The 61,346-nt window shown below is 32.2% G+C and overlaps 2 protein-coding genes across 6 annotated transcripts in view; one reads left to right on the top strand and one right to left on the bottom strand.

The window, feature by feature from the left end:
• Positions 1 to 1,176, bottom strand: part of LOC143066830 (DNA replication licensing factor mcm2-like) — a 21,805-nt gene extending 20,629 nt beyond the window's left edge. The window contains exon 1 of the mRNA XM_076239645.1: positions 1,090 to 1,176. Coding sequence (XP_076095760.1) covers positions 1,090 to 1,095 — 6 coding nt within the window. The 5' untranslated portion in view covers positions 1,096 to 1,176. The remainder of the gene's footprint in view (positions 1 to 1,089) is intronic.
• A 27,834-nt stretch (positions 1,177 to 29,010) lies between these two features.
• LOC143066794 (uncharacterized) lies at positions 29,011 to 61,119 on the top strand. Of its 5 annotated transcripts, none has more exons than XM_076239626.1 (17): positions 29,011 to 30,731; positions 35,161 to 35,336; positions 40,040 to 40,260; positions 41,080 to 41,237; positions 45,047 to 45,135; positions 45,726 to 45,945; positions 46,445 to 46,847; positions 47,425 to 47,486; positions 48,064 to 48,132; positions 49,513 to 49,593; positions 51,250 to 51,413; positions 51,859 to 52,075; positions 52,533 to 52,721; positions 53,330 to 53,380; positions 55,699 to 57,633; positions 58,898 to 59,031; positions 59,873 to 61,119. In XM_076239626.1, the coding sequence occupies exons 1-17, from the start codon at positions 29,697 to 29,699 to the stop codon at positions 60,903 to 60,905; spliced, it is 6,237 nt and encodes a 2,078-aa protein (XP_076095741.1). In that variant the 5' UTR covers positions 29,011 to 29,696; the 3' UTR covers positions 60,906 to 61,119. The 5 variants fall into 5 exon arrangements, with proteins under 5 accessions (XP_076095741.1, XP_076095721.1, XP_076095735.1 ...); XM_076239606.1 differs by having other exon boundaries at positions 55,699 to 57,987; XM_076239633.1 differs by having other exon boundaries at positions 30,642 to 30,731; positions 41,037 to 41,237; positions 55,699 to 57,987.
• The last annotated feature ends 227 nt before the right edge of the window (positions 61,120 to 61,346 follow it).

Below are 61,346 nucleotides of genomic sequence, written 5' to 3'. Positions count from 1 at the left end.
CCCCAGTTCCCCCAGTTATCTTAACGTGAAGTAAGTTATTTTAGCGGGGTATTAATTTTCGCTTATTTTCGCAATAGAAGAAAATCTCCCAAATAATTTCTGCCGATTAATAAATGCACATACAAAGGTATTGATTAAAGTTTTAATCCACTAAAATAATAACCGCCAAAATATTTCTTATACCTTATTCAATGAAAATCCTGAAATTTTACACACGTGAAAAAAAAAAACGATATGGTATCTGATTGGTTTTAGTTTAAATGTTTACCTCCAATATTATGGTCAAAACCTCTCAAGTTAACCTCTCTTACCCCGGTTCAAATCCTCACTCATCCATGGTTAAACTCAAGAAACCCTTGAATGACACCAAACCATTCAGATTTTTTTTAATGCCTCGTCAGGGCCTTACTATAGCTATACATATAGAGAGAGAGTTGCTTATAGAGTTGTTCTGAATAGCAACTTGAGTTGTTCAAGTGATACCCTTAAAACTTTAAAGTAGGCACTAGCGTTTCAGGTATACTCAGCCCTTACATGTATGATTAAAGTCCTATCGCTTTTTGTTCGCCTTTACTGGACTTCTGATGATCCCAAAGGTTCCTGTAAAATTTTGACTTCATAATACATTATATCTGACGCCACAATGGAAAAGTGATTGTTATGTGACCTCATTAGTTCAAGCGGGACAGATTCTCAAGTCAGCAAGGAATAGATTTAAGGACATTAAGGTGTATTGCCAAGTGCGCCCCTGCCAATATCAAACCCTGAAGAGGTAAGGTAGTAATAGTCTTACACATGTACGAACTTGTATATATCTTGGTTTTAATTCATGTCTACAGATAGTGCAGGCCTATGGTTTGTATGTAATCAGAATAAATTTTGTGGACCCTTTTGAAAATACGACGAAGGACTCTGAAAATACGACGAAGAACTCACCGAAGACAAACTTTCACTAAATTTTATACAATGATTATGTTGTTGATGCTTTAAAACTGTGAAATTTCATGAGCACAGTTTAAAACTGCCTTTCAAGATCATGTCATCAAATGATAATTGTCGTAGAATAGATTATATTGCAACAAAACTTACTGCCATTGTTTTCCTTTTTTTCTTCACAATGTGCAACTTAAGCGCGGGAAAGGGTCAATAGGTCACAGAACAGGAAGTTTAAAATGGTAAAGCTTATTACCAACGTCAACGTACGTTTGCAACAACTACAAGATCATACTATTATCGTATTCTTAGTCTCTGACAAAACCACATACGAATATTTATGAAAATTTAAGAATATGTTGTAAACTTTGCATTATTTAACGGAACCAATTGAGTGTTAAAAAGTTTTCCATGTCCCAGATGTAGTGTTTTATCATAAAGATCTTTAAAAATAATATAAAATGCACGGTGGGACATATTTATGGAATAGATTATTTTAAGTCTTTAAGATACAATACTTGGTACCATAACTGTAATTTATGGTGATAACACTGTAAAATCTAGTATAGTGTCTTTCTCCTTTATACACAACTTTTCAATATGTTTTCGTTTTGGTGGGATTTTCAGTCAAGTGCAGAGACATATATTATACTTAACATGTCTCTGGTAGGTTTTATCATTGGCCGTGGCTCAGGCAAAATAGCGATTTGTATAGTTTTGCTATTTTGTCGGTCTTATTTCAGATTTTTAATCAAGACTATATGAAACATTTTTTTTAAGAAACTATTTATGCACAAATGATATATGTGGCCGGCTAGATGATGTCAATAACCTTTTTGTTCACCTTGCCTTCCTAGTCATTCAATTTTGTGAACTGCACTCTTCAAATTACATGTACATACATTAATTTCTGTTGAAGATAGAAAAAAAAAATGGAAAACAATAAATTTGCTATCAATCAACTTGATTTTTAACTGACAATATGAAGAGCTACAGCCGGTTTTTGGAGTACTTTGAAACGTGAAACGATGACTATATAGAATTTATGAAAACCAAACAAAACTTTAACAATAATCTTTAGTCTATGGTGCAATAAAATATAAGATTGACAAAAAAAATTATTGTTCATAGAAATCTAGATATTTATTCTATGAATGTTGAATACTGAAATGTGTATATCTGCAATTTTTGCAAAAGTGATGCAGACATTAAAGAAACAAGTGTTATGTTCAGTTCATGTCTGCAGTGGCAGCACCTTACTGGTGCCAGACTTAAAAGAAATTCACCAAAAAGCAAGGCACTGGTTTTGTAACGCTCGTAAAGCAGTTTGATGTTGTTGGGTGTAAACTTTTGATTCAAAACTAATTGGATAATTTTATTAAAAGTTTTAATCAGAATGTCGTTTTTTTAATATGGGTTCGTATGCTTTGCTTATGTGTATTATATATATTTTTAAAAGAAATATTTTTTAGGCTTCCTATTTAAGAAAAAAAAGTTACTTGTGTACATTTTAATATTTAAGCTTTTTTCTTACAGAGGCTTTAGACTTCCTTTCAAAAAAAAGTTCTAGGCTAGTATTTATTCTAATAGTTATGTGGTTTTTTTACTTCCTATTAAGGATGTTCGCTACTCTGTTAAAAAATAACAAGCTTTTTAAAAGATTGTTATGAATTGATAGTATATAAGTAACGAAGCTAAAAAAGTAGAAAAAAATGGAGGGTCTGTGTGCTCGTTTCTGAGATATAAGCCATTGAAAATTTGGCGGGAAATAATTCTCTCTAGATTTTTCTTACATTTAACATTGGCAACTATTTGTTTCAAAAACAATGAAAAAATAACAAGAATTTTATAAAATTTTGAAATATGACTTTTTAACCAATATGTAATAAAATTATGACAAGTAAAGTAGGGGTTTATGGGCAAATTTTTTTAATGACAATACATGGATAAAACCAGAGGATTCCGAAAATCTGGCAAAAAATCAAAAAAGAGAGGATCAAACATCCTTAAAGAAAAATGTACTAGTATCAATTTTAATCTCGAGATTTTGATGTTATTTTTGTTAAATATTTTAAAAAGACATGTTTTAGAGACTTCTTATTAAAGTAAAGAATATCAAACGTTTTGTATAAATGTTTAAAGAAGACATAGTTGTATAGATATTTCTTATTAAAGTGTATGTTTCTATATTCTTTCTATTATTACTTTCTATAATTCTATTTTAATCTTAATTGAGACCGGCAAAATAGCAAAACTCTATACAAATCGCTATTTTGCCGGAGCCGGTAAAATAGCCACTGCCTTTTATTATTTTAATTTGTCACCTGAACAGAAACTTCTTTCAGTAGAATTTTCGATATTTGTGGTCATAAGTTATCTTTGATATAATATAGTGTACACAATGTTCCATTTATATGTAAACTATAAATTCGATAATGTCAATTTCTCTTAGATTTAACTTGATGAAGACATTTTAAATCAATAAATACGTCACAAACTCAACAAAACCAGGCACAAGATAAAAAAGATAAAAAAACCTTGATGTTAGTTGTCAATATCATCTTCAACACACGACAGCTTGTTATACAATATGTTAAGCCTCTATTTAAATTATAGAATAAAACAAAAGACAGCTACTCAGGACAGCTTCAGGATTGTGAATTATGGCGAATTTTTTTTATTTAGAACTAGAATTCCTTTCTACCTAATGATACACAGATGCATAAAAGATAAAAACCAATAATTATATACCCCAAAAAATAAGAAATACCGTATCAAATAATACTTGCAGTTAACCGAAAGGAAACACAAAGTACTCTTTTTTTCATATAAGCTTATGTCATCCTACACTTATATCGTGTGTCCTATCATAAATCAACGTCATGAACAGTATACAGAAGGACATTTTCTTGTACAATGTCCAGAATGCATTTGTTCATAATTTTAATGCAAAAAAATATAAAAACATATAAGTTCTGCTTCAAACTACAAATTAGCTAACTATTTAATCTCCCCTTTATACAAGAAATATAATATGCAATGGTTCACAACAGCATAAACCGTACTCATTATAAGTCCAATAGTCAAATGAAAAGATTTACAGAAAAAATCTCAAACGTTAAAGCTTTGTAAGTGACAAAAAGATATATGCGAAGCAGCATATCTTATCAGATTCCTGCATGCGCTTTACATCTTTATAATTTCATAGTAGCATATACCAATACCTTTGTTTTGTCAGAAGGTAATGTTTTCTCGACTGTAAATGACGTCTTTACACTAAATCCATTTAAAGTTGGACGTGTACTGATTGATAATTGCCTAGTTTTAGACACTACCTAGGTACTTAGGTACATGATTTTCTTGTTATTTCTTATTCACTGTGAACTAGTTTTCAGATATACTGCGAGTAGTCTCAGATTTATATTTTTTTAGTTTTAGTCACTTGATTTGTTTTGTGTATCGCTTTTAAGAGTTTTTAGCCCTTCTCAAGTGATCTATATAGTTTGTTCTTACATGTTGTGCTGTTATACCACTGTCCCTGGTTATGAGAGGGTTGGCACGTATGCAAACATGTTAACCTTGACACACTATGTATGTGACAGTCCCAATTCAGGAGCCTGTAATTCAGTGGTTTTGTGTTGATGTGTGTTTATTATATTTGCTTCTCGTTTATTGTTTAATACATAAATCAGGCCTTTAGTTTTTGCGTTTGAACTCTTTAACATTTTCCTTTGAAAAACTTTTATAGCTTGCTATGCGAGATGGGTTTTTATTTGTGGAAGACCACACGGTGACATATAGTTGCTAGCCCTCTACGTTTTTTAGTTTCTTGTGGAGAGTTGTCTCATTGGCATTCATATCACATCTTCTTATCTTTACTTACTTCAACAAGTTAAGTATATATGTCTTTGAATTGTGTTATAAGACAAATTTGTATTTCTTAAACAAAATCGGGTAATGTTGTTTATATTGGAATACTCATCTGGTGTAAATAAAACGTAAAACAAAACTGAGGATATATCAAAATTAGATTGAGACGTAACCATATCCACCATATCATACATCATTCATACATGATTTATCCTTGTTGGGTTCTCGTGACAAATGTTTTACTGTCATGTGTTGTGTTAATTGATGCTTGACAACGTTTGGGTTTTCACCAATACACTATTTGATTGAAATTACATACATGTATATCAGTTTTTGTATCTTAAATATGTTATTCAAGAGATTATTTTTATACATGGAGTAGTCCCAACTACACCTGAAGGTAGTTCATACCAGAATAAAATAAGGATATGCGGTATGACTGTCAATGAGTCAACTATCCGACAGAGTTCAAGATAAGTGGAGTTTAAGCATGAGTTAAGCCTTTTTCAACTGATTTTTAAATTTCGTTCTTATGATTTTAACCCCGCCACATTATGTATGTGTGTGCCTGTCCTAAGTCAAGAGCCTGTAATTCAGTAGTTGTTGTTTGTTTATGTGTTACATATTTGTTTTTCGTTCATTTTTATATATATATATATATATATATATATATATATAAGGCCGTTAGGTTTCTCGTTTGAATTGTTTTACATTGTCATTTCGGGGCCGTTTATAGCTGACTATGCGGTATGGGCTTTGCTCATTGTTGAAGGCCGTACGGTGACCTATAGTTGTTAATTTCTATGTCATTTTGGTCTCTTGTGGACTTTTGTCTCATTGACAATCATATCACATCTTCTTGTTTATATTTGAAAATAATAAGTAACCGTATAGCCCGTTCAACAATAAGCAACACTTAAATTAATTTTTTTTGTTAGCCATTTTCGAAAAGGCCTTTAAATGAGTTTTTACTTAATTTCACACCTAGGGCTAGTGGGTGTATTTTAATATGTAACATGTTTGGTATCACATAGGTTAGAATTTACTGCAATAGCAATATCGTTATTTGATATGTAAATATTTAAGAAATGTTCAGCACCTTTTCAAATGGTAAGTAAACAAACGTACACACATTTTAGTTTGTTAGCCAGTCTTCTGCTATAAGGTACACCTGGTACAGTATTATCAAATAATGTAGCTATGTTAAAAAAAAGATCTAACTGTGTCTGGTCGTTGAATCTTATATTTTATTGCATTATAAAAAACTTTCTGTCTTTGGTTTTAACGACAACCATCTCTTGCATATTTCAGTAGAAATTAAAGTTTTAATACTACAATGAATATTTTGTGTTCGATAACATATGTTTTTTTTATCTGTATATCGTTTGACTTCAATTATTGTTGAATGGCCTTTTCAATAAACAGAAACTTAACAAATAAACAAAGCAAAAGTTTTCACTTTTATATATAGACATAGATATTTCGAAAATATGCGAATTTCGTGTGACTTTTTTGTTGTTGTATATATGTTACAGTGAATTTGTATTAAAACATTAGTGATTATATAGATTCCCTGAAAATGACCAGTGATTTTATATAATCACTGATAATTTTAATTATTATTCTACAAATTCCCTAATATGATTTCAGGGATTATCAATAATTAAAAAGATAATTCAAAGATGATATCTCAAACCAATTACACTAGTGGTTCCAGCAAGGATTTGTAAAGTCTTACTATACAAATCCTTGGTTCCAGGAAAGGGAGATCCCAAAAAACTAATGGTCAATATTCACGAAAAGTCTGAAGAAGGATATCGCCTTGCTATATAGCATGGAATCCTGCTCGGATCTTTAATACAAGAAATCAATTTGAGGTTGCTGATTTCCCTTCATTGGTACAATTTGTACCTTCAGATGTTTGTGCTGAAAACTCTATTTCTCTGAGACGTGCCGTAAAATCTGATTTGATGTGGAGGACAAGTTTGGTTTTTTTTAATGTTGATATCGTGGTAAAAACAGATGTGAATTTGATAGATATGCCTGTAGAAAATCAGGGCAAATGTTTAATAGTCGATGCCATCCAAATATAGTTTGTAAATAAAATGTTTAATATTAAAATATTATACATAGCATTAACATTTATCAAAACGACTGTACGCATAAAAAGAATAAGAAATCAATAATCATTATGCAATTTAATATTTTCATACTGACTTCATCAACCCGACCGTGTGGGCTCGCTTGATGTTATTAATACTAATACAGTCAATATCAAAAAGGGCTCGCTTGATGTTATTACTGATAAAGTCAGTATTAAAAACAAAACATCAATTATTCTATATAGATCTATATTTTGCTTATCATTTAATTATATTGTTCTTATCATTTAATTATTTTGTGTATAACATTTCAATATTTTTGTGTCTTTGATATTAATAAATTATGCCTAACGTTTTACAATATTAAGGTTATTATTATGATATATTAAGGTTAACTTTTAAGATATTTCAATATGTTATATATTTTCAAGTATCTGTATCATTTCAGTTATTCTGTATAATCCTTGACGTTTTTTCTAGTGATTGTACATAATCCCTGAAAGTTTTAATGATTATATATAATCCCTAAACTAACCAGGGATTATATTTTAGGGATTCTACATAATCCCGGATTATACAAATTCACTGTAACATATATATATATATATATATGTTTGGCAACAAGATAATCAATCATAGTTATCTCCCTTTGATCGTAGACCAGATTTTAAATAAGAATTGGAATAGTTAGTTATCCAACATTACAATATAATCAACAACAGTACAAAACACTACAACACACAACACACTTTGGCATACTATCTATGATAATGATACAGAAATAACATATTAATGAAACACCACTACATATAGTCAGAACACGACTGCTTATTGAGACTATATAAGATCAAATTGAGAATGGAAATGGGGAATATGTCAAAGAGACAACAACCCGACCATAGAACAACCAACAGGAAAAGGTCATCAACAGGTGTTCAATGCAGAAATTTCCGCACGTGGAGGAGTCCTACAGCTGGCCCCTAAACAAATATATATACTAGTTAAGTGATAATGAATGAAGTCTGTTAAGAATAATATAAACTCATATATAATTAGACTAGTTTTACATATTATTCTCTAATTTTTAGGCAATTTTATTTATTGCTTATGTTTCTCTTTTCTGTCTACCTCGCCCAGACCCTTTAAGAAGCTGGAGTCAGTCAAAACTAGAACTGCGACCGATCTTTCAGTTCCATATGTAGCGTTTTGCGTAGAATTAAAGATTAGAAATATGTTCTACATGGCGCTACTATTTGAGATACAGTTAAAAATGTCACAAGGCAATGATGCGGGAACAACATTGAGTTCAGGAAAAACTTCGATATCCATGTATGAAAATCATAATAGCAAATTGGGATCGTAAGATTTTTCCCTTATATCTCCTGCTTTTAACACGCACGACTAAGTTTTGTTGAGATGCAGTGACTGCATAGGTGAGATGTCACCAGTTTTATTTTGTAGTCAAATTAATAAAGAGCAAAATCGTTTTTTTACTTTAAAAAATATAAGGAATATATCTATTTTTTGAAGTCATAACCTGTGAAGTATTATTTAGGTCTCTTATCAGTCCGCTATTTTAGCAGTATATACATTGAACTGAACTTCTCTGAAATATCTGTTTAATTTGATATGCAACGTACATGTATACTAAAATTATGTATAAAAACAATCTGTCGTATTTTTATCTTGATCGAAAAAAGTGTTCGTATTTCCAAACAAAAATATTAACAACAACAAAAAATGATATGTCTGCAGCTGATGATCCTTGTGACAAACATTGGAATGTCTCCTTGAAAGATTCCATTATAGGACAACGAACTCGGCTTCTTTGAAAAAAAACAACCATACAAATAATTACTAATTACTTATATTTGTGTAACTTGTGTACAGTGTTGATAGATTTAATACTAGAAATGGCGGCATGTAACAGCAGTTGATATTGATCATTCATTGACCCTTCTTGTTCAATAACACAAACCGAATGCGACAATCATATAATATTTCTTGTTGCAATCGATTTTCCATTCGTAATAACAGACTTAGCAGATGAAATAAACATGTGATTAGACACCAATGTAATTACTTAACCTTTGGTAATTATAAGATACGCTTTATATCATTGTCTGATAGTAGGATCACAATTTCTGTTTACCATTTACATTTTTTGTTTCCATTTGTTAAATGTGCGGTTAAATTATATGATAATTATGTCTGGTCAATAACGGACTAAAGGGTAGAATTCATTTTTTGTGCAAAGTAATGTCTTCTCTGTGCCAAATAATTAGCAAGAAAAGCTGACATCTTTCAGAATGGCATCCCATTCAAATTTCCTGGAAAGGTCAAAGAGAATAGTATGCGTCAGGTGAAGTTCTACATGTGATAGTACGCAAGCTTTTAGTCTGAGAAAGGACTAGCATAAAATAAGATTTGGAAACAAAATTCAAACAATCAATACTATAAGAAAATAGAGGTGCCAAATTTTCGACAAGAGGATATTGCACATCTCAAACAGAAAACAAACGTTTGGTTGTTGCTTGATGATAAGGAACGGAAATATGCGGTCCTTTCATTGAATCGACTTTTATCAAAAGTTTTAAATTTGCATTTTAATCCAGATCGGCACGCTATATTCTATGTATGTGTTCTCCTTCTAGTCAACATACAACCGACATCATTGCTTTCCTCTAGATATCCTTCACCTCGATCTCCCCCATTATCATCCCTCGATGGATATCTTGTTTATAAGATAATTTATCAAAAAGTTTTATTTTCTTCACCTGCCTCTACATTGTATTCGAAGGTTCATTGCATGCTCACTCAAACTATACTTAAAGGATTAAGATGTAAGTGCATAGATTAACCTGATAAATCTTCACTATATAATATCTTGTTAATGTCGTGCGTAAGTAAACAACATCATAATTCCTCAGATGAACGTTCTGTCTGAGTAACATTCTACACCTAATTAACCAAGTAATATGCATGTTTTATAATGGTATTACCCAACACAAACGACTGATGCGGAGGCATTTATTGCTTCAGACTGTATAATGGTAAAATGTTATCTCGACCAGTTAAATGCTTTTTTCATTTGTTGGAAATCAATATGTTCAAATAACCGATAATGTGCAATAATGCTTGTAAAAGAGAATAATTAAGATAAATGTTAAATAAAGAAGAATCTAAAGTCTTCATAGTTGTATTAACAAAAAGAGGTCATTTGGAATCTACTGATTCGTCTTTAAATTCTTTGCATTTTTTAAAGTTTACACACAATTTTACATTCCAGTTCATATCTTTATAAATATGCCATTTCGTTAATCATCAGAGGTTTAGAGTGCAGACATATACTACAACAAATTCCAAGCTACAGATAGCATAACGTGCATGTTAATTCTTGATGAGATGTTAGAACCATGCACCAGCATGCATACCATTTTGTACATACGGATTGTGTTTTTCGTAGAAACATCCTTAGTTTAACACACAAGAATTATATGTACCCCTAATTTAGAGATTATTGAAGACTCATTGACAAAATGCGAGAATTATTACTCTGCTGGGATTTTAGCAAAACCTGCATGAAATGATGTCTTAGATATCAAAATGCAAGTCCGTATTATTCGCATTAAAAACACCTCGCAATAATTTTTGAATTTAAAACCATATTCCAAACCACGGAGTGTTTCTTTTAATTCTCTAAGCCAGTGTCCGTGTAAAAAAGTCCACATGTAAGTTTCAAGAAAATGTAAGCAAACGGGGTACTCGTCAGTTAGAGACGAAAGCCATTATTGATATTAAAAAAAACCTGAAAACCAGAGTTCAGCAGAAACACATGACGAAAACCCTCCCCTATCGTCCCATGCATTATAGATCACTCTTATGAGTTACGATAGATCGATATTTTGATACGATTGATGCTTTTCGACTATTGACTAATAATTAAATTAAAGCAAAATATTGACACTACGACAAGTAATGCATGGTGCGACTCAAAAAAAGGAGGAAATAAAACAGAAACACACAACTATACATACAGATTAACATGAACCGTGACTAAATTAAGCACGCAGTCTTAAGGATTTAGGGAACTTTCATCTCCTGGTCCACCTTTTGACATATGTCTTTAACAACTGATGCAATAAAACAACGAATTAAAGAACGCCGCAAAAAAAAAAACTGGTCAGTATATATACAACAGGACAACGATCCATCAGATGGTCATATAACATGTGTTTCATACAAACTTGATGCACATTGCTCATCTAACTGAGAAGGATTCAAACTTTTCGTGGTATATATAGTTACATTATATGCTGAAAGTGAATTATGTTTTTACTGGCATAAACATCACTCTGAATTAATATTTTTTTTTCAAATTGTAAATGTTGCAGGCATGCCAGCATGGAAAAGGGATTCAAAGTAATATAATTCAAACCAAATTTTCACCAATTTTCTTTTGAATTCTGAAAAGGTTTCAAAAGAAGTTGATTGCTATTTTCAATGCATCGCTTTTTTTTATTGCAAAAATATCGTATCACGCACGATGCAGTAGCAGAATCTATGCATCATATTATTTATAGACAGCAAAACAGAATCGCTATATATAGTGCAGGATATAGGAACGTTCACGTGTCAGAGTATATTATACCGAAATAATAGGTTTAATAAAGTTTCCTCTTTGTCGTCTGCCGTCGATAGCTTATCTGAATTTGTATCTTCCTATATACAAATATAACATATCAATACTTGTACAATGCATGTACGGTACATGTAAACGTGAATTTGTGGTGCACATTTATTTACCCTCTTTTCGCCTTTTTATTTTTAGCCATGTTCTAAATTAGATGTCGAAGGCCAAAAATATACAATCTAAATTTTGTTTACGTCTAATTTGTTGTTGGCATTTATTCAATTTGGTCAAACATTATTTTACAACCATAATAAGTTATCTTGTGTACCCATAAATGTACAGAAAATCTTTCGTGACCACACGCAAATAAGATCTTCATGATATATTTTTTTACTTTAAAGTTTATATCTGAAAAGATTAAATACTTTTCATTTTATGCATGTTCAGCCAGAAACGTGTACTAGTAATAAAAATGGTTGTAAATGTGTGTCTCAATTTCAGTCAATGAATTAATATATCATCTTCATCAAATTATAAAAGAGTAAGTAAATGGAGCGCGAGAGCCATGGACGTTGTCTTTGTAGAAGGAATTTAAAATGTACATTCGTTTGTTTTTACTGTTTTTACAATATTATACAAATAATTTCTGACGGTGTAATTTTTAGAAACGATTTTTAGAAACGACTCAAGTGAAAAGAAAGAAAATTGATTTGTCTTTTTCATTAAGTAACACGTTTTACCTTTAAATAAAAGATACAGTGTCAGTATAGTATAAAAATTACATCAATTTTGTCGGGTTCAGTGTGATATTTGAGAGCCCCCCCCCCCCCCTTTTTGATACCGACCACCCCAATTCATATATTGATCTACTAGTATTCCCAAAGTACAAATATCAAAAGAAAATCATTGCCTGTTTATCGCCTGCAAATGTTTATATATTGCTTAGCTATCCGACATTCGATTGCCAACTTAGCTGTAGATGTTAAAGGGAAACTTCGCAAAAAAATCAAAAATTGATATTATGTTTATTCTGTATAAAAATGCTCAAATTCATAGATATTAAAGTTTTATTCTGCTAGATAAGAGATCACCATCGATTTTAAATTTAGAGTATCAATTCTCTGCTGTCAGCCATTTTGTCACCTTCTCCGATTTGCAGTCACGATATGTCTAAGGACCAAAACTACAGTAACCCGATGTAGTCGTAATTGCGTGTCGATATCTCGTCAATCGTACGGTTGTTTTATCCGACTAGTTAACTAGTTAACTAACTTGATACGGAAAATTTTCTTCTTTTCTTTTTAAATAACCATGATCTGTTATTTTTAGACTGATAATATAGGAATTTAATAGTGAAAAAGTCAAAATTTCAAATCATAAATAAGTCTTCCGTGAAACTTGAATTGTTTTCGGAAATCTAATTAGTTCATAATTCTTTTATGTAATAAACTTTATTCAAATAAATTAGGATCTTCGCTCCACTGATCACCCGCATGGCTAAAGGTATTACTCCAAAAGATATTGTAGGGGGTGTGAGGTGACACGTCCAGGTATTCAAGCGATTTCCTGTCGAGTTTGCAAATTCATGCATCGTTTCACTTCTTAGTGTATTGATAAGTGTACACGGCCGATAACTTATAACTTTCCATTTTGAACTATTAGGTGTATAATATACATCTCTATCTTGCGTGTCCGAAAGTGATATTACTAAACTCATACGCTTGTTTATGAATAACATTTCTGGTGAAAAGAAAATCATTTATAAAAATATAAATAATACCAAAAAAAAAAAACCAAACAGATTTGATGAAATAAAAATCTATATACGTATTTTTTCCAAGGGTAAATTTGGTAAAATGTAATATATACCCGTTGTCAATGGTGAAGGCCAGAAATATTGATTTAAAAAAATGTACGCACTTGTCGACCATTCGTATATACGCCTGGATTATAAGTTACGGACCTATAGAGAAAATTAAAACATATACATGTATACATAGAACATAAGAAAGAAACATACATTTTGCGTAAATTGGGGTAAAAGTTTTGTAAAATGGCAAGTCCACGTATGCCAACAGTATGTAATCATCAAATGACGATAGACTATAGTATACCAAAGGAAGAAGAAGAAGAGATTTAAATACAGGTCGATATATAACTTTATTTGGCTCATCGAAGTTATGGACATTTATATATCAATTAGATTGTTCTCGAAAAAAGGAAGAAATTCGCCATCATCACAATTGTTCCGACATGCATGTAATATATACGCAACTGGAAGTACACTAATACCGAGGGATGTGAATATTTTCCAGGAAAACTATAGAGTATCAAAGTTTCAAATCAATTTCGGGATTTATTTTCTCTCTTGATATTCAATGACAGCAATTTAAAGAATAAACTGCTTGTCCGTTTTAGTGGTATTCTTGCCAGTTGAAACAGACTTATAATTACATTAAAAAATAGGGAAAGATGACATTTAATTCGTTCATTTTTTTTTAATACATCGTTGGTCAAATAGCTAAAGTATTATATATAGTTACGGTGTGAGACAAAGAGTATTTTAAGAAGGACATTCCCGATTATGTATACATTTTGTTGATGTTTTTCACACTTGAAAAGCATATCTGTTCGTAATTTGTTGATTCCATTCCAATTAGATTCTTTAATTTCCTGTCAATCTTTTAAAACATCTTTTTTCAAATATCTGAAGTATTCATGTGTTGTGAGATTTAAAATATTTTGATGAGCAGTTTAATTCCTAAATAGGTAATTAAAGATCACTTTGGATGGACTAAATTATATAATTGCAATTGTTAATGATCTGTTTGAAATATTTAAGGCTGCCGTTCCTAATTTGAAATAGTACAATTTTTAGTTCATAAACTCGTGTTTAGAAGGCAATTTTTATTTATAAATTCTTCAATTAAAATAATTCAGTATTTTATCGTTACTAAAGTAATCAAAAGTCATAATTCATTAAAAGTGATCTTATGCAAAATATAAAAATATACAGCTATCCAGTTATTGTGCGATCTTATTATTCCCGTTAATTAATTTTAATTAATTTTTTTTACATTCATGTGTCTGAAACTTTGTCTGACTCCCGTTTACAATTGATACGAAATGTTGTTCACACCTGAAATGCCAGTGAACCGTGACGCTAGATTAGAATTACATAATGCTAATCTTTTAATTACCTTGAGTTAAACTACGCATTCCACATTCTTTAGGTGTCACAAAACAATACACATTTTATTGTTTCCACCGTACAAGCAAGTGAAAATGATTGCTGGAATGAAGCAAAAAGGTCTGAATACAAACATGTATTTTTAATACACTATCGATCATGTCAGTTTCGTATGTTTGTTTAAAGTATTTTTAGAAAAAAAAATCATAAAAATGTTCTATTGTATGATTTACTTTTTTTTATTAAAATTCGTTTTAAAAAATCCACACGATCTTGTTTTAAAAGTTGCATGGCTATCACTTATTTTTCGTTGGTTAATAGCTACACCAAAAGTCGTCGATGCGCTTTAAATCGCGTTATTAGATGGTTAACGAACAAGACTTAAATGAGATATTTTCACTCCCGGCATGCATCAAAGACTTAAACTACGTCACATAAGTCAGGAAGTTTCAAAAAATAAAATTAATAATTCCCAATTTTCTTCTTTATTAGATTTCATATCAAAATAAAACTTGGTGAATATGTTTTTTATGGTATTATGAACATAATAAGATGAAAAGTGAAAAATCATTCATATAAATAACGGAGCAAAAGATAAGTACATTGTACATAGTTTTTACAAACCATTTAAAATAAGATAAATATTTATGACCAATTGACATACATGTATATTTCTACCCGTTGTATATAAATAAAAAAATTCGTAAGGGTTCCGCGGAACCCAGTGTCTCGCCTACTTTTGCTGTTAATCGCAGACTCAACAAAATGAGGAAAAACATCAATAAAAATTTCCCTCTCGATACTGTCTTTTGATTGAAAGAAGCTTCCAAGTTTGGTAAAAAATCCAGGATAGTTTATGAATCTAATAAATGTTGTATAAACTTTAACTGCAGACTGTATGTAATGTTTCCTCGCAGAAAAACTAAGTCCATTGATAAGTAAAATACGGAAAAAGTGATTTTTTTTTTTACAAAATTTACTTCTTGATACTATCTTATGATCATAAACAAGCTTCTGTCCAAGTTTGGTACAAATCAAGGATAGTTTATGAAAGTTATTAAAATTTTTAAAACTTTAACCACAGAGTGAATGTAATGTTTCCTCGCAGAAAAACAAAGTCCATTTATAAGTAAAATACGGAAAAAATGGAATTTTATTTTTACAAAATTTACTTATGGATACTTTCTTATGATCATAAACAAGCTTCTGTCCAAGTTTGGTAGAAATTTACTATAGTTTAAGAAAGTTATTAAAATTTCAAAAACTTTAACCACAGAGTGAATATTTGTGGACGCCGCCGCCGACGACGACGGAATGTAGGTTCGCTTAGTCTCGCTTTTTCGACTAAAGTCGAAGGCTCGACAAAAAGGACCTTAACCCTCACCCTATTACCTAGAGCTTTTTAGTATCAAAATATCGGTAGAGTTTAATTTTTTGTGCATGTATTAGGGACGACATCAACAGATCGATGTAGGATAAAAAACTTAAATCGAATAGTTTGGGGGTGGGGGGTCAACATTGCTGCAAGTTTTGTTAATCTAAAATCGATTTTACATATATCCATATAGGTAAATCAATTTTTCCCAAATTAAGTTAAGAAGAGGGTAGGGGGGTCAGCGAAAAAACTATGTGAATTAAGTTTTTTTTTATCCTACATTGAACTTTTGATGTCGTCCCTAATTTTAGAGAATATTTTTTATTTATTCATTTGTGTGTTCGTTCTGGTGGTTCGGAATTAGGCTAGACTGTGATCGAAAAAAACATACAATAGAAAAAAGAAATGCCTAATCGTATAAAAGACGGATGAACGATTTTCTTAAACTAAATTAATTTTTTTCGTGCAGAAGAAAAGACCTTACCATCAGCTTAAGATGCTTAAGATTTCATTTGGGTGGGAGTGGAATAAGTCATGAAAAAAAGGATACAACCCACCTCAAATATTGTATTGATTTATTCGAAATTCCCTTTACCAATAAATATATAGAGATAAGAAGATGTGGTATGAGTGCCAATGAGACAACTCTCCAGCCAAGTCACAATTTGTGAAAGTAAGCATTATAAGTCAAAGTATAGTCTTCAGCACGGAGCATTAGATCACACCGGACAGCAAGCTACAAATGGCCCTAAAAATGACTAGCGTAAAACCATTCAAACGGGAAAACTAACGGTCTAATCAATATAAAATGAATATACATGTACATGTATCTATATTTCATAGGAAAATTATCACCCAATTATATATCCCCCAGCTACCAGACATATACTATTGACATCTTAATTATGTATGCTCACGTCATGTGCTCATTCATAATAATTGAGACAAAAAAGAAAAGTACATTGTTTTAACTACGTACATAGGTATAACAGACAATTTCATTGAAGATGAATATGTATGGCCCATTGGCATATATATTTCTACACTTATGTAATGTTATAATGAAAAGGGAGACAGAGTAATCTATTGGAAGAGAAACAGGCAGTATTTTGTCAAAATATGGTTCCCTAACTCCTAATTCTCAGGACTCCCCCCCCCCCCCCCCATCCTTGATCAGCGCCCGTAACTGAGAATGTTGAGTACTGAGTACAAATGCTGAGAGGTTCGTTTCGTAGCGTATTGGTCATGAGTGGATACATATACATGAACGATAAGCTGAATGATGTTGTACCGATGTATTTTAAGAAGTAAAAAAGAAATATATATGTATTGCTATTTTTACTGGAACTCCAAAACATTCATTTTACGACTAACAAATTATGCGAACCATATGGTCGTATTGTTTTGCTTATTACCATATGCAGTCTAACTATCTATAATATATGCCAACAAATTTCAGTTTAACACAGAAATACATTTAATTTTGAAGTATTTCCGTTTGTATTAAATGTCTTCTTCAAATTACAAAGGTCATATTCAATACTGAACGACGATCTTTAACAGGTTCTGGGCTAATAAGTTTAAATGGTTTGTACTTTAAGAAAATTAGTTTAAGTGTGTGTTATAACGGTGTACAAAGTGTCCCAATTTATAAAATTACAAGCCTATGGCAATAGAAATCTAACATACATATTTTCATTTGATAGGAGCGACACACAATAGCTTTTATGATTTTAAGAAACCACAATTATCCACTGATCGTTTATTGACCACAAGTATGTACATGTATATACAATGTCTCGTCTAGGAGAGAGAGGGAAGATTATTTTGTTTTCTAATTCTTACTAGTATCATATTTCGAGAGACTCAATTAATTCGATGTCCTGTTATCACGTAAAGAGGAAAGTGACTGATTGTGATTTCTTTGTTTCATTCGGTGATGTGGCTTTGAAAGTTACATTTTAGAACTCCCAATTTCAATTATACAATATCAGCTATTTTTCTGAGGGAAACGTAAAATAGAAACTATTTCTTCTATATCCCTCTGTGTTAGTCGCTAGCTTTTGGCATAGCAAGAAGGTATACGGACAGATTCAGGCGGGGCGCTCTAGGTATTTCCCCTATAAAATCATGAAAATGTTAGTTTTGCATAAAACACATCAAAACTGTTGTTATTAACCCACTATTACCACAAAAACTGGATCTACGCTTGTCAGAAATGTTAGATATATTAATGTGCATTGGGTTTTTGTAGGAGGATTTTCACTGTGATAACCTATAATTGTATAGTAATGCATAGGGACGAGATTCTTTTTACAAGGGGCGACAGTCGAACCTAAACGAGTGAATAGGATAGATTAGTGAGGGTAACTAAAAGACAACTTTATATAAAATTGATAGACCATGCAGTATCCCCTTGGGGGAGGGGAGGGGCATTAATCTCTTTAATTTATCCCATGCATACCCTCTATTATCTTCATTCATTAGTAAAAACTCACATCCGATTTTTAGCACAAGTTTCTTACTAATAATTTTGACTAAAAATGAATTTAATCAAGCCCATCTCCTCCATAGCGGAAAAATTGTTTCAATTTAGTTCATTTTTCATTTTGATTTTTATTGTTTCATTGCACTCTCCTTTTCCTTTTTGACCTTGATCCGCCACTGGTAATTCTTTTAAGTTACATGCAAAAATGCGATATGTTTCTTTTTGCTAGCTTATAGTCACACTATACATGGCGATGATTATGGAATATAGAAACTTGGTTCATTTAAAAGTTGTAATTGCCTTAGCTACAGGTATATAGTGAGTCAATCCGGTGTGTAGCTGAGTCATGGTGAAAGATTGAAATTATATGTTATCTTGTTCTGCACATCAAGATTGATTCCTAAGCAAGTTAATATAGATGTCACATGAACGGACTAAGAAACATCTGTCGACCAAAAATGCATATGAGTCAGATGTAGAACAAGAATTCACATTTTGTGCAAAATGAAGAAAATTGTCAGACGGTATATTTGTTTCTCGATATTTAAATACATGATCAGGGCAAAATATTACATAATGTAGGCAATAACTGTTATTTTCTTATACATTCTTTCTTAATACAATAATTCAAATGAGATGAATGCAAATATAAAAGATATGCAAAGTATCTATTCTCATTCACAAACATTAACACAAATAGTGAACAATGTATAAATCACATAGATCACATACATCAAATAAAGTGCTGATTCAGACTAATTACCTCCAGAGTTTCTCTTGGACACTATTTCAATGGAACCACTCGCGTATAAAAACCTTATGCATTAATTGTGTGCATGTGTAAACATTGTGTGTGAAAAATGAAATCGATGATTGATTGGGGTATCAATGCCTCAACCTAAAGATGTCTACAAACACAAAAGATGGGGTATCTGATAAAAACATCCTTTAGTTTTCTATTACAAAAAAAAGTTGCACTTACAGGGAGCAACCATTTAACTCAAGTTCAAAAGAGAAGGCGGAGGGTATGGTTTTGTTTTTTTGTTTAGTCAGATTGTTTATAGTTTTTCAACGCTATCGATCAAATCGTTTTGTTCAAAATTTATTAAACACGACAAAGTATTGGGAAAATCTGGTTTCAGAATATTACATTTCCCTCTGCTTGAACATAATATTTGTTTTTATCCTCTGCTTGAACAGAATATTATTCTTATTAATTTGGGAATTGGAGTATTTTTATATTATTTTTTAGGGGGGTATACCCCCTCCCCCTTAGAATTAAATGGTCGTTCCCTTATATATGTCGTAGTAACATTTCGAAATTTTCATAATCATATATGGTACACAACTGTGACTATATTTTGATTGGACTTCCTGTCTGGGTGAACTTTGATTTCACACAATAGAATTAACTATGCTAGCAAATCCTGCACTTTTTCAAGTTCAAAGGTGCGCCCGAGTATCAGGAAAGACGTCAATAAAAAAAGTTAACACAATCATTCACATCATTGGTGTGACTACATTTTTACTTGACCGTCCCGGTCTGACTAAACAGTGGCGGATCCAGGGGGGGGGGGGGGGGGGGTTCCGGGGGTGCGCACCCCCCCTTTATTTTTGCCGATCAATGCATTTGTATCGGGACATATGTTTTGCACCCCCCCCCCCTTTTGCCCTGGGTTAGCACCCCTTAGCACCCCCCCTTTCGAAAATTCCTGCATCCGCCCCTGCTAAATCCTGATATCACACAATAAAATAGTTCACGTTTAAGATAAACATTTCATTTATCCATGATCTGAGTTTTTCTCTCTGACTCATATTCATATATATGTTAGTTACTTAAAAACATTTTAACTCTTGTTAACATTGCTATAATTACCCCCCTTTTTACTGACCTTGGTTTGTATTAAAAAAAAATTAAAGTGCTAAGCCCGGCTGTGTTTAGCATGTTATTAGACACGTTATTGGTACGAAAATAACATTGTAGAGTATATAAGGTGCATTTTGAAGGATTATGTGTTGATAAGTGGGAACTTGCTAAGTTACGTGACAATGTATTCGATTTGAGGTTTTAATTGACAGCCTGTCTTCACAAATAATCCACCAAGTTAATGAAGTACTGTGTTATTTTTCAGTAACCAGGGTACCTTTAAACAAACCACCGAATTTGATTTTATTGTGTCTAGACTTTTCATTTCTATCAATGACTGGTTTAATCCTTTTAGATTATGCAATATATCAGTTATTAATGACATATAATATTAACAATAAAATATATACTTTTATTGTGCAATGGCTGCTTTCGTTTATTCACGAATTGCTGAAATTTTCTTTCTTTTCATCTCGTTCATTGTTTACTTGAACCCTCTAGATTAAGGTTTGTGTCCTTTTGCACGTAACGCCCGTCGTCTGTACACAAAAATTAGCTGACTCTTACATAAGCAAACTGTTATACATATCCGTTTAGTTTGAACATAGACACAAAGGACCGTTCAAAGAGTACTCCCAATTATATATACCAGAAGCTAATTCAAAGCCAAAAACGACCAATACATTAATCATGTTCTCACAGACTAAAAGTATCAACCAGTACACATCCGACGGATTGAGCATAAAGACGTCATAAACAGTCTGCTATAAACGCACGACCTCGTGTAATGCAAAAAATATAAGTCACATAATATCAACAGGATGTAGGAACATAAGTTTCCATAAATGTAAAGCAATAAAATTGAGAATGGAAATGGGGAATGTGTCAAAGAGACAACAATCCGACCATAGAACAGCAGAAGGTCACCAACAGGTCTTCAATGCAGCTAGAAATTCCCGCACCCGGCATATTTAGTTATGTTTTAATTTATCAAAAACAAAATCAAAACATACAGCCGGCATTTGGTCTAGTATCAAAAGGAAATGAACATGGGAATTTAAGATACCCTTTGAACATTGCAGTGCGAACGTTCACCCGTTTGCTTGTACGGAAATAAAATGGACATTTTATAAATTATTGTGGAAGTCTAGGCGGAAACATTGATCTTTGCGGTTCAAAATATTTGTATTGTATTTCATTATGAAATGCTATCGGATAATATCTAATCTATTCTGCAATCACAGTTGTACAAATAACAACCATACATATAGTAATTTTCTATATTTGTAAAGTATTTACAAATTGCTTACATTCATTTTATTGGGGCTGTGGTGGATAGTTATACCAATGACTAGAAAAAATAATCTGTACTCTTTATTCCAATAGAAACAAATACTGTTTTCTCTGGAAATACAATTTTATATTATTTCTTCAATTCTGAACTTACATGTTAAAGGAACGTCTGCTGCATGACTTATTCAAGGTCGGCGTTTAAGTCATAAGATGAGGTCTACTTTTAAAAAAAAATCGGACATAGTTTGGGAGTATGAAAAAATACAGAATGAAAACAATGTATGTCTTTATTTAAAGGGACGGGGACACTTTTTATCTCCCTGGATTATCACCATACTCTCCTCCCCCTTTCATTATGATACAGTATACAAGAGTGGTTCGTACGGGAATAAGTGAGCATAAATCAAACTATTAAAGACTACATTCGATTGATTGATTGATTGATTGATTGATTGATTGATTGATTGATTGATTGATTGATTGATTGATTGATTGATTGATTGATTGATTGGCAAATCTTATTTGGAAGAAAAGTCTTACAAATAATTCCATTTCTGCATCAAAATTTGTGAATTTCAGAAAAAAATCTAGAATGACTATTTGCAATCGAGAATAAATTAAGAATTTCCCCCTCCTACCGAATTCTGGATCGACATGAGTACAACCAGATAGTTATTATGGAAAAGATGTTGCGTAAAACTCTTTGGCATTGAGGTGATTTCCCATTGTAGATAAATGGATTGCATCTGTATTTTTATCAATGTAAAAACGAAATATATGCAACGTACAACACATTTCACCTCTAAAACTGAAAGAAAGTGTTTGTTGTTTGTTATTTAATAATTATGACTTTGCCGTATACAAGGACGAACGAATTATTTCTTTTGTTTGATCTGACGTTTGTATTGATTGTCCTTAAGGTCCATTCAATAAACATATTGACAAATCTTGCGAGACTTTATTAAACTTATATCTGTATATACTATAGATATTAACATTCTAATGGGGATACACACTGTTCTATTATTCAGTTCGTGTAACATTACACAATGAACATTGTTGTGAGCAAACATTGAATAAACTTTAATTACTGTTATGTCTGACTATCTGGAAAATCTACCATTTCATCCGAAGCCCTTTTAATCCATGGATGTGTATGATCATGTATAGTATGTAATTACAAGTACCGTATTACATGTTTGTGACACAACACTTCACTTAAGGGATTCACGGTTTTAATTTTCGTTTTCGTTCGTTAATGTATAAACAACTCAGGTTGCAGATTTGTCTTTGAAAATTCAAAAGGCGTTTGTAGAGTGCCCCCCCCCCCTTTTTTTAAAGTTTGAACACCTTAAATAAGTAAAACTTAATATATGTTAAAATGTGAAAAAAATATTTTCAAATAAAATATAAACACACAAACTAAAAAGGGGGGATCTACTCCACAAACGCCTGAGGAAAATTCGTTCAAACTTAAAGTTCAATTGCGATTGGAAATAACTGACTTTTTTATTGACGTCGTAATATTATGTTTAAAGTACAGCTCTATTTCTTCAGATATTTTTATTGCATATTTGTCATTGTAACATAAGGCGCATATTAAATGTTAATCATAGTTTATGAAAATGTCATTTAATGAACATATACAATTCACATTTCTGATTTAATAAAGAGAGATTGCGACCTATATATCTGTTATTATGGCCATTTAAAAAAAATAACTAGCATGTTTTTCTGTGGTTCGTCTAATTTGTTTATGTCAATTGTATCAAGAACTGCTAATATGAAATACCAAAACCAACGTCAGAAGAAACAAAAACGGGCTGGCAAAAAATGAGAATCGCATGAACTTTTAACGGAGTGAGACTATGCAGATGCCGTTTACAGGTTATATATCTCATCTTCAGTACCGCCAAATTAAAGTTCACACAAGTTTTTACACGATTATTTAAATGTTTGACTAAAAAAGGGGTGGTAATTTTTTCTGTCAACAACAGAATTCAAATTTCTAATTGCCCCCTGTCCCTCGTCTTCGTTAGCCAAGGATTGCGATCCACTACCCTCCTCTCCAAATGGAGATGAGGGCAATTGACCGTAAAAATGTCTGTCCCTCAATCAATCGCATACTGCACAGCAGCAAAGGTTATGGATATGATGACTATCTCTGCTAATTCGAACTTTAATGAATTTTAATATGATGTAGAGTAAATGAAGGACTGGTATATATCATAGAACTCCGACAGTGAATTTGAAATACATGTGTCTGAATGGATACACAAACTATTGGGAGTTCGTCTTAGTAGATAGTACATTGAATTTGCTTACATGTAGAAAAGACAATTTGCTGGTGATTCATGGTTGTTTATGACCATTATCTGGACTGTAAGGCTAGGTTGACATGTTTACTTTAGTCACATACATATATAATGTATACTTTTCAAATAAACCCACGTATACCGTACGTAATAAGTAGATAAGTATATATGGGTTAAACGTAGGTAAATGGGTTATGAACGAATTCAATCTGCTGATATAAACATGCGATATTGTGTAATAATGATTAATATTACTGTATTCGGAAGATAATATCCGATGGTAGTGCGAGGAAAGAGGTTGGGGGTATATAACTGCAAAGCAGCGAAGACAGAACTGAAATACTGGAAGGTCCAATACACTGATCATTCATAATATTCCACCCACCCCTCTTGTTGTTGGCTTATATACACGTTAATTACATTTTTTGAGTTATATCAGCTCACTTATAAATCATCATTATTTCTCTTTCTTGTAAACAAAGATTTGTTCTTGACATGAGGTCAATGATAATCTTAGACATATATAACGGGGAATATCTTCATAACTATGATTTGTATTAACGGTATTGTTTTTTTACTAGTAGTTTTATTTTGTTGCTTGTAAAAAGATGATGCTGTGAACTGCATGATCTGTGTATACCTTTCTATTAACAGAAAAGAGACCGGAGAAGTAGGACTCACATACCAAGTTTAACTCTCGTTAGTGTGATATTAGAAAAAGAATTTTCGAATTGATGGAAAAAATATTCTTAAATAAGTTATATACATATTAAAGTTAATAATGTTGAAATGTAAAATAACTTCCTTACATGCATAAAGTGTTGACCGGAAAAAATACTATATGAATACATAATAAGATCAATTAGAACAAATGTTAAGATTTATAACATTACATATTAAAACAGGAATTATACCTACAATGTTAAGACTCATAACATCTATACTATTAAACGAGAAGACCTCATTTTTGGTGTCGCTTCTCCTCCTTTCACAATAAATAAATCATCATGCCTCTGTGTCCTATAGGTAACATGTATAGTCGCATTTGTCATCCATTCTTATGATCATTAAGTTTGGGTTATTTGGGATAAAAAACGAAAAAGAATGCGTCCGGATATTTCCCCGTCATTGGACAAAACTTTAAGTCAGATTAGACTTCCGGTTTGTGTTTTTCTGTACTTCGAACATACAAAGACTATGAAATAAAGTATATGAATTTGCTTTCTGCTATCATTTTGAGTACTAGCATGTATCATCCTTGCTTAACGTGTTTCAGTTTGGGTTATTTTGGGAGGAAAACGAAAATGATTACTATCAATTAGTTTACAGTGGCGGATCCAGAACTTTTCATAAGGGAGGGGGCGCTGACTGACCTAAAGGGGGGGGGGGCGTTACTCTCATGCTTCCCCATATAATCAACAATTTTTTTCCAACGAGAGGGGGACAGGGCCCCCAGCTCCCCCTGGGATCCGCCTATGGTTTACTATCAACGGCGGTGACTGCGGATATATGTCTATATACTTACATACATTTACTATGAATTACTGTATTTGTTATAATTTACTATAAATTCCAATGGTTATCTTTGGGGGGGGGGGGGGGGGACTCTTTACTATTCATGGCGTTCACTGATGTATATATATATATATATAAGTACCTTTGACTTTGGATACCTCTCCTGAAATTCTCTGTATTGAGTAATTAAAGTATATATGCATGTTCATAGAGTACAGAAAAACAGAAGGTATAAAAATCGGTATTTGGAAAATAGGAGGAGGGCAAAAAAAATGTGCCCAGTCCCTAAGTACCTTTGAATTTTGATACCTCTCCTGAAATTCTCCAGTCAGTATATTTTTTTTTACAGTTTACATACGCTCTATTTCCCCGCGATTTCGCGGGTGTGTTCTAGTTACATATTAAAACAGGATTATACCTACAATGTTAAGACTCATAACATTACATATTAAAACAGGAATTATACCTACAATGTTAATAAGACTCATAACATTACATATTAAATCAGGAATTATACCTACAATGTTAAGACTCATAACATTACATATTAAAACAGGAATTATACCTACAATGTTAAGACTCATAACATTACATATTAAAACAGGAATTATACCTACAATGTTAAGACTCATAACATTACATATTAAAACAGGAATTATACCTACAATGTTAACACTCATAACATTACATATCAAATCAGGAATTATACCTACAATGTTAATAAGACTCATAACATTACATATTAAATCAGGAATTATACCTACAATGTTAAGACTCATAACATTACATATTAAAACAGGAATTATACCTACAATGTTAAGACTCATAACATTACATATTAAAACAGGCGTTATTTCTTAGGTGTTGTTTTTTTAACTGTCAAGCGATGATCGACTGGATGGTATCTTGTGGTGGTGGGGTCAACATTTTATATTTATTGCACAACTTAATTTACAATGTATTGATTTGACAATTATTCATGTGGTCACTACTTCTTTCAATACACCATTTGTTTTATGTATATATATATATAGGTTTACTTTTCGACTTTTATATTGGTGTAATATATATATATATTTGTTGCTTTGACCTTTCTGTGAGACTACATAGATTTGAAAACTTTGTATTATGTCTTTCCTTATATTTGGATTAAATCTATCATATACGAGATTTATGTTTTCCTTGTGTGATACATACTTTGCATATACATATTGTAAAAACATTTCTAACTTTTATCATCACACGAAACTTCACTTTATACATTTTGGACAAAGACGTTTAAAAGATAGTTAAGTCATTTAAACTATACATTTAAACCTATCCTTGCTTTGTTTGCACCTCAACTTGGCTGGCTTCCAGATCTACACTTTGTGAATGAAAGAAAGGCTAGGTTTTTAAATAGTAATATTTTTACAAATTCAGTGTGATTCAGTTAAACTATATATATATCATATGTCCGTATACACTGTCTCTTTGCCCATACCCTAGATGTCTGGACTAAAATGAATGACAACAAACCGGTTTTATATTAAGACTAGAGCAATCGCCCTAGCATAACATCTATATCTTTGAAAGTGAAAGACGTCGCAATAAATCTATCTCTGGTCAATCTTTATTCTCAAAGCCCGTCTATCATCGAATAATAAGATTAACATTCTTGTCTGGCCATATGTAAATATATAAGAAAACACCTGTGGTGAATCGTTTTTGATCCACATAGTTATTTGCACGAAGACAGGATAGTGATTCTCCAATCAGACACAGTTTAAGATCAAGAGTTCGGTAAAGGAATATGCGCGATAAATTGAAATTCTTTTTTTGTTGGAAATAACGATAATGATTTTTCTTACATATATATATACTGCTCCTTTAAGCTCATAGATGTTTTGGACCAATCGTAGGGTTAGATATCGTACCTGCGCTCATACAAATTAGAATACAAAATGTGAGAGCATTGATATGATACATCTGTTTGAAACTTTTAAAATATTTTTCGAGCTAAAAAGTCGATAAAAGGGCAAAAAGCCACCGCTTTTTTCACAATTACTTTTGGACGTTGGGGTGAACTATCGTTTGTCACTCTCCCGGCGGGTCCTACGTACGTCCCCGAAACAGTCCAAAAATATGTTATGTTATCGTTATATGGGTGTTTTACAATGTTGTTGAATTAAGCAGATGCTCAACAGATGTACATGGAAAAGAATTTCCCGCAAATTTTGAAATCTGATTACCGGCGATGTTAAACAACACGTAAATCCAAATTATCTTCGTGAGCTCATCAGATAGGAATTTTAACTGCAGCATAAAAAAATATAAACTAAGGCTTTATACATGTCAACCACTTTGAGTATTCCAACTGCCTTTTTAGAAAAATCATTACAAACGCTGAAACCAACGAGCGATAAAATAACCACTGTATAAGTTGATGATAAAAAGATGTCTTCATGTCATCAAATTGTTTTTTTGTTTTTTTGTTTTTTGTTTTTTTTTTTGGTTTAAAGTTTCTCTGATATTCTACAGAAACACTACCGTAATAATGTCATTCCAGGTATGGATAAAATCGTATATCATTATAATAATTCTCTGTGATTTATGATTTGTTTTATGAGCTAGAAAACTGTATTCTGGTTTTTTTTCTTCATGCCATTGTCAGTTTGTTTTACTTCTGGGAGTTTAAATATCCTTTATTTATATTTCGCCAGAGACGATATACTAAATATATATAATATATATGTCCCTGCTTTTTCCAAGGATTTGTATAGTAAGATGCAAATCCTGGCTTTTTCTTATATATATCGTTTTTACACTGTGACATAAAAATCTATTCAAACACCACTTGAAGTTAAGCAATTAGCTTCGACTATCTCATAGTCGTTGTAATACTATACATAAAAGAACGCGTAACGAAGATCGGTTAAGCCCGGAAAATGAATAAACTTTTGAATGCAGCCCCCGGTACTTATATATCTGTTGATACAGCAGTCTTTCAATCATAATTCAATCATCGCTCCGCTTCCGTGACTAATCAAGTCTGTACTTTCTGAGTTTATTTAAAACGAAAAAATGATCAGATTTTTACTTAATTTCTTTGGTGAGATAATTATTTCTTGTAACTATTATTTTTAAAAAGCTTTTCGGTAGCTAATCCCTCTAATGAACCCCTAACGGGATTGAACACGTGCTTTGTTGATATCCGGCAAATTGCCAAAAATATTTGAACTAAAGTATTTAAAATATAGTCCTTATTTACTGCGTGATATAACAGAAGATTCTCATGTCTTTATGTTGAATATCATTTTAGAATGAAAAACTAGATGTAAAGTTCATTATTTTGTTCTGTTAATATAAAGGGCATTGCCAATCTTACAAATTGACATTACAGATTATACCGCAATAAACAGGATTGACAAGGGACTATTTTCTAAGGAATGAGTCGTCGCCATAGATGAACAAGAAAAATGGAGTTTCTATGTCTTTATCGATCTTATAGATTACCATGAAGATAGCAGTTAAAAAAATAATGTTCCTTTTGTATATATGGGAATTAGTTAGTTAAGTACTGGCGTTAAACTGTGAAAAAACAGCTGCAGTCGTGTCCCGGAAGTGGGTATTTTCTGCTCGTTCTCATCTGTCAGAATGAATTATTTTCATGACGGAAAGATTATTATTGTGTTGGCATTATGAATGGAAAAGTAGATTTATTAGTGTCCAATGAGAAAATTGTGGAAGGTATCGTTAAAGACGATTGTGACTCAAAATTATTGTCATTCCTTTGTGAGAAACATTGTTTTCATTCATTCCAAAAAAGAGGTCACCGTCATTTGACCTGGTGCGCGAGACTTCATTTTTTTCATCAACAATCGGAGACGAGACTGTCGTTAGTCATATAACTTTTGTATAAAGAAGTGATCATTGGCATTTTAATACTATCATTATCTCATTATTTTAAATAAATAATATATACAGAGAAGTATACATGTAATGTGAAGTAGCACAGTGACCATGCTAACTTACCCTACAGCATCTATGAATATCATGTTTTACATACTTTTGTGAAGTTTAAGAGATACTGACTCTTAAGCAAATAAATTCAGCTTTTATTTTATTATAAAAAAATGAGTAAAAAGCTGCCTATGGCAAATGGGGAATTGTCACATGAAATTGGTGAGAATAAGCATGTTGGAAAGGGATTGTCACATGTTTCAAAAGGTTTGAAGAAGGTACATGTAACTGACATGGGACAAAAAATAACACATAGAAAAGAAAGTGCAATGCCAACAAATTCTCAAAAACAAAATCAGTCAGAAAACACCTTTCCAAAAACTTCAAGAAGTACAAGAAATGTCCCTTGGAGGACAAGACGTTGTGTGTCCGATGATATTTCTGGAAGAATTGATGTAGACAAGCATTCATGTGTATCTGGATTAAGACATCGTACCCGTGAAGGAAGTAAAAAAGTTGATACAGTGGGTAAAGATCGTTCTTTGAGTTTACCATCAGAAACCATAGAAGATGTTGCTAAGCACATTGATTCTGATAAGACCGTTAACAGCAGAGGTGCACATGTCAAGTCAAAATTAAATGACAGTGATTTGAGTAAAAAATCTACTGATAGTAGTTCTAGTAACTGCAGTAATAATTCAGAGGAAACAAAATTCAAAATTGTTCCTTCAGAGGATAAAATATCAGTTAATAATGCTTTAAAGTTCACAACTGTTAATTTGAATGGTGGGGGTGTTGATATAAATGATGATTCAAGTGGAAGTAAAAAGCAAAAAATACAAGAAGTTCGAAAATTTACCAGATCTGTGACTATTGACAAGACTGCATTGTTTATTGATCCAGAGGGTTTGAAAACAGAATCGGATTTAAATACTTTAGATAGTAGTGTACATGTAGGTATCAGTGATGATAGTTACAAGATTTCTAGCAAAACTTCAGAATCTTTTATTCCGGAAACTCCTTTGGAGTCTTTAGATGTGGTTCAGATGGTACAAAAAGTAGATGAAACTGAAGAGAAAGCAGTGTCAACATCACCTGATGGTCGCTTTTTCAAATTTGACATAGAAATTGGAAGAGGTTCTTTTAAAACTGTGTTTAAAGGTCTTGATACAGAAACAGGAGTTGCTGTTGCTTGGTGTGAATTACAGGTATAAAATACATGTTCCAGTGTGTATATTTTACATGTTGTACATTAATATTATTATTGTATTTAGGGTTCTCCCCAAGATTATTTACCACTACATTTTGGGTTTGGACATATTCAATATTTGCATAAATAAACCCTTGTTTACTCATCAATTATATAAAACAGATTGTCTTCTATTTTAATTTCTTTGAATGAAGCGATGATTTCTAGACTCAACTCACAAAGTTTTATTTAATTTTTGATTCAATCATGAGGACTCGTCTATTCAGTCATCAAAATACGGATAGGGCCAAAATAAATAAATAGTGTGTTTCCGGTTTCCCGACCCTACCTCCGTTTCTGACGCCGACCCTAAACATTTTATTGACAAAAATAAAAAAAATATCAAAAATCCGGATTTTTCGGTCTGTCCGGATCCGACTCTTCGTTTAGAAAACTACAGATCTTCAAAACGTTTGATAGCAATAACCAATACGGATTAGTCAAGCGTTTCAAGAACCAAGATTTAAAATAAAACAAGCATGGCTTTAACAACCGTGCAGCATATTAGCTGTCAAATATGCAAAATGTAATCACATGGTTGCAAAATATTTAAGAGTAAAATGAGTTCAATTTACTGTTAAAATCCACAGTGACTCGGTAAAAATCCTAGGATTTTTCAAAATACAGATATCGATAGTAAACTGCACACTGCAATAGTCGTGTCAACGTCAAATACGTTAGTATTAGTAATACAAATAGAAAGGAAATACTAAACATTGACGACAAGGGGGCAGACAATGTGTTATAAGAAATAAAAAGTTTTCTCCAGTAGGCAGACATGGTGTATGATTCATGTTCATTTATAAATGAATCTGCCCCTGCACCATGTCTACTTTTTATTCTTTTGAATTTTCTCAGGCTGGTCCCACAACAGTTTATAAGGAAAAGAAGAAGAAAGAGAAGGAAAAAAAAATCATGTCCTATTAAAATATCTACAATTTTTTTCCATAAATTTAATAAGAAAGATTCTCACTTTTCCCAAAACCTAAATTTTAACAATATTGTCAGAACCCCACTCTTCAAGATTAAATTCTGTCAACAGGTCAAACACCAAAACACATCTGTTCATTAAATAAAGAGGGTGCAAGAGTACTACCCCTCGAACAATCATAATAAGTCGCTGCTTAGCATCAATTTGCAGTGTTTTTACTACTAAAAAAAGGGGTAGGAATCTGTTCCCACATGTATACCCTGTGTGACAAAAAACAGAAAATTAAAAAAGCTGTAGATTTGAGTACTATTATCAAAGAAGCATGCAGGCATATCAAATGATTTTTTCTGCTGTCATCGATAGAAAAAAATAAAAAGTTTTCATAAAATAAAATGTTTTACCTACCTACCCTACCTAATTTTTTTCGGGGTGAAATAGGAAACACACTATTTATTTATTTTGGCCTAGGGTCTGGCAGAAGGGTAATCTACACGCATATGTATTTGTATAAAACTTCAAAGTCACAAACTTAATTCAGTCATGTATATTTTTTGTGTAGCTGATACTTTTATCTTGTATGCAGGTGCTTAGTTTCTGTTTGACAGTTTCTGTTGTCTTTAGCCTCATTTTCATTGTTCATCACCTGCTTTATTCTATACTCTGACCTTAACCTCATTTTATAGATCATTAATCATCATTAAGTTTCTGTTGTTTTGTCAGATGTCAGTATAATTTAGGTACATTTTACTATAAGCATGAGGTCTGTCCGTCAGTGACCATGACCTCATTTACATAGTTCATTTATTGCATATTTGCCAACCTCTGTCTCTGACAATGAGAAATCATGACATGATCAAAAAGTGTGTGAAAACACGTGACCTGACTGCTACATGCAGACATGTATATGTTCAAATCTATCTATGTTTATTTGTGTCAGAAGTTTGTGTCATAGATAGATTTGGAAATACAATGTAGACTGTAGATGGACTACATGTATAGTTAGCTAACATTTTGAAACTTCAAGTTTCGAAATGTTAGTCCATCTACAGTCTACATTGTATTTCCAAATATGAAAAAAAACCACTGCAAAATGCTCACATTTTTTTTACGTCCGTTTGTGAGATGTATAATGTTATACCATTGTCCGTCTGACCGTCCGTTATCAGCATGTCGGACATTAGCTTAAAACACTTTAACCAATTTGCATAAAACTTGGGTGACTTATTCATATCTACTGACGTGAGCTCAATAACTTAAAAATGCTTTCACCAATTTGCAAGAAATGTTGGTTAATTGTTACATAAATGTAATACATATGTATATGAGCCTGAGCTCCTCTTTGATTTTTTGAAATTTCGGATTTTACGTTTTTGTTGGGTTTTTTTTATTCATTACTAAACTTCCTAAAAGCGGGATTTTCCAGTTTTCAGACAATAATTATAGAATTCTTTGAGCAGCTTTCCTAAAATTTTTGTGAATTGTTTATATCTATTGATGTACAAATGTAAGTTCCATTACGATTTTTATAAATTTCAGATTTTAATTTTACTAGTTATGGGGTTTTATTTATTGAAAAAAGGCAATAACTTAAAAATGCTTTCAGCAGTTTTCATGAAACTTTAGTAAAATGTTTATATCTATTGTTGTAAAGCTACCATTCAATTTTTTTATAATTTTGATTTTACGTCTCTGAGTTTTATGATAATGTTCTTAAAGTGCTTTGAGCAGTTTTCATTATACTTTGGTGACTGATACAAATGTACATGTACATACATGTATCTATTAAGATTAACTCTCTTTAGTTATTTATAAATTTCTGAGATGATCATAGAAAAGTTATTGAACTTTATTCTTTGAAAACACAACAGGCTTATCATGCGATCATGGCGCAGCTGTTTATTTGCTTCTTTACAGGATAATTTCATATTCAGTGATAAAAATTACAAGTCGCAATTTGTAAATGTAAACCTATATAGGTCACAGGGCCACATTTAAAAGAATGTCTGTTTCCCCTCCCCCGGGTCTACTCTTTGTAAACAGACCAGGCAGGCAGGTAATTTTTTTTTTTCCAACTGGATGTCATGGATGGTTTGACTTGTCCACTGGAGGCCACTTATCAGTTGTTAGTGCTCAATTTGAGTGTATTTATTTAGATTATCAATCCTTTTGGTAATAGTAATGCATAAAATGCATTTGACGTCCTAATGAGAAAAGCTAATACTCAGGCAAACTCGAAAGTGCCTTCCAAACAGTCTTACCTTAAATAATTTTAACATACTTACCAGTAAATCTTGGTGCTGTTTCATCATGTTTGGAAGGCACTTTCGAGTTTGCCTGAGTATTAGCTTTTCTCATTAGGACGTCAAATGCATTTTGTGCATTACTATTAGTATTAGTCTGATTATTGTTTTTGTCATTTGAAGGTGGTGCGTCCCTTATAATGTCAAATTGGACGTATTTGAGTCTCTTGTCAAAATCATGAACAACTCTTATTTCTTCAGCAAAATCAGGCTCAAAAGTCACACCGTTAGCCATCTTATCAGACACAGAAATAGTCCGAGGTTACTCTGATGTCAAAAGGCTGTTTTGCCAGACAAGCTGGGGACGTGGGACCACGGCCCCAGCTTGTCTGGCAAAACAGCCGTTGGACGTCAGAGTAATCTCGGACTAACACAGAAACTGTCACTTCATCTAATTTATCTATGTTGTGACCATCATCTGTAGTTAAATCATTCAACACGTCGTTCCATGTGCACCTTTTTGAAAAGCTGTATAATCTATTTACCACGATGGGTAACACCTTTGACGCGTCCTTGTACTTAATTCGTACAGAAGGCGACAATGCGATCTTGTCGCCATCTTTCAAGCAGACAGTTTACCCTCGATACATACCGCTAAATTGATAGATAACTCCAGAGAGTTCCGGGAAGACTTCCGGTAATATCGGAACCAATGTCGGAATGGAAACGAATTATTTTCGGGAATAAAAAAAAATCTGATTTTTTTGGGGCAAATAATGTTTTGACTCGGGGGGCTTATTTTTGACCCGGTCGGGGCGAGGGGAAACAAACATGTTTTTTATTTTGGCCCAGTATGGCCTTTAACACAAAGCCTTGGATCACACTTAACAGCAAGCTATAAAGGGCCTCACAAATGAATACATGTATTCTTAGTTGTTATATTTATACCAAAATTAGGATCAGGAAACATTTTGTGTCTATATCTCTGTATATATTATGTGCATTGAAATCTTAGAGGGGTTACACTGCATACAGTACTCACAACATCAAATATACTGAGAAATACACACTCCATGAATACAATAAAAAGGAGTTGCTGTTTTTGATTGATTGGTAGATGGTTATTAAATGTCCCGCAGCAAATATATCATGAATAATCATTAATCAGTGTAATATTAACTCATTTTATAATATACATGTATATTTTTAAATTGTAGGACAAAAAATGGAACAAGAGTGAAAGACAACGATTCCGTGAAGAGGCAGAAATGCTCAAAGAATTGCAACATCCAAATATTGTCAGGTTTTATGACTCTTGGGAGGAGAGCACATTACGCAATAAGAAATTCATTGTTCTTGTCACAGAATTGATGACCTCTGGAACATTAAAAACGTGAGTATATTGTATATTTTGCAGTCAGTCTTATCATTTAGTACAGGTTTACAATTAGTTTAGCCAGTCCAACCTTTTTGAAGCATCAATATCCATAGGATAATAGGATTGAATAATTCATTGCGTTTTTAATAGTTCTAATCACACATATGTACATGTCTGTTCTTCAGATTAATTAGATTGAATATTTCCCTATATTTATTAATGTCATTGAATGATGGGTTTTAATTTAATTTTTCAATTTAGCTCTGTTTTCCACTAACAATCATGACCCTGCACATGTATCTAAATCATTGTTCTGTGGTAAGGCTTAAATTAAAATATTGTTTGTTTGCAGTTTACCGACCGACCCTTGAAAATCCTCCCGACTGTGAAAATTTTATTGCTTTAAATTTGAAGAAATTTTTTTTAATACTTCTATTGACGCGATCCGGAACTTTGGGTCCTTTCCGGAAATAATTTAAAGTCTGGGTCAATTACGCATTTCAAGTTCGGTTTTTCTTAGCTTCACGTCAAGCGTTCATGTGACCATTTAATGATAAAGCACATGGAAATTGTTTACAGGTATCTATGAAGTCACGGGGGAGTACTTTACGCTGTCGTCTCGTGTCAATTTTAAGACAAATAACAAACAAAAAAGTTTATTAGTAAACTGTTTATACAGATTCAGGCACATGTAATGATGTGTGATGATATCATTGACGATGATGCAGCGGATATTCATAACTGACACGATAACCATTCTGTCTCAAACAAATCGGGTACAGAATCTGTGGAGCCTGACTTTATGGAACAAATTTCAGTGGTTAAATAATTCGACAGCAGCTTGCAGTATGGCATATTTTCTACAAATCGTTGTGAAGACGACAAAGATGAAACCACTCCTCCGTGACTTAAATCTTCATAGATATCTGTAAACACGCCTGTACGGAGGAAGGGCTCATTTGAAATGTTAATGGATGTAGATCATGCCAAATCAATAAGAAGCAACCCTAACTACACAAAGATGTAGAGAAAATGAATGGTTAGCTTGAAAAATAGATATACTCTCTCTATATTAAATATATCTTAGGTTGCAATGAGTATGCTCCTTTAGGATAAGGGGGGCTGCCCCACTCATTGCAATTATTCTCTTTCTTACAATATTAAATATACCCAAACTGTGTGGCCTGTGTGAATTCAATTAAAACATGTCCTTAGGAGCTATGCTGTTAATTTTTTTTATGCATTAAAAACATTTCAGTACAGACCATTTACTTTTAATGGGGTGCTATGGATTTCACCCCAAACTTTAGATTTCTTTGGTTTTCATTAAAGCCTGGTAAAAATATAACCTTATCACATATATAATTAAATATTGTTAGAAATATGAAAACAGTCGAATGTCTTAAAAATCGTTAATATCTATATTTTTCTGATGAAAATACTCTACTCATGAAAACATTCTAGTCAAAAAGCATACATGTCTGAATATATTTCTTTAAAACAGTTCTAGTCATAATGACATTCCTTGTTTATAAGTGTTCCTGTATTTAATAATTATACCATATTTTATGTCATAAATTGGATAATGACACTATGTTAAAGTTTTGGTTAAAAAGTTTTTTATCTGAAAATGTTCATTTGATGTTGGTTTTCAGCATGTCCTGTGTTTGTTGTTTTAAAATGTTTTTTTTTTCTTCACAAGAAACTTGGTTTAGTGTAACTGCTTGTTTAAACTGTATTTTGGCTGATAAAATAAAATATTTTTCCTACCTACCGACCCTTCAGTCTGAAGGTACAGTCGGAAAACTGCAAACAAACATATTTTTAAGGTTGGCCTAAAAAAAATGATTTTGACATCTTTTAAAACACAATCATGTGCCAATGACCATAGAGAAGCACAAATATTAAAAAAATGCGAAAAAAGGAAAAAAGCAGAAAACTCCTTTGTTGACCACTGTTATAAAAACAACCTCTTGTCATACACATGAAAATCAATAAATGCTTTTTTAAGTTGCCAAAAAATCACCCGAGAACATGGAACATGATCAGAATTTTGTTTACCCTTTGACAAAACAGCATGCTACAGTTTTATCAGCATCCAGACAGATTGGACCTGAAGTAACCATATGGAATGCTGGACAAAATTATATTCACATTGATTTGGCAAGATTTTTTACTTGCCAAATGCCAATCTTGGGTTCAGGATATGTCTTTGACTGAAAGGATGGTGGTTATCAATTTGTAAGGACGTGGATTATACGAAGTAATAAGCTATTTTGAATTTGACTTAATTGATGTCTAAATAAAAGAATGGCGCCCCACCCTCATGACCATGCTCAAATTGTTTAGGAAAAACTCTGGGCCACCCTTAAAAAATTGTTTGTTTGGCATTGCCGACCCACACTATCAGCAGGTGGGTAGGTAGGTAGGGAAATTATTTTTTTTTTTACATTTAAAAGCTTTATACATGTAAATCATGAAGTCTCTAAATCAATGTTGTCTAAAGCATTGCAGCATTTTTGTGTGTACATGCTGGTGGTTTCTATGAAAGGGGTCAACCGTCAATGTCACATTCTACATCATATGGATAATTTCATGTAAGACGGTCAGTTTTATTGGCAAAGTTAACCAAAGTACCCAGAAAAAACACAGAACTGAGGCAGGAAACTGACAAATTAACCATATAAAATGTATGACGTGAAAATTAAACTTTTATTGTGGGACTGCCCATTGAACAGAGGCCTGATGTCACATCTTGAAGTTGTGGTCACCGTTTGGTAAAATTACCATAAGTTAAATGGCTCAATCACTACGGCTCCTTGTACAAATGGACAAAGATTTAAAAAAAATTGCTTTGTTTTTATAAACATCACTTTCTACACCATATGGGTAATTTCATGGCAGTCAGTTTTAGTGGCGTACTAAACCGTAGTACTTGAAGGAAAACGCCAACCTGCGGGAGGAAACTGACTAACAGACTAACGTACTTACTATCACAAAAAAAGGATTGGAAGGGTGGTAATGAAATCAAATTATATAAATTCTCTAGGCATTTTGATTTTTAAAACATATATTTAAAATGCTTTTTCCATTTTTGTGAAAGCATACAAAATGCAGGTTAATGTATATTTAAAATAATATAACCAACATGGTATAGTTGTATATAAATGTAACATTATGTAAAAATGGTAAATGAATCTAACGTCGCGTGCTTACCACAGCGCTATCAAAAAATCCTTGGGAGAACACTGTAACCTTATCACATATGAAATGAAAATCAAACCTTAATTTTGCAACCGTTAGTGCCCAACTAGGACTCAAACCAATACCTGGAGGCTAGTAATCATACATGCAAGGTGTGACGAACTACCATACAAACACGCCTACTGTCCCTGATATAAAGTTTTGAGGATAAAGGATCTGTTCCAAATTAGGATAGCAAAAATTAAAAAATTGGAAGGTTGGCACAAATAGACATGGTGTTTATACTAATATTATCCAAGTGCAAGGTTTTTCAGGGCTAGGTTTAAAATTATGATCAATTCAAAATAGAAATATGCAGCAGGACAGACAATTTTTGCAGATAAATAAATTATGGGTTCTAATGCTTGTTCGATTAACAGAAATCTGGACATGCATTACATGAATACAGATAAATTAATGAGCCCTTTGAATTGTGGAAAAGGAGGGGATTTTATTCATCACTAGTACACTAGATACATTTATAAATATGTTTCTGTCAGTATCTTTTATGTTTGAAGAATTATCTTATTCATGTTAAGAGGAAAGGCAAGAAAAGGGGGAAGTACTTCAATTGACACAAGATGCTAGTCTTTAAAATATGTATGTTTTGTACCAGGCTAGCATCTACTGGTACAAAACTACTATAAACCTGTAAATCATTTTGGTCTTTAAGCTTTGGTGCTTACAGTCATAATTATCTTGAATCATCGGCATCATTGTGGTTCTGACTATAGTAGATACTTTGTTCTCTGATTCAAGGGAAAATTTGTCAATGATAAATTTCAAATATTTAATAAATTCAACAAATGTACAGTAAGAGCCACGAATATTTGTTCTGTGATGTCCCGGTGAAAAACTTCTATCTCATGAAGCAACAAAGTCAAGCAGAAATCATCTGTTTCTGCTTTACAAAAGATAAAATTGAGTCCTCTACAAGGTCTCTCAGAACGTTTCTTTCGAAGAATAGCAGCATGAAAATTTGATTTTTGATAAAATCCATCTCCCTTAACCAATGCATTGCAGCATGAGGAGATGCCTTCCCCTGCCGGCCTCTTAGACATTACTTTTGGCAGACTTTTTTCTATTCCATGTCATTTAAATGTTTGCTCCCAATACAGTGTAAGGCAAGCTCTTTTAAGATCTTGATTTCAAATAAGTAAAGCCAGGAACAAACTCGACGGATACGATCAAATTCCGGCACAATTTCGATTTTTTTTAAATAAAAAAAAATAAATTTCTGAAACGCAAATAAAATTATTTGGGCGGCAAGTTTTTCAGTGGGTCGGGCGGCAATGCCAAACAAATGAAATTTTATTTTAGGCCCTGTCTGTAGATTATGTCTGAATGGGTTCTAAAATATATATAAAGGCTGCTGTGTTATTGATATTTATCTCTCATCCCCTTTAATGCATATACATGTAGAAATATTTTTATCACTACAGCTATATTGTATTTTTTTTTATTATTTAATCCAGATACATTAAGAGGTTGAAGAAATTGAATACAAAAGTATTGAGGAACTGGTGCAAGCAAATTTTGAAAGGACTTTACTTTCTCCATACAAGATCTCCTCAAGTTATACATAGAGATTTAAAATGTGACAATATTTTCATCACTGGACCAACTGGATCTGTAAAAATTGGAGACTTGGGACTGGCAACATTGAAAAACAAATCTTTTGCAAAAAGTGTAATCGGTAAGTTGTTAACTACTTCAAATGTCAATGTTGAGTTATTGAATTTGCATTTATAAATGTAATAACAAATAGTTTTTTGCAGCATTTTATTTTTATGACCTTCTTTATATATTGATTTTGTTGCAGATAAGTTTAGGTAAGTTTAAATTGATCATATAAGTTAATTGATATTACATGACGTAAAATGTATTTACACTGTAAAAAGCCAAAGTTTATTATTTATTTGCAAATATTAGATTTAAATTAATAAGAGAAATTTTACAATATTATATAAAAACTAGATGTTTACTAATTCAAAACATATAGGAATCTATATTTCATAAATATTTGAAGAAATGCATAATTTCAATTTTTTTTTACAAATCAAGGTTGGAGATACATATGAAAATTACAGGCTTCAGACACACTTATTGGATTTATATTTAATCATTTTCATTTTCAGTTTTATAGAAATTTAAATTGAAAAAATAATTTTGTACATTATTTTTTTAATGTTAAAAAAGGAAAGATCTTTCTGGCAACAATTGAAGACTGTAATCCATTTGTTCTGCAGCATTTTGATTTTTAACTTTTGCCTTTTATTATAGCATCTCTCCTATTTGACTTCCTGCCTTAATGACAGAAAAGGTAAGACCACCAGGTAAAACAAATAAAATGTGAGGGGAAATATGTGTACTGAATGATCTCTATGTTAACAAAACATTCTATTTCAGAGAAGGACAACTATTGGTAAAAAATCACTAATCTTCTTTTCCCCTTCACATTTTCCCTTGTAGATTCCAGCAAATGGTACAAGAAGCATCTTCTTATACATTTAAGGTACCCCTGAGTTCATGGCTCCTGAGATGTATGAAGAGCATTACGATGAATCTGTTGATGTCTATGCATTTGGTATGTGTATGTTAGAAATGGCCACATCAGAGTATCCATATAAAGAGTGTCACAATGCTGCCCAGATCTACAGACGTGTTACCACAGTAAGTCGTTGGTTTGAGAGAAAAAAAATATCTGTGGATTCAAATATATATTTCATGTCATGGTGACCTTGTCAATATTTTACAGTAAAAATATAATAATGGACCATTGCCAGTGTTCTCCCCAGAAATTTTGGATAGCATCACATTTTGCGTAAAAAAAATAACTGTATTTTTAATGTCGTTTGTCGCGTCGCGTTGATACTCTATATCCTTTATATGTTTTAGTTTATATTGTTCAATTCATAACTGAGAATACAATTAAACTATAACCACATGACAAAAACAGTTGTTTCAGTTTATGTTTTCTTTATTCATTTATTGTTACAGAATATTTTTTTCCTCTTGTGCCAAATAAAAATAAATATGTGGTTTCAGTTACCCAACAATAAGTCAAATGAATGGTTCATTATAGATCAACCTGTTTATATACAAAACTAAATATCTAGTACACAAAATTAACTATTTTTATATTATATCAAGTAAAGATAAAGTAGCAAAAGTAGCAAAAATAAAATCAATTTAAAAACTTTTTTTATCATGTTTATGAAATTCATTGTTTCATGGCACTCAATAAATTAGTCCCAGTTGTTTCTTATCTTTACATCAAAATGATATGTATTTTTAACAAAGTTATCTAACAAATAGTCTGTTAATGCGTAGTTTTCTCTCTTGGTATATTTTTTCTGTCTACTGTCCATCTGTTGTCATTATCATGAAAATGCGAATTTTTGTCATATCTGGTCCGGTTTTGATCCGCAGTTTACACAAAAATGTGCAATGGCGGCCGTAGAAAAATTTACGAAAATGAGTCCGAGAATAAACATTGTTTGACAAGAGATTGTGAATGAATAAGACACTTTTAATGCATTAAATGGATTAAACATAGACTTAAGCCAATAATGATAACTTTTTAAAGAAGTATTAAACTTAGTTTGGCTCTAAACCAAAATTCTCACTCTCGTATTACCGAAAGAGAAAGAAAGTATTTTTTGGAGAGATGCACAAATAAAGGACCTTTTAAAAAAAAAAATAAAAATCGTTTCAATCTTTGAAATTTCGTATTACAAAACGTAGATTTCGAAATGTTTTGTGATTGCATTTTTCCATGTCGAAATTGGTGATTGCAGACACGTGGTATTAGTCATGTCACAAGTGTCAGCTTGGGATATTCGCATCCAAACAGTTATCACCCTGAGGGCAATTAACACCTAGCTATTTAATCTCTTAATTGCCTTAAGTGTCCGACTTAAAGGGATTACAATTAAAGGTGATATAATTTTTATGATCATAATCGATAATAGATGAAAGTTCAAAATTGAGGACAAGTAAAATAGCATCTTCAAAATAATTATAGCGTCGCGGGAATTATTATAGCATCACGGTGAAGAAATATAGCGTCACGGTACCGCGACGCTAAAACGGCCTGGGGAGAACACTGATTGCATAAGATAATAAAAATGCTATGAATTCAACACAAGAATAACACATTTTAGTGTAATCAATTACTGTTTATTCCATGTTAAATGCATTTAAGTTATATTTAACTTTTTATACGACCGCAAAATTTGAAAAATTTTTCGTCGTATATTGCTATCACGTTGGCGTCGGCGTCGTCGTCGGCGTCGTCGTCGTCCGAATACTTTTAGTTTTCGCACTCTAACTTTAGTAAAAGTGAATAGAAATCTATGAAATTTTAACATAAGGTTTATGACCACAAAAGGAAGGTTGGGATTGATTTTGGGAGTTTTGGTCCCAACATTTTAGGAATAAGGGGCCAAAAAGGGCCCAAATAAGCATTTTCTTGGTTTTCGCACTATAACTTTAGTTTAAGTTAATAGAAATCTATGAAATTTTGACACAAGGTTTATGACCACAAAAGAAAGGTTGGGATTGATTTTGGGAGTTTTGGTTCCAACAGTTTAGGAATTAGGGGCAAAAAAAGGGCCCAAATAAGCATTATTCTTGGTTTTCGCACAATAACTTTAGTTTAAGTAAATAGAAATCTATGAAATTTAAACACAAGGTTTATGACCATAAAAGGAAGGTTGGTATTGATTTTGGGAGTTTTGGTCCCAACAGTTTAGGAATAAAGGGCCCAAAGGGTCCAAATTAAACTTTGTTTGATTTCATCAAAAATTGAATAATTGGGGTTCTTTGGTATGCCAAATCTAACTGTGTATGCAGATTCTTAATTTTTGGTCCCGTTTTCAAATTGGTCTACATTAAGGTCCAAAGGGTCCAAAATTAAACTTAGTTTGATTTTAACAAAAATTGAATCCTGGGGGTTGTTTGATATGCTGAATTTAGAAATGTACTTAGATTTTTAATTATTGGCCTAGTTTTCAAGTTGGTCCAAATGGGGGTCCAAAATTAAACTTTGTTCATCAAAAATTGAATAAATGGGTTCTTTGATATGCCAAATCTAACTGTGTATGTAGATTCTTAATTTTTGGTCCAGTTTTCAAATGGTCTACATTAAGGTCCAAAGGGTCCAAAATTAAACTAAGTTTGATTTTAACAAAAATTAAATTCTTGGGCTTATTTGATATGCTTTATCTAAATATGTACTTTGATTTTTGATTATGGGCCCAGTTTTCAAGTTGGTCCAAATCAGGATTCCATATCAAGTATTGTGCAATAGCAAGAAATTTTCAATTGCACAGTATTGCACAATAGCAAGAAATATCTAATTGCACAATATTGTGCAATAGCAATTAATTTTCAATTGGAGTTATCTTTCTTTGTATAGAATAGAAGTTGATAATATATGTTGGAAATTTGCCAGACATGACTATGATGTCATTTTCTATTTTTATTTGCCAATAACTTTATGAAAATAACTTCATTGGAAATTTGCCAATATAAAATGTTGCTGATGAAGCTTTTTTTCCTTATCTTATCTAAAATGATTTTAGATAATGTATGTTGGACATTTGCCAGACATGACTATGATGTCATTTTCTATTTTTATTTGCCAATAACTTTATGTAAATAACTTCATTGGAAATTTGCCAATATAAAATGTTGCTGATGAAGTTTTTTTTATTGTTTTATACAATAAACAATGTATATTCACTTTTACTACCAACCAATCTTTACCATTCAGTGATAACAAGCACTTTATTTTACATTTTAATATTTTATGATGTATTTAAAAGAGTAGTTATTGTTGCAAACTCCATTAGAAATTTGAATTGATATCAGTTTTGGAAAAAGGGAAACGGGGATGTGAAAAAAAAGGGGGGGGGTTTAAATTTTTCTCATTTCAGATTTCATAAATAAAAAGAAAATTTCTTCAAACATTTTTTTGAGAGGATTAATATTCAACAGCATAGTGAATTTCTCAAAGGCAAAAAAAATATTTTAAGTTCATTAGACCACATTCATTCTGTGTCAGAAACCTATGCTGTGTCAACTATTTAATTTTAGATTTAAAAAGTTTGAAGAAGAAATCTTTAATTGATTTGTAAAATCTTGACATTTGTTTTGTGTAAAAAAAAACATGTAATGTCAAAAATTTGATCACAATCCAAATTCAGAGCTGTATCACGCTTGAATGTTTTGTCCATACTTGCCCCAACTGTTCAGGGTTCGACCTCTGCGGTCGTATAAAGCTGCGCCCTGCGGAGCACCTGGTTCATGTATACAATTAACAAAACAAAAAAAGAATTTGAATTTGCAACAGCCAATGTTACAGGTATAATTCATTGATTCGAACTCAAACAGAAGGTAGAGTGATGTTATGCACATATGTATGCAAGTTAATATTATCAGTTGAGACTTTCATTGCTTTATACATTTATCTTTAGGGTGTTCCTCCAGATGCTTTAGAAAAGGTTGATAGTCCATATATAAAAGACATAATTCAGAGCTGTATACGATCAAGAAAGGAAGAGAGGTAAACAAAGTTATATAGAAATTCATTTGAAATGAGTAGACACAATATATTTTCGTTATAAACGCAGATCACACAACTAGCAAAACTTTCATTGTGTTGTTAAACTTTTAGGCACAATTTAAAAAGTCTTGTTATCAAAACAAGCATCAGATAGTGGGTTTTAAATATCTTACTTATTAGTCCAGTCTTCACGCTGTCAGAATGGCAGCCCAGGCAGCCCAGGCTTGTAAAATTTCTCTCGGGCCTGTTAAAATCATATCTACAGGCCAATAGAATCTAACTAAAAATTTTCAAAAATTGAGCTCCGGGCCTCTAGATTTAACAGTTCATCATGAAGACTGCTTATTACTCTGGGAAGTTGCCTTAAAATCACAGGTGACTGTTTTACTCAAGACTTCTTATGCACAAATGATTAGAAAAAACAACCTTGGGTAGGTCCCAGCCACATTTCCATCCAGAAATTAAGACATTAATGTTAATTTATTTTTTTATATTTTTAAACATTTGATAAAAATGCAAATTATCTATTGTGATGTGATATTATGTTATAATTATTTAGTTAAATTATTTAATCTTATCTTATTTTAAAGATATTCAGCGAAAGATTTACTCCAGCATGACTTTTTCTTGGATGACAATGGTTTACGACTGGAAATTGTCAAAACAGAAGATGGTGAAACAGAGTCAGTTCAGTTACAACTACAAGTGGTAGACCCTAAAAAAAGAAAGGACAAGCATAAAGAAAATGAGGCGATCCAGTTTGGATTTGATTTGAATAGTGATGATCCAGATAAAGTTGCTCAAGAAATGGTAAAAACATGTTTGGCTTTTCATAGGGATGCACATTGTATAGGTAGTCTGTAAATTTCCATTGAAAACATGTTAATTCTTTATCACTTTTTCTTTATGATTATACAGCATTGATGGTCTTTTGGTAGACAGATTGCCTCAAGTGTGGTATGTTATTGGTTTATTCCCTGGCAAGGTCAAATTATTAATACGTTGCTCCTTTGTTAGACATGTAGTATTTAAGAGTATAAAGAGCAGTCAGATAATGTGTCTGGATAAGATGATGTCTTCCTGCAGATTGTTTTCTTATGAAGTACCATGTTGAAAATTTGGCTTATTGTATCTGTTGAGTACAAAAGAAAAGCATTGATTGTGCACACCTTTTAAGTATAAATTTTGTCCGCGCTTCATACCATATAAATTTGATCCTGTCAACACTTTAAGTTAAACACTCCAATAATAACAAAGAAAAGAAGCAATTTAAAATTCTCAAGTGAAACACATTTAAATCTGTTTTTAGGTAAAGTCTGGTTTCTTACAAGAAGAAGATGTCAAATTTGTTAGCAAGCAGATCAAAGACAGAATTGGTCAGTATAGAAGCAGAGGGAATGTTACAGAAAGCCATAGTAAGACAACAGAGGTAACACAAGATGGACAACATTTACCGACTCAACCTCCACAGCTGCAACATGCCCAGGAATCTGTGCAGACACATGACCTATCCCAGCAACAAGTTCAGCCTCATTCTGAATCCCACATCCCGGCAACAGCACCATATAGTACAGTTCAGACTCAGACTTCAGCTCCTGCTGTCATTCATCAAAAGTCTTTTGAAATAATTTCTGAGAAAGTGGAGCATTCATCAAGTGAACATCAGTTAGCAGAATCAGATTTACATAAAACAGACAGTCTACAAGATATTGGTAAACATTCAAACTAAAATAGAGGTTATATCAGTGAAAACTTTCTCTTTTCCTATAGACAATTTGGAGTTGAACCAAAGTGATCAATGTTTTGTTTTTGTCTGGTCTATCCTTTACTTTTTGTGTGAACATAATGTTGATTTACATATAGTGTGAAAATTGCCTTTGTGGTCTCATAAGAGCATGCTTGCGTAGAGTTCCACAGGCTGTGAGTTTGATATAGGGATATGCTTTCTCTGAATAAAAAATCTCAGTTTTTACATATTGACATTTTTCTGGAAACAGGTGTTTGCTAATCATTTAATAGTACCATAGTTTCAAATCTTCATTCTATGATTCTCTGCTCTTTTAGTTGTTTCTTCCAAGTAGTAATATGACCAATAACATGGTTGAGAGGTATTGCTTTCATTAGTAGTAAAATCAATAAACAATTATTTCAAAAACTAAATTAATGTGAAAATATAGTTTTCTATACACACTTCTAAAATGAAATTGCTTTTATCCATCATTGGTAACAAAATGATTATGGATAATTTGATTTTTCATGCTACTAATTATTTTGGTCTTTGTATTCTAGCTTCTGAAGGTTCTCCTAGACAGAACATAGACGATTCTTCCAAAGATTTACTGATAGTTAAGGTAAGAATAACAAAATAACTAGACTCAAGTTAGTATTTAAAACTTGAAATTACTCGTAAAAACTTAAACCCTTCAGGGCTGTTCCATAAATACAAATATTGGACACTGTCACACAGGGAACATACACAACAGCCCCGTTTGATTTTGCTTTTTCCACCGGCCCACCCGTGCCCACTCAAGCTATAATCTCTTTTTTTGTAAAAATATTGATTATAAATGCTTATCTGCTTTTTTGAATTGATTTTACTTGCTAGTCTTTTGATTAAACAAAAGAAATTGCATGCCCACTCCTATGGGTGGGCAGAGTGGACAAGCTAGAAATTTTGCCCAGCCGGTGCCCACTCCCACTGAAGACGGGTGGACAAAGCAAAATCCACCTGAGTTGTAGTGAACATCTTAAAGATAGTAATAAATTTTAATATTTTATTGAAGAGTGAATCATTTTAAAGATGAAATAACTGGACTTAAGAGAATAAATAAATGTTTCTGATAATTTATACTGGCCTTGTTAAAACTGATTCTGTGCCACTTCAGTTCAGTAATGTTCTGTGTTGAATTGCATATATTTTTTTTCCAGATGTCAGAGCGAGAAAGATCAGAAAGTCTTCCGTTGATTATAAGAGGTGAACAAGTACAAGATCAACAGGTATATTTCATATTAAACCAGTTTTCAGCTACTAATAACACTTACAGCATGACAAGTACAGGCTATTATTATAATATTACTTTTGATTCAAATATTAGTCCTTTAATGTTAGTATAAATGTTTTAGATACTGTAAACCGGGAAATTTTCGCGCCATCTTTATTTCGCGTTTTATGAACACAATCTAAATTCGCGTCGCTTTGAATTCGCGATTTCCCTGTGGCTTATATAAATATTTTCACAAGGGATATAAAAAGTGAAAAGCTTTACATGTATAGTAAATCAAGTGATAAAATTAAACAGAAATCTTTTGTTTTCGGTTAATTAATGTTAAAAGAGATTAAAAGTTGTGTCTTGTCTGCTTGTAAAAACACATACACAAGAACAGAGAAGACGAGCTAATTAAGAGTGAATTAAATGCTGTCAGGATTGATGGTAATTAATCGATCTTTGATATGATTAATCTGTGTAGCAGATTCAACGAGGTTATAATTTTATAACTGATTGACAGGTATCATTGACACATTTGTAATGAGTGCTGTTTATGTAACAATATCGGTAGTGTCCGCTTGCTTGTGATGTCTTCAATGCTAATGAGATTAACTTGAGAGTTAAAGTAACGATTTCTTACATTGCTTTTTATTTAAACTTACAGTTTTAATTTAAGGTTATAACTTACAGTTATAATTAAAGGTCATAAGAAGTACAGGCTCGATCTGTCGTCGGTAAAATCCGTGTTATACAGTGGTCCCCTACATATCCTATTCATTTACGTATACATTTATGGTATTCATCTTATGAATAGATTTTCCTTGAAATTTTCGCTGTCGTTTTATATTCGCGTTTCAAGTCTTACCGCGAAAATAGCGAAAATTAAACGGCCGCGAAAATTTCCCTGTTTACAGTAGACTAATACTATTGTAGGGCAGGGGTATCCTTCATATTAAAATTATATTTAAGTTCCATTGCCATTTTAATGATTATATAAAGTAACAGTGGCAACCTTGGATAAAGATGCTCTTTATCAATTTGTAAAGCTGCTTGATTTTAGAACTAAAACTAATTTGAAGATAAGTGAATTTCCATAATCATGTATTAAAAGGCTATTTAGAAAGTACTTTTAAGTTGAGAGTTTCAATACCTACCTTTTTTTAGGCATCAAAATGCCAACTCTATAAAGTTTTTATTGACCATTTTGGAAGAGAATATTGACAAAATAGTCAGTGGTCTATATATATATATATATATATATATATATATATGTATATTCAATTTAAGCAAATTAGCCAAATTAAAAAATCCTTCCCACCTTCCGCAATAACATATTAACATATTGTATTTATATAGATACATCAAATAATATTGTACATATACATCATAGGTGCAAGGTTCAGAAAATTCAACAAACAAACAGAATGTTTTACCACAAGTTTCATCGACTACAAATACGGTTTTGAAGAAGGTGTGAAAAACCTCCTATGATCCAATCAAGTTGAATCAGTGTTCTGTATCTGTTAGAATGAAATCTTTGGTGGAAAATATGACAATGTCTTTAGCAATATTAGGCTTCAGTTACGTGTTTAATATGTAAAAATTATGTTTAATTAATTAAATGTCAAAAAGAAAATTCAGTAAAATAAACATTTTTGACATCTATTTTAAACCATAATTTGAACTTGTATCAACTTGATAGGACTGGTTCTATGTTGTTTGGTGTTCACCTTCGTTAGATATTTTCTGCACCCTAGAAACTCAAATACCTACCCTTCATTTTCATACTAATACTATTGATTTATTTGTGCAAGTAGTTCAACAATGTAGAAAGTTCAGTGTATTTTTTTTATCTTTGTTTTGCCACAGACATGCATGTGGTCTTTTTTTTTTTACTGCATCTACCAGTCAGTGCCAAATGACCTCTGTCTGACAGTCCTTTTCAATAAAATATGCACAATTCTGGCTACTCAAAAAGATTCAATGTTCAAAGTTGTTGCAAATGTCTCAAAATCATGCATTAAAATACTGACCATGCAATAATTAATAGATATTAATAAAATGCAGACCAGATTCATAGAAAACATGTAATAATTTGGGATTTCTCCAATGTAACCAATTAAATCTAAATTTTTGATCCGACAAGTTGTTCCAGTTTGCAAGACCAAATATCTGTCAGGCTTTTATTCAATTGAGCACAGACAGGCGTCACTCATGTAGAGAAAAAAGAGAGGGGATTTCTTTTCAATTTTATTTTACCCCAGATATGTATTCACTAACATGTCAAAAGATCTGTACAACGAACATCCTGTTCAAGAGTAGGAGAGAGATGGAAGACACTTTTTGTCTCGCTGCTACTTTTTCAACCTACAAATTCATTCACATTTCTAGTTTTAGCAAGGAAGGAAATTGAGTTGTTATGGTTCTTTCTTTTATTTCTTATTTCTTAGCATTTCAAAAACAACCATGTCCGATCAAATTGTTTTCAAAGTGCTTTCACTCCCACACTCTTATTTTATTTCTGTAGATGAAGTATCCCGGTGTATCTCTTTATGTTATAGAATGTAAATTCTGCATTTCAGAATGCCAAATTTACCTTGCTTTTTGTAAAAAAAAAAGATTGTTTTATATATGTATGGAATATAACTAAGCTTTAATGGTTTAAGCTGCATCTTATAACAGCTTTGTAGTATTAATGTGATGATCATTTGGTTTATAAAATAACAGTTTTTAAGGTTTTTGTTTACTATTATAATATAAATTTTTATATTTACTTAATATTTTAATGAAGAAAATTTGGTGTATGGAATGATTGTAAGGTGTATATGCCATTCTGGCAGGGTTTATCTTACCTTGACCATAACATCATTGATATTGAAGATACTTGTAGTTTTAACTATTTTAAAGACTTTCATTATAAATCAAAACATTTTCAAAAGTAAAGCAGGCAAGACATTTCAGCGTCAGCACCCTGGTTCTGTTATGTTGTAAACATTTATTTGTTTCTTTGTTATAAAATAACAACAACTTTGAAATGATGAAAATGTGAAATTTTCATTTGTAAATCATGATAAAATTAGTAATTTTAATGTAGTAAATATTATTAATAAGTGATGTGGAATTTCAGGGAACAAACTTAGAACAGCTCAACATCACAGCTGCCCAGCAGTTTCAAGGCAATTCCCAGAAGTCCAAATCCATGGGTCCAGTTTCAGCATCTTCATCAATGTCTGGTATATGTACAAGTCTATCTTTGGGAAATCTGAATGACGATCACTCAAATCGAGAGAGGTAAAACTAATGTACAGCTTATAAGCTCACCTTCAATAATTAACTTTTTCACATTTTAGTGTTTTATTGAAACTCCTATGCAGGTTGATTAAGGTGTTCATGGACCTGTGCAAAATATTTTCCTTTCATTCCTATCTGTGAAAAACAGCTGCCTGAGTCAATGATTGATTCCTGTTCAGCTTGACATTTTCATACCTCTGTCAGTCTGTTTGTCTCATGAAATTGGGTCAAATTTAGATCACCTGTTTCAAATTCAATAGCTAAAAAAATATTCTTATCTGTCCAATAACTTTTTTTAAGAGTTATTGCCCTGAAATGAATAATTTTACCATTTCTTGGAAAATATCTTTACAACTAGTTGTCAAATTTCTAAAAAAAAGTTAAAATTGATGATTTAGGCTTGTCCTCTTCTTTGTGACTTTAAACTATCAAATTGTGTTTTCAGTGAGAATGAATCAACAACAGGAAAGGTAGATGAAAAGAAACGTAAAACCAGACCAAAAAGACGCAAAACTCTAGAAAGATCTCCCCGATTGACAGTATTAAGTTACGATGAAGAAGAAGGAGAGGTAGAATGTAGATTAGAATTGTATAATAAAAACACAGTTACATTCAAGTTTGCAACAGCCTACGACAAGCCAGAAGAAATTGCTGAAAGCTTAGTAAGTAAAGGTTTTAGTGAACCCCTGTGTATGTTGACCCTTTGATGCTTTGCTCAATAATGATTTTATGCAACATTACCTGTACATTAGTTAATAATTATGTATGAACCACAAAATTAAATTCATTTTGAGATCTTAAGAAAGACAACTAATGATGCCTAAAATAGTAGGAGGCAACATGTTTTCCAATGCTTCTTTCTTTCAAATTTTTGTTTTGTTAAATAAGATGTTTTTAATCTACATACAATTTCCACTCTAGACTGGTTTGTTATTAGATAGACCAATAATATTCCTTACACAGCTGTATATACTGTTTTAGTTGAATATGATAAAAAAAAAAGGATCCCCTGGATTCTATTTTTCTAAAAATTTGTTCAAAGAATCTTAATAACAACTAGTAAGAATTCAAAAGTGTGAAAATTAAGAGATTTTAAATAGTGTGTCTTATAATTTTCAGGTGTCTGAAGAAATTCTGCCTGGTCAGCAATCTATCATGGTGATCACTTTGTTACGTGAGGTTATAAACATGGTTACAGAGGATCCAAAGAACGCTGTATCACAGTGTCTAAGTTACGTCAGTACACCATCATCTAGTCCTCAAACTGTGAGGAAAATTAGACCGATTTTTGACTCGGATACTTCAAAGGTATGATATGTATTTGATATTTTATAAGAATGTTCCTTGAGATGGAATGTAATCTAAATTTCTCTAATAGAGCATAAATAGTCACCTGATGATAGTTAAAAGATAAACATCTATTTAACCAGCTTTAAGAGTTTTTGTTTGACTTCATGTAGATTATCATACATGGAAGTCATGCAAGCCTTGGTTATTGATGTATTAAAATGAAGGTTGAATCTTTTCACATATTCAAAGGAGTTGATATTTAAAAAGTTTTACCATTTTTTTTACTTCAAAGAGTGGGTAGACCTCCTCTTTTACTTTAATGTGTATGTCGGGCATTGGGTTTTCAAGTTTCATAGCTTTGATAATTCTTCTGATATTTCTAAAGTCTTTATTTTCAATTTTTATTTTGTCTAGGTTTTGTCAATTGTTTTGTTGTTATTTAAAAAAAAAAATAAGATTATCTTAAGAAATATTAATATATGCTAACAACTCAATGAATGAAAAGACATTTTCTCCTTAACTTGAGAAATTAGATTTGTTTTAGGATGTGTACCCTTTCTTTCCTTTTATTTTTTTTAATAAGTCTGAACCTAAAATGAGTGCATTTCTCTCTTTCCTTATGAAAGGAATCTGTGTTCCGAAATCTGATCCGGAAGAAGATTAAGCAGAATGAACAGGTTTGTTGCATCATACGGCATACCTGCTAGTCAAATTATCATCTGTTTACTCAGGACACATTAATAATGAATGAATCTTGTTTTTTCACTTAATGTACATTTTGCATCAGTTTAACACTTTAAATTCATACAAAAAGACTTGGAAGATGTCAAATCATTTTTGGGTACCAATATGATATCTGGAGAGAATGAAGCAGTTGTTTCTTGTTTTGTGGATATCTATGTTAGCTAATCTATCCAGCTTTACATAGAGGTTGAGACATTGGCACTTAAAATCCTTGAGAAATTATGTATATGGATATACACAATACACGATAATGTTTTACCATTGTTGCCATCTGATCTTCTACTTGCAATTTTAAAACTGGTGCTTTTTTCCCCTAATATTAAATTGTTAATTTGAAAATTAACTTACCCCTACTATATACACTAGACCAATTATATATACAATCCTATTTTCATATAAGAAGTATGGCAAAATCTTTTAAACCATTAATTCATATCTACCCAACATGTTTGATTATGCCTTATGATTTTAAGGTCACTAGGTTAAAGGTCAAGATCACAGCAGGAGTTGAAAGACAATTTGGGCATCATATTGGTTTCCAGTAGATATATTTTGAACCTTGTGTCATCTTCACTAAGCCTGGATTTACAATGTCTTGGAAAGAACAAGACCCTGATTAAATTTCTTGTCATTTGAATAGACTGATTTTTCTAGATAATATCAGAAATCATCTCTTTACCATTTTTTGTTGGATAATGCATCTTGGGGTAAAAAGGCAAGGTGGTAGCAGCATTAATAAGACTTGAGATTTTGACATATGATTTTCTGATAGCTTGAGCAATAACACTTGTTATTAAAAACATGTACCTAATTCGGGTAAAATCTTTTTGAAATATTCAATAATGAAGTAAATTGTCTGAACTTGTCATTAAAATCTCATGTGTTAACACAGGGTCAGTTATTAGTGATCATAACCAGATTTCCATTAAAATGATTTCAAATGATGAAATATACGTCCAATTGTGTAAATTCTTTGAAGTTAGATATAAGATGTATACACAAAGCAACTTTTAATTTTCATAAACAGAATTCTTATAATGTACTGTGAATTCATCATTATTTGTAAAGTACAAAATTTTGTGGATTTTATTGGTTAAGGCAAACAATGAATCCAAATGATCTACAAATTATAATTTCCTATAGGCTTTGTGTGCAACTTTTTCAAAAGTGAAAAAACATGAAATCAAGTTTCCGCTAAAATTAGTACATGTACTCCCAAAATAAGTACATGTACCCCCCGAAATTAGTACATGTACCCCCAAAATAAGTACATATATCCCCTAAAATAATGAATCCTCCATATAAACATGTCTAATGTTTTAAATCACTATTTTTGATATAAACATGTTTTTACTATAATTCATACACTTCTGTTTTACTGCAAAGTCCATTATTATACACTATTTTGCGTTATTACATACAATTTGCTTCATAACAAGTTTATTAGACAGAGCTACAATAAAGGCTACTTTTTGCTAATTATATATTTGGCTACATATTGTCTTATCGTGTATTATCAGGCATGCATTAAATATATAAACTTATGATGCATGAACTGTTGAATTATTTTACTGATGAAGTTTTGTTATTTAGTTTTTAATGATTGTTTTTTAGTGATAATGTAACATTTATTGTTTTTTCAGCATTAATATTTTATATCATTACATTCTTATCTAATTGATACTTGATGAGTATTTAAAAAATTATGAAAATGTGTTATGATTGCTAATCAGGAAACCAATTTAAACAAAAGATCAGAGGACAAGGGTGTGAACAACTACAGGTCACTATATACATGATATAACTTCAACAATGAGCAAAGCCCATACTGTATAGTAAGCTTTTAAAGGCTCCTGATAACTGAATATTAAACAATTCACTAGAGAAAGTTATTGGCCTGAGTTCAGCTAATAATGATAAATGACAATGACATGTGTCATCCAAAGAGAACCATCAGTCTACAGTCTCCTGGCTTTCAACAGATGCTTACATAATGTTGCAGGGTAAAGCATGTTACCTTTCTCTTACCTGAATAGTGGTGTTACAGCAAACTTGAAAAGAATCGGTTAAAAAGGGATTGACTGATCAGATTGTCTAATTGTCCTAAGCACAAAATCAACTAATAAAAAGTGCCAAGTTTGTAAGTTAATCTCTAGAAAACTTACTTTTGTCATTAGGCTGCTGGTAAATTTAGATATAAATCTCTTATTGATACATGTATAATAATATGTTTATTTTTATTTTTTTTTAGCGACTTCACTTTGAACTGGATGGAGATAGTGGTCAAGGTTCAGATGATAACAGATCTGACCTAGGAGTCCATGTTATCAGTGACACAGCAAGTACTGCAGGAGAAAAAGAGAAACAAGAGTCTAGAGTAGTTGCAACTAAAAAGAAGAGTTTTATAGTCAGTTGTGTGACTGAAGCTACGATTCATGAGTCTAAAATTACAGAAGATGAATCAGAAGAACATGTAGCAAGTTCTGATAATTATATTTCACCAGAAAACACCCATACATCTAGTTCTACGATAGCACACCCGAGTACCGCAGTTGATTCTGATGCATCATCAAATTATGACACAGAAAAGGCTCTTAAAGGGAAAAAGGTGCCTGTAGATTTGAATGATTTACAAGAAAAATTAACTCAATTGACTCAGAAACAATCTGTGGCAGGGGCTAATGTGTCAAATGCATTGGTTCCACAAGATGGAGTTCAACCATCTTCACAGCAAGGATCAGGTGCTACACTGACACCCAACATTGAAAATCAGCCCTCAACACTTCCTGATTCTCAGCATTCTTCCAGTATTGTTCAGACACAAGATGCTAGTCAGAAAACTTTGCCTTTAAAGGATGGACAATCTTTTCCTAGAAATACTCAGACAGTCAGTCATCAAGGACATGATGGGAGTATTACTCCTCAAATGTCTAATCCACCACCAACAATACAAACACAGACATCACATAATCTTACACAACCTGTTGAACCGCTACAATTGCCACTGAATCAGTCATTTTCTGGAAGTATGTCCAATCTAGCTCAAGGTCAAGGTAATCAGCAAATGTATTTACAACAGCCAACACCACAGTATCAGATGATGTTTCACTATCCAACAGACCCAATGGTCATGCAGATGATGGGCATTGGATATCAACAAATGATGTATGCATCCATGATGATGCAACAGCAACAAGCTCAACAACAACAGCAACAAACACAGCCAAATCAACAGCAACAACCAGCACAGCCAGGTCATCAACAACAACATCCGTCACAGTTTATGCCACCTCAAATGATGTATCCCCCTAACCCAAACTGGGGGATGCAAGGGCAACAAATGCCTTATTTTCCTCAAGGAGGATCACAAAATACTACTAGTCAATATCCACAACAGGTTCAGAATGTACTTTCAGATTTTAATTCCATTGGAGGATCTTATCCTGCCTCACCATCAGTTGGTAGGAGATGTGATCAAGATGGACAAAGTGAAAGTTATTCAACACAGTCATCTATATCAGGGCCTACATATGGTCCAGTTAAAAAGGAACTTTCCATAAAACATTTAGAACAGGAGTTGAATAAACTTCATATAGCTAGTACACAAAAAACTGATATGAAAGATGGCACACCAGTGCATGGGGCTCCTTCGGGGGGTCAGACAGTTGATACTATTAAAAATGTTCAGACAAATCCAACTGATATAAGTGGTGCTAATGCAAGTAGTAGTAGTACAGAAACTAGTTCACAGACAACTGAGGAATCAGATGTTCAAAAGTCTGGATCTAGATTTGCTGTCAGTGTTGTAAAAGAAGATAAACTACAGGATAAGCAAGTTGAAACCTCTGATTCATCGGATACACTTCTGGAATCTAATAAACAAACTGACAGTGACAGAAGCAGAGAAATTGTCAAGGAAACTTTAGATGATATTGTCACAGAGGTTTCGAAATCAGAAGAAAAAACTGAAAATATAGAGGATTCTGAAAATGAAAGTAATAAGAAAAAGACAGAAAGTGTTGGTCGTAGGAAGAGTCGTTTTCTAGTGATGAAAATAGATGAAGATAAGGGAACAGTGACGACTGACAGTTTATCTCCCTCCCTGTCTGTGTCTGAAGGTGGTGGGGCTTCTAATGCTAACACAGCTACCAGTAAAAGTGTATCTAATTCCTTAGTATCTAGTATAGTAAGTAAACTTCCAAAATCTAACCATCCTCCACGCAAAACTAGCGTTGCCATGCCTTTGTCTTTCATCAGAGATCCCAAAATAGATATAACTAAGAGAAGGAGAGTTAAATCAATGGGTAGTTTGGGCGATTCTGTTGATCCATGTCCTGAATGTAGACTAGGATCTTTGATGGGAGACAATTGCATAGATAATGATAGCTCTACATCACACAATAAGCTTTTACATTTAACTCTGCTGCAAAATAATCATACAGACAAAAATGACTGTCCTGATGTCCAAAATGATTTTACAAATCAACTTTCACCATGTTCGCCAACATTGTTGATACTGGATCCTTCACAAAACTTTGAGGTAAATTATATTTTATGATAATTGCTTTTTGCTTTTGAGGATTTTCTACTAATATGCAGTATTCTTTAATATAATTATTATTTACTTTTCTTATATAAGTACATAAGTCAACCTGGAGCTTTTATAATCATGTGTTTAATGAGTCCATTTCAGGCATTTGTAATCCTTGTTGCATAGAATATATAATAAGGAAGTTGGAACACATTAACAATCTATGGTTGCACTATAGTAATTTGCTAATTCAACTGTTATCACTTCTATGCTGTACAATTAAGTGTAGATTGGTTCAACTTATGTTCAAAATTTGTATGCACAGTATTATTCTTGTAAAATGGAGGTCCTTTTCTTTCTTCTGAAATTTTGATGGAAAGATAAATGTAGAAAAACACTTTTCAATAAAAAAAAAATTACATTGAAAAAAATAGTAGCCTAGAATTCCAACAAAAAAAGGGCATAAGTTATGATTTGCAATTTAAAAAAAAGCTGCTAGCTGTCACTGCTTTCCCCAATGTATAAATGTTCATGCTTACTGTAACGGTTATAAAATCAATACTTGAGACTAATACAGGTAAATTATACATGTATCTTGTCTGCAAGCATGTGCTGTTAATCATTTATTTACATAACCATAATCATTACCTTTGATTATTAAACAATTTGAATGCCATTCATTTTATTTTATCTGGCAACAACTTTTAGGAGGTGAGCCCAGACTAGTTTGATTGACTAGTAACATTGTACAGTTTCAGATTTTACATTTATTAATAAACACATTACTATCAGTAGTTTTAGATGATTAGTAATTAATCCCAGTGTATATATCTGATTGAACAATCCTTTGATATTATAGCTAGCTATATATGAATTAATCCCCATTCATGCATAATTAAATAATTGTTTCTGTTCACAGAGAAAAAAATTGGAAAAAAAGAAGACAAAGTCAATTAGTAAGGATGAGGTTGACTCTGGAGAAGCCAAACTCTTTTCAATGGATGAATTTCAAAAAATGTATTCTGACCAAGAGTACAAAGACCTTATTTTTAGGTTTGTATTATATTGTGATTTAATAGGTTAATTTAGGATCTTTAAATGTTAACTTCATGCAGTTTGTTTGTTTTTAATAAACCAGTATTTTGGAAACAAGTACACTACAGTACCATCTTCATGTGCATAGCTCCGAATTAGAATTGTACTCCTGTTCAATTCATAAGAATAACATGAGCAGAAGCCTGAGGACTATATCACATAGAGATCTTTACTAAGTTTTATAGATCAGAAGCCTGAGGACTATATCACATAGAGATCTTTACTAAGTTATATATACATTTTATCAGTTCATCCAGCTTCCTCAATAAAAACTGACTGCCATAAAATAGCACAATAGTGCTGGAAGTGGCCTTAAACACAAATCGATCAATAAGATGTTCAAGCTGGTGTTCAGTAAATAAACATTTATTCTTCATTGATAAATATGAATACTGTGGATTTATTATTATTCATTGAATACTAATGTTCATGGATTTCGTGGGTTCAGGTGAACCACGAAACTAATAAGTATCATCATGACCATGTGGTATGATTGCCAATGAGACAACTATCTACCAAAGACTAGAGGACAAGGATGTGATACCTCTACCATCTGAAGGCTTTTTTTTATGACTTATGTGGGTTTGGGATGTTAGTCCAATTAAAAAACATGGAAATTGCTTCCCAGGACTTGGGGTGGCAAGTTTCATTGTAGATAAATCATATGTCAGTAAATTACTTATTAATTTACTCCATGTATATACCACCTTTATTCACATACTGATGTGTAGTGAGTGTTCCAAAGTTTATTTAGATTTATGACAGCAATAAATGTCATATATTTTTTTCACTTTTTCAGGCAAAGAAAAGAGACAAATGATTTGAACTTGAAACATCAAGAAGAATACCGAGACTTTTGTAGAAAAAAAGGATATCCAGTACCCCCTGTTGCCCCACCCATACCAAACAGTATTGTGTCTAGAAACTTGAATTCTATGCTTAGTCCACAATTAATGACACTTTCACCTTGCGTAGCTACGAAGTCTGCTTCTCCTAATGATTTATTGATGCTTAAGGAATCATCAAGATTTCGATCGCTGAGTGAAGGAAATCACTCTTCTTCTAAAGAAAGTGTTGAAGTGCAATCTGAAAATGAAGAGTCATCAAATGAACTCGAAAAACAAACGACATCAAAAATTGAAAATGATGAAAACGAAAATGGAAAAGATGTTGATAAACATGATAAAGGAGAAATAAATAAAGATGATCCTAAACGATTAGTTGAAAAAGTAGAATCAAGTAAGGATGATCCACAACATTTACATCAGCTGCCGAAACAAACTGATGGACAAAGTTCTCTTCCCCAAGAAGTGATACCAGAGAACAAAATTTCAAAAAGTGAAGGCGCTGATGCAGATGAAACATCATCTCTTCGGAGTCAGGGTAGTCGAAAGTCAAGCATGGATCTAACGCACACTGTAAATACTACACAGCCAAAGCAACAAATTACTTTTTCTCAACCTGTGATGACAAACCAGCTACCAATGTACTCACAATTTCCAGGAATGTATCAGCAGTTTGGGTTCCCTCCACCAATGCAAGTGCCTAATATGCCAAGTATGTTTTATCCAAATATTCCATACCCAAATACACCAATGTGGGGATATGGTAGTACAGATCAACAGCAGCAACAACAATTTCAAAGTATACCACCCACACAACACCAACCAGCTGGTAGTAATATACAGAGAGGTGTGGGTCTGCCAGAACAAACTTTCCAACATGCAGCTGTCTCACAACTCCCCCCTACTGGGACAGGTTTTCCAACTAGTGCTAATATATCATCATCAGTGCTACAGACGAACCTTCCACCTAACACTTCCTCAAATTAATACTGTAATTTGCCAAATGTCTTTCAAATATAGAGAAAAAGTAAATTGTATCTTTGTTATAAAACTATGTAAATATTCCTGTACATTCTTCATACAGATTCCCCTGAAATTTACAGAGTATGAAGGTCATGATAAAATTATTTTTTTCCCGTATACAATGTTGGAAAAAATGATTTATTTGAGAGATAAAATGATTGTTATTAATAAAATATTTTTAAAATGGATTATTGAGCTGCTTTTTTGCAATTGTAAAAAAAGTCATGATATAATACTTGTATATAAGATGTTTGTCTTGAAAGTTTTTAATTAGTACTTTGAGAAAATTGGTAAGAACAAATTTATCATGACCTTCAGTAAAAGAGAGATCTGTATGGTTTAATTGGGATCAAATAGTTCAATTTTGAACTTTTAAAGTAATAATTGTATTGTTGTATGCCATAT

The sequence above is a fragment of the Mytilus galloprovincialis genome, chromosome 1 (assembly GCF_965363235.1).
Source record: "Mytilus galloprovincialis chromosome 1, xbMytGall1.hap1.1, whole genome shotgun sequence".
In the NCBI taxonomy this organism is placed as follows: domain Eukaryota; kingdom Metazoa; phylum Mollusca; class Bivalvia; order Mytilida; family Mytilidae; genus Mytilus; species Mytilus galloprovincialis.
Note: the sequence above shows the minus strand (reverse complement) of the source record. Positions and strands in the feature narration are given on the sequence as shown.

Excerpts from the sequence above, each read along its gene's own strand:
- LOC143066794 (XM_076239606.1), top strand. The coding sequence starts at position 29,697 with ATGAGTAAAAAGCTGCCTATGGCAAATGGGGAATTGTCACATGAAATT. Across the intron at positions 48,133-49,512 it reads AACAAGTACAAGATCAACAG|GTGCAAGGTTCAGAAAATTC; the intron begins GTATATTTCATA and ends TATACATCATAG. Across the intron at positions 52,722-53,329 it reads TTGACTCGGATACTTCAAAG|GAATCTGTGTTCCGAAATCT; the intron begins GTATGATATGTA and ends TCCTTATGAAAG.